This window comes from Homarus americanus, unplaced genomic scaffold (genome assembly GCF_018991925.1).
Source record: "Homarus americanus isolate GMGI-L3 unplaced genomic scaffold, GMGI_Hamer_2.0 scaffold53377, whole genome shotgun sequence".
Classification (NCBI taxonomy): Eukaryota; Metazoa; Arthropoda; class Malacostraca; order Decapoda; family Nephropidae; genus Homarus; species Homarus americanus.
Genome location: NW_024719124.1, coordinates 431,072 through 503,160, shown reverse-complemented (window position 1 = coordinate 503,160; position 72,089 = coordinate 431,072). Strand labels below are relative to the sequence as shown.

The following is a 72,089-nucleotide window of genomic DNA, read 5'->3' as shown; positions in this document are numbered from 1 at the left end:
GCCACCCAGTACTGTACTGTAGTGGTAGGCTCTTAAGAGGGGAAAAATAAAATGTGGGTGGAGTAGGGAAGATCAAGGTAGGGTTGAAGGATGGACTTACAGGAAGTAGTGGAGTACAGTATGTGAATAACTGGAGAACAAAGAACATTGCATCAAGAGTGAATGGACTAAGAGAGAGAGCATGTGGTACAGTAGTTCTGGTAAAAGGCCTGAAACACTGATTGAAAATATAGATATTTTTTTTTTAATGTGAAATGCGCATAAAAAATACAATTAGAATAAAAAACGTGATATTGATTTGAGGTTAGAGAATAAAAATTTGAGAGAGATTAAATGAGGGGAGAAATGAACACTCAAAACTTTTACTTCCTGTCAGGTTGAAATTGTTTAGAAGATATCACTGTTCAGAAGCTTATGTTAGTGCTTTTAATCTCTTCACTACAGGGACCTCCTTGTTTAATATTGTATTAGGTTAATGCCAGATGATTTTATTCAGCTCTGAGGGAACCCCATACACAAGGAGCTAGAATCATGACTAATACTCATGTTAGTATTAGAGGTGCATGACTAATTTATTCTGCTTTTAATTAATTAATAATCAGGAGCAGGGATTTACACTTTACTTATTTAATATACAATGGATATACAGTATAGACAAAAATGGGAAGTATATGATTCAGAGGGGGATGACAGAGGGAGAGGGGAAGAAAATTAAATTGGGTGAACTCTCTCACTTACTGATATCATGACCGGTATAAGATGATGTACGGCAGGAATATAGGTATCTCTCGCTAATATATGTTTGAGGTGCAAAAATTTGCTTATATAAATTTTCTAAATGAATGCCTCTTGTCTAACGAAAGCTTCCCCGCTTATATTAATTTGGGTTCCAAAAAAAACTCAAATCGCATGCCTCCACAAGTCTGCTGAGGCGCCTTCTATGAGAGATGGGCAGAGACGATTTTGCTCAGTGATCATAACAAACTCCCTCCCTTCCCTCCCACATATCTCCCCTAGCACTAGTCTTTCATTCCACCATTCTCCAACCCTGTGGTGAGCCCTGTCATTTGGTTTGTTTATTTGAATTCACAGCTGAGGATGGTGGTGTGCTTATCTAAGTGTTGCACTTAACATCACTAGAGACTTTTGCCAAGTTAGAATTGTCACTGTAGTCACAACCCACCCCCAACCCTCTTGCTACTAGGCCGAGCTGTAATCTGTGTTATGGTTATTATTCAACTTATAATTTAGGTAGAAAATCTTAACTTTCTTCATACTGTATTTCTTTTGTTATTCATTTATATTGCACACAATCCTTCATACAGAATATGTCTCCCCCCTAACAAAAAAAAACATAAAGGAATAAAATTTTCTTCATGTGGCAGTGAGAGTTAGCAGGTTTTGTAGGAAAGCTATGTTATGGTTATTTTTCATCTCTTATTTTGGGTAGATAAAGTTAACTTTTCCTCACTTTTTTATTTTTTTATTTATTTATTTTCATGCACAGCTGCACACACTCAGCTGGGTTGAGATGCTATGACGAGCTTTTGAGACCATGCGCAACGCTTTATGCAAATGGTGATTGTGTTAAACTTTCATTTAGCTTTTCCTTAATGTATTTAGCTGCATATTTTAATCTAGACATTATTTTATTAATTTTTTAATGTGTTGGGTAGTAAATTACAGTAGACAGGTACTATTTATCATTAGTTAGGTAGTTTTTTAATGTACATGAATCGATTTGATATTTTTGGTACAATATTGGGGTTTTGTCGCTGGGAAGTGAACCCTATTTTTCCATTTGTTCTGTTGTTTAGGGATACCTGTACTGTATAGGTATAAAACAAAATTTAATACAACAGAAAATGAAGGAAGGAAGGAAGGAGAAAGGAGGTATTGTATATTTCATGACTCATCTTTTCAAAACACACACACACACACACCTTTCTTCATGGTTTTGGTGGATGCATCATATAAATTTGAAAAGTTTCATGGACTAACCAGGAAATATTCATCCTGAGATTATATCATTAGGTTATGGAAGCATGTTTGAAGGACTGAAGCTCGTGACTGTACACAGGCTGGCTTCCTAAACAGTTAAGGGAGACTGTAGTGTAAAGAGGAGAAGTGTGTGGAGTACTGTAAGCTATGTGGATGATGACTGAAGTACTGGAAGCTATGTGGATGATGTCTGAAGTACTGGAAGCTATGGGATGATGACTGAAGTACTGGAAGCTATGTGGATGATGTCAGAGTACTGTAAGCTTGTGGATGATGTCTAGAGTACTGAAGCTATGTGGATGATAATTAACTAATGAAAGCCATATGAACTTGCAATTAACTTAAAGAAAAGAAGCAAAATTTTATGCAAATACTGGTATATCTCTTCCTTCTGCCTTAATGCTTTAATTGTTGACATTTAGAATTAATTGTCATGGATCACTTCTGTAGTCAGCATTTAAGGACAGTTAGCTCCCCAAATGTTTTTCTAGTTGGCATTTTATGATCGTATTCTCCAAATGCTTCTGTAGTTGGCATTTATTAGCTCCAACCAAATGCTTCAGTTGTTGGCATTTAAGGACACCTGGTCTAATACCTTTTAATGTATAGGGCTAAGAATTTTAATGACAACTTCCAAACATAATTTAACAGAAGGACTTGATCTGAAATATTTAGAACCTGAGAGTTTGGCAAAGTAAAGTTAGTTAGGGTTTGAGGAGAAAAAATGCAGTGAAGATGTTATTAATTTCATTGTAGGAAGAATTAGGTTTGGTTTATTGGTTTAGGGTTCTGGTTAGGGCAGCTTGACATCAGTATACAGCAATGGGTGAGATGGGGAGGAAAGGATAATTTAGCATCAACAAATTTTTTCTTCCTTTTTTATGATTTGAGATAAATTATAGAAGGGAAAAGTTATTACTATTATTCATTTTATTCCTTCGATCACGAATTTTACAGTTATTTGAAATGTAATTTATTCTGTGTCATTGTTCATTTAGAAGTAAACAGGTTGGGCGGCCAGTACTGTATGTTGAAGTACTGTGCTGTACCCCCATGTTGTTGTGGAGGTGAGTGTTCCCTATTTGCTTCAGATGTGCCATATTGTCTCTTCTTATTGTGTGCCTTACTAACACACCCTCTTGTGCAACCCTTCACTTGTACAGAGGCCGGAGGCGGAGCAGTGTGTATGCGTTGGTCAGGCACCTACTACCATGGGTCTAACCAGGCTCATGGCAGCTCCAGCCAGTACCAGGCCTCCTCCCAGGCTGTGGCCTACCTCCCGCCTGCAGCACCAACCCACACAAACCCTCCCGCCCCTCCCAACCCCCACAACCCCTCCCCGAGATGATAAACACCTACAGCCTGTTTATATGCAGAGCAGTCGAGGTGAGTGTCAGGGTCGAGGTAAGTGTAAATATGAAAGTGGATCTTGTCTATTTATGTTACTCTTGTGTATTACTAGACACAGGCATACTGCAAGTCTGTCTGTCCTCATCTTCATCCAGTCGTGGAACATAATTGGTACAGGAAACCTCTATTAAACGGACTATATGGAGAGGAAAGTCCATTATATCGAGGTTCCAGATATGTGGGAACCCCAGCCAACAGATTACTATATAGAAAGAGAAGTCTGTTATATGGAGGTTTCACTGTACTTTTCTCTCATTATTTTTGCATTCTAAATTTGCTTCTTGTGTTAGTTTTATAATTGTTAGTTTGATGTCACAGTTTAGTGTCAGGATATGTTTTCTTGTACAGGTAACTCCCGAGATGTGATACTTCACATTAATGATGGTTATAAATTAACACCATCTCTATACTGTCTACTTATCAAACAACTCACTTTAATGATATCCATCAAATAACCATTAATATCCATTGGTTGGAAAGTTTTTCTGCAGTGCAAATTATAGGTTATTTATACTCAAATTAATCGCTTTGTAAGGATTCCAGTTATGCAAATTATATTTTTCTGTCATGTCAGTGGCATTTTATAAGGAAACTATTTAACCCAATGCACCACATCACCCTCACCCTTCTCATGTCAGCCCACCTGTGTCAGCCACATCGTCAACCCACCCACTACAGCCCTCGGGTTCATTGTCAAGTAAACCGCCCTCAATGGCTCCACCACTATCATCGACCAGCATCGGACATTGTACTTATCATCAGTGGGTTGTTCTATATATAGACTGAACTGTGTTATGGTGACTGAGGTGATATTTTCTGTATATTTTAGTAATTGTGGAGTACGCCAACTCTGTTTTGACAGTGTGAGCAGTGTCGACCGCTATCATTGTTTTTGTTATTATTGTCTGCTCTGTTTAGACAAGTGCTTTTGCACTGTTTTTGTGACTATGAAGCGAGCAGTGTTACTTTGAAATGTTCGGGAAGGCAAGCATCCAAGACAACCATGTCTGAGGTGAAGCTTGACATTGTTAAGCAGCATTAGGCTGTGTGTGGGAGTCAGAGTGACGCTTCACTCCACCTACAAGAGTCCCTTTTAGACTCAGAGGGAATGCGATGATGAACAGAGTTGTTCAATATGGTGTGGTGAGTGTTATTTATTGTTTTCTACTGGCAGTAGTATTGTAGGAATTTTTGTCAGTGATACAGGTGTGTTTGGGGACTGGCTGGGAAAGTATTCCATTGAACCCCAAGTTATAATGCTCCATATTTATGATATTTCACCTAGGATGGTTTTCCAGGAATTTAACCCCATTGTATCTCGGGGTTACCTGTGAGTTAGTGGCTGTAAGACTTAGTTATTGTTTAGACTAAATGAAGCGCCACACTTGCACTTTTTCTGTCATTCTATTACATTAATTTTCTAAAAAAAAAAAAATCTGAGCGCGCCCTGTCACACGCTTAGAGAACTAGCGCACCAGTCTTTCCGCGTTCGTCAATTGTAAACAAAGAAGATGGCTTTGTGTGTCTTCCTCTTCATTTTTACTGTATCTATCATCCCTTGGGTCTCACAGGCAACGATACGATCTAATATTGTCTATCATGTGTTCTTTGGACAGGCGTCTCCACACAGGCCGAAGTTGAACATACGGCTCAATGTAAACGAATGTATCAAATGTATTTACGAATATCAACATCATTGAAAAAATGCACTTAAGCAGTTTGTTAAAAATGCGACATAATGCGAATAATTTTAAAACTAAGTATAGTTATTTTGTTATTTGATATTTATTTTATATAAATATCCTCATTGTCAAGTATAAATCTTGACTTGACCACAAAATTGGCACAAGCCAGTCAGGCGGAAATGATACGTTTTGTCTGGAGTGACACAGGCTATAAAAATTGACAATTCGTGGAAAACCGAGAAAACCGGAAAGTTGACAGAAAATTGGCATTTATTACAGTATTTAACTACTCACCCGTTGGCAGATTCTTTAGCTGATACTGTCTGGACATCCAACACCCACTCAACTCCTAATCCTAGCAGTTGCTAGGAAACCAAAAGTCGTCAGACCTTAGTTGATGTTATCCAAAGCATGAATACAATACAGACATTTACAGTGCTGGTTACCTGTCATCTGCCCTGTGTGGTGTGCTTCTGTAAACCTCTTCATGTATCTCACGGAGACTCTGTTATAGACTACAGTATTGTGGATTGAAATGCACTTCATATTCATTTAATTCCTTCTCCAGTACTTGTGTTTTGTGTAGTGAAAGGACCCGGTCACGCGGTAGGTGAGTTCCAGGCTAACCTCCTAGGGTGTACAAATTAACTGATTAAGCCACATCCCATTCCTCTGAACTGCACAAACGGCCATAACATCTTCTTATCCCATGTTTATTTTCGACAGATTAAAATTAGTGAAAGTGTGCAGTTGATTTTAGTGTTTGTACTTTCATTCACAATTAGTGGTTCAAAAGTAACTCAAAGTACAGTGGATGTGGTTGTCTTTGAGGTGGGTTTTACACATGAACCATCAGTATCTATTTTTGACGAACGACATTTTTGCTGAAGGATAAATTTGATAACGTATTTTATGATTTAAATTATTATCCTATACTGTTCACCCTGTCCATTTTTTCTAACTCAGGTGACAGTCAAATGTTTCAGAGGTTGTTGATACAGAGTTTCTAGTGCACGAGTGTTAAGTTTTGTCAGTGGCTGTAATGTATTGTGAGAATGCTGTGTATGGCCTGATAAGAGTACTCAGAGGTAGTGAGATACAGTATAAAATGATGTTCCTGTACCTGTAGTAGTTTTCCTGGTCAAGAATCGGAGTTTGTCGTCCACGGAACTTCTTATTTCTGTTTATTGTATTTTGGGAGAAAGAGAAAAAAATATATATTGTGTTCTATTATGTTTCTATTGCAAATGAGCTGTTATGGAGATATAACCTTCCAGTTACCAACAATATTAAATGTTCGATGTGGGCAGGGCATTGAAATAGAGGAAATGGGGGTAAAACAATAATATAAAAAAACACCAAACAAACCTTTGAAAAACTTACCTAACTTTTCCTAACCTATAAAAATCTCAAAACTGAAAAAAAAATTACCTTATTTCTGTTTTTGGTGTTTAGTATGTGATGGTGTTGTGTTCAAATGAGGAGTGGCCCATTATCTTGAAAGCTATTGTTAACCTTTTATAGGTTATATAAGGTTTCAAAGGGTTGTTTGGTGTTCTCAGTATTTTACCCCACATTTTCTACTTCAAAGCCCTGTCCACTTTGAGCAACCAATATTGTTGGTAATTGGGGAGGGGGGGTCATATTCCATAATGGCTAATTTTTTTCTCCCTATATAAACAGAAGTATGAAGTTTGTGGTCAACAAACCCTGAATCTTGACGCTTTTGAACCACGGTATGGAATGCTTTAATAAGTCAAGATATGAATAGTTAATTTCCAGAACACTTGTTGTACCCTAAGCAACTCGTAAACTTTTGTCTGAGGTTTGCAATAAAGTGAAGATGGTAAAAGTATATCCTGCCTGTAGTTTACCATAAAGGTAAACCAGATTATATTGTCAGGTGGCATGTAGTTGATATTCACTTTATATTTGTCATTACATAGGTGACTTTTACCACAAGACAATATACTCTATGTGGGAAATGTTCCTACCTGTAGGATAAGATGAACTCTTCATATCACTACATTTTCTAACGGGCAATATTGTAATTATTTCGAAGAAAGATGAGAAATACTCTTGTGTATAATCAGTTCATAATAATAATGCAGTAAATTGAAAGCATTCAGAATTGTGGTCAGGTGTTAAAACTGTTTTGAGTTCTCTACTTAGATCTGCTCTCAACAACTGTAGTAGTAAACCCTTAGATTATATACTGTACATGTATTAAAATCATACTTTGTGTCACTGTATCCCTCATTAATACATTGGTTCTGACAGCATATATGTTTGTGTTCTGAGAAAATTTAGTCTTAGGGCCTTTGTTGAGTGTTCGTTTATATGTCCTTAATACCTTAATGCTCTCATCGCAGCGACTTCGCGGCTACTCTTCACCAATCAATTGACCATAAAGGCAAGCCTGAGGAGTAGTTTCCTGCCACCTGGGAGGGGGGACAGGAGAAATACTTCCAGCCCACCAGAAGGTCACACTTGACTCTCCACTGGAGTGTTGCCGGTACAACAGCCACATCCGGGGTGGGTATCAAGAGGCACACAGTCTTTGAGTGTATGTTGAGTATAGTTATAGGAGGTTACTGAGTTGTGGTTAGTTCTTGTATGTCTTCCTCTTGTAGTCGCTCATTACACACCATTGATATCACTCATTCTTTTAATTTCCTGTATATTTTCTTCTTGATATTAGTATGTTTTTTATTTTTTTTTTTCTTTTTTTTTTTTCAATTCAGTAAGGTATCCACTACAGTATGGCATTTCAAATCTGATTAGGTGTTCTTGGCTGTACATGATGATATAAAGTTCTTTTATTTACCATTAAGTCAAAATATTATGTCCAAAGGGCATATTCAGGAAAACAGGTATTAGAGCATCCTCGCTAACGCCAGGGTTATGTTCCTGAAAATGCGACGTTAAGCGGATCAATAGATAAAATACGGGTTATGTTCCTGAGCCTCCTTGCCCCATGAAAAAGTTTCATATACAGTACAGTAAATCATTGCACTTTCTATAGAGAATAGTATATATAACTACAGTACTAAGTTTGTATTGGTACTACTAATGGGCGGAGGTGGTAGAGCGAGTGTGTGGTGGGTAGTGGAGCAAGGAGGAGGATGGCGGAGCGGAGGAGGAGGGTGGGAGCGGAGGAGGAGGGTGGGGAGCGGAGGAGGAGAGGGTAGCGGAGAGGAGAGGTGGTAGCGGAGGAGGAGAGGGTAGCGGCGAGGGTGGGGAGCGGAGGAGGAGAGTGGGAAGGAGGAGGGTGGGAGCGGAGGAGGAGTGGTAGCGAGGAGGGAAAGCACTTCAGCATGCAATAATGATGCGACAGAGACTGGCTTCGCCGCTTGACGCCAGATGTTCGAGGAGGGCAGCCCGAGAAGCGCCAGACAAGAGAGGGTGCTGCGCCAGAGAAAGTAATCCGTGACAACGTAAAGCGTCAGTACCGAAACAACGTTAAGCAAGGACTTACTGTACAAGTACACTTTTAAAGTACAGTACATACAGGTTACACCTCCTCCCGGTGTTGCCTTCATGTAGCCTTCTTTCATAGATTCATATTTTCAATTTGTTAGTTTTTTCCTGATTTGTTACCCTTTACCAAATATAATACATACTGTATTATGCACTCCAGACAATGTAGCAATACCGGTGTATTTCATTCACTCGGCAGTTTTACCATACCAGTAAATACTCTTATCATTTGTGTTTCTCCCAAAATACCCGTTGACTCATTCCTCTTACCTGTCATTCTGTGTTACTGTATATAGTTTAGTGCAAGAAACTACTGATTGTACAACTGTATGTGATGTCTTAGTGTAAATGGCGACTGCTCGCTCTCTTCCTCCTATTTTATAATCAAACCAGTATGTAAACTTCTTCAGCAAATTGTTTTGGTATCGATACCTAAGTCTGGACACTAATTAAGATGGTAACTGGGAGAAATGTTTGAGGGTAGACGTTCATGTACTATTCTGATTTGAAAGACAAGGTACAGGTATTGTAGTTAAGACACTGACAGTAGGTTGAAGATACCCCTGTACTTTGATAGTACTGTACAGATGTCCTCCACTTAACAAATGGGTTAGGTTCCTGGAAAACCATCCGTGAGGTGAATTTTCGTATATTGAATAACAGAGCAATGAGGAAAATGGGATTTGTTCCCACAACAAGAAAACCCCAATATTATACCTCAAAACATGACATTGCTTCACAAACAACAACAACAACAACAAAACCCTACCTAACTTATGATAAATGGTACCCAAGTACCCTGTACTGTAATTTACTACTAACACATTAAAAACATTAATAAAATAATGTCTAGATGAAAATATGTAATTAACAAAATTAAAGAAAAGTTAAATGAAATTTTAACACAAACACTATTTGCATAAGATGCTGCCTGCATGGCTTCAATGCTTGCCATAGCAATGCATCCCAGTTGGGACGCTGCCTCTGCCAACCCACGCCTGTTCCCCACTCAGTGTGCTAACTCTGCACACAAAGAAATGTTCAGTCCCTTATGCTCTTGACCTTATGATAGTTATACTTTTTTGCACATTTATGAAGGATTGTGTGTCACATAACTAAGTAAAATAAAGCGTAAGAAAATTAAGTTTATCTACCCAAAATTATGAGCTGAATATTAAACATAACATAGCTTACAGCTCGCCTGCTAGCAAGAGGGTTAGATACAATAACAGTGACAAGTCTAACTTGGCAACAATGTCATTAGTAATATTATGTAACTTTTAGATAAGTGCACCACCATCCTCAGCTGTGAATTCAAACAAACTGACTGACTGACAGGAATGATTACCTTAGGGAGGGCAGTCAGGGCTCACCACAAGGGTTGGAGAATGGTGGAACAAAAGACTCGGCTGGGGGAGTGAGTTTGTTTTGATGACTGGGCCAAATATATTTCTGTCTCTCTCCAAGATGGCCGCCTCCGCTGACTCCCGGGACGGCAATTTGAGTTTTTAAATTGGGAACTCAAATAAGCGAATTAGATCTCGAACTCTCAAAGTGAGGGACACCCGTAGTTTGACATTAATGGTAGGGTGAAGATACTATGATAATTTTATTCCAATATTAAATCACAGGTACGTTGTATCTTAACAGGGTGTTACTGTCACCTCAATTCAAGAGACTTACAGGATAGGTTCACCAGGTAGAGTTGTAGTGTTGATCACTTATCATGGTTAGTGCAGAGGCCAGTGAAGTGTCAAAGGTCAAGGAAGGTATAAGGGAGACATGTATTATGACTGAATTATTATACGGTGTCCATGAATTTGTCAAGTACAGTAAAGCCGCTATGTTCTTTCTGTAATACTTTTGTGATTATTCAGCTTTAAAATGAGTTGGATAATTTATGGACGCTACTGTATACATGGCTTATCTTCATCCCCCTCCCTAGTGTAGGATGGACAAAGAGGAACAGAAATCTCAAAGGAGTCAGTGGTAGGTGAGGGTGATGCAAGACGAGTATAGTTGGTGACAGGAAAGGGGTGAAACGAGCCGTAACAATCCAACTGCATTCCTTATAATCTTCAATTATTTTGCAAACAAGGAATTTTTGCTCACAGTGATCACAACACCTTATTAATTCCTTATACATATTAAGTTGAATTGTCAGAGCATATAGTTCTATTTTAGTTAATATTTCTGTGGTCAGTTATATTATTGGTCACATACACAAAGTTTTATCTTGCTGGTCAGCCTAATGTCCACACTCCTCTCATTTACCTACAATTTTTAATTTATTTAACTCATTATGTCACCATTTATCACAACTATTTGGGCAGTTTGTTTATTCTTTTTTGTGTGACCTTCATTGCCTAGTGTCAGTGCAGGAGAAATTGAGTACAGTGGCCGGAGAAAACCTACCACGCCTGGTAGCCTAACAACCGCTAAACACCCTTCTCTCATCCGACCCAGGCCAGGATTGAGCCCAAGACAGGTAGTGAGAACGTATCGCCAACACCCTCCAATTTGATATATTTACTTAGGCAGCTAAATTACTGTATGTATTGTAAGTTACCATTGTTGTTGGCTGAAGGCTGTAAGTGTTGGTGTAGGTAATATCAAGTGTTTCAGTAAGACTGTTGGTTCTGTCTGTCTGCTCTGCTTAGAAGAAAAGAAACTTTAAATACTGATGGATAGACATTGTTGATAAATGCAGAAAGATAGATATTGTTGATAGATAGACAGATTTTGATGATAGATAAATAGATACAGTATTGGTGATAGATGGATTGATAAATACACTATAGATAGATAGATAGATATTGGTGATGAACAGACAAATAAGTAGACATATTGGTGAAATCCAACTGCTTTTGTGTATATCAAATATTATTGGTGTTTCACATTCACTCTGAAGCTTTTAATATATATTTATACTAAACAATGTGAAAACCTGTGTGTTTAAGAATAAAATTTTGAGTTTCATGCACGTTAATGTAAATATGAACCGCTTTGTCTAGGGTGGTAAGAGTGGAAGCATCACCTCTGGGTTTCTCCCTCCCAGCAGCCGCCTGTTGTGAGCCCGGAGCCCACGTGAGTAAGCCTGAAGCTCAGCGGTTAGTGTCTCTTCTTTCTGTTGTGTTGTTCAACTGATACTAATGCACGAGACTGATATTCTTTTTCAGTACAGAATTTCTCCCTGGTACTGTACGCAGATATTCATGAGGATGTTACAGAACTTGTACAGGTATTTAGTGTTAACCCAGATCCAGTATTCAACTTGCTTGCCATTATTAGCTGCATGTACTTAAAAATTTATGAAAAGGCTGTGTTACTGTATGTTCACTGATGATTCTGGTGATATAGGAATTATATATGTTGTTTCTTCATGGAGTCAGTCCTTCAACAGCCCTACTCTAGTATATTATTTATGTAGAGTCCCTGTACTGTATATTTTACTTACAGTTCTTCAAATTTTATATAGAGTATTTGATGTTCTTTTGGATGATCTTTGTTTTCTTCTCGAGTATATTTATGTTGTGTTCTCATTGTGAGGGAAGTGAGGCAGGACAGAGAAGCCTCCACTTGGGCCTTGTCTAAACCTGCCTCCCAAACCTGTACTGCTGTTGTTGTCCTATAGTGCCACAACTCATACTGTTCTCTTCCATATTTCTGAATTTGTCTTCTTGTCTTCATTCTCAAGCCCAGTTACCATACCTCTGTAGGACAGCAGCCCTCATCAGTGGAAGTTACTGGGAGCTGTATGGACAGTGGCCATAAACAGTGGAAGTTAGCTGTAGATATGGCAGCCATCATCAGTGGAAGTTAGCTGTAGGATGGTGGCCATCATTAGTGGAAGTTAGCTGTAGGAGCTGCAGCCATCATCAGTAAAGTTAGCTGTAGGATGGCAGCCATCATCAGTGTAATTTTCTGGTAACTATGGGGACAATGGCTATCATCAGTGAAAGTTTCTGTATCTGTGGATGGTGGCCATCATCAGTGGAACATATTTCATTTGAATGGGATTCTTCTATACCTTACTCATATTAAACACACTTACCTTATTGTGTTTTAAGGCAATACTGCTCCCTCTTGTCTGTTTCATTAGTTATCTGTCAGTAATTATCTCTAGGTTATAGAGTACAGGGTGTCCTCAAATTATCTGACTTATTAACTTTAGAAATACAGTATTACACGTGATCATTTATGGACACCTTTTAGTGCTTCAGTAAAGAACCTAATCTATTTCTCTCAGTTTGTTCATGTGTTGTTTTTGTGTACAGTACTGTGTGGTGCTATAATGTTGATGATGGTATCTCTTGCCTGGTGACAGCATTGTGCTCATCAGTAATTGTAATTATTGCGAATTGATGTCATTACTACTGGCTTCTGATATCAGTCCTGTTTGTAGGAGTTGTCCTGTGAGTTGGCTTTATTTTGAGAGGATCTTAACCATAAAGTAGGTGACTTCCCCTTGTGTCACCTCCCAATGCCAAGTCTGTGTGACTGTTCACTTTTTTAAACCAATTCACGGCCATTTCTCCAGATATAGAACATAGTTACTGTACTGTATATACCTATTGCTCTTATGTGCTGTACCTTCACTATGATGTTATGGCTTGTGTTTTGTTCCTATTCATATAAACTTCACAGTGAACCCTCTGTCAAACCAAGACATTATTTGTAGAGGGAAACCCATTTTTCGGGATCATCATTGCTGTGTGGCATTTTCACATTATAGTATAGGTTAGGTTAGTTAAGGTACATGGTTGGCAGTGATGTAGTGAAAACAAGACCATTTGTTGCAATTTTCACCTTTTTGCATCAACCGAACCTTAGTGAATCCCTTCCCTCCCTCCTCCCCCTAGTTAGATTTTTTTTTAAGGTGGTAGAGGGTACCATTCTTCAGGTGATCCATAAAGTTTAAAGTTGCAAATGATCCTGTTCTCGGTCACAACTCCAACATCACTGATAGTCGAGATCAGAAGTGTAAAGTATAGTACTACTGTATTGTCTTAGGGTGATGTACTGGATAGCCATTTTGTTTATCGCTTTTCAAGCTTCTGATATTTAAAAATTTTCATTCAGTTTGTCATACTTTTATTTTGTTTTCACATATACCAGCCTTTCCTCTACTATGGTGCTGAGTGGTTGGTCAGGTGCTGGATGTCTTTTAGCATACATTGGCTAGTGGGTCAACTAACTCACATGATAGGATGCCATTCCACCCAGGGTTCGTTTCAATATCAGCAATTAAACTTCATAGTGCACTCATTAACTGCCGAAAGTATAAAGAATAGCTAAAGGTCATGTATAGGTCATGCATTGTGGAAAATTAATATTTTTCTTTCTTAAATGAGGAAGTCATAACAAATCAGGCAAGCATGCGCGGATTGACCTGACAAGGAGAGTAACTGCATTAATCCCTTAATTTATGGTCCTGACTGAACAAGACAGCACCTGTCAGCCACATACTTCAGTCCTTGATACCTGGATTAAATAAAATTCAAATAATTATATAAATACCATGTAACCATTGCAAGACCAAGTGACTCCAGCAACCCTATGAGCTCTATGCAACCCCATTTGGGGTCACTGGGCCCTGTGTTTGGGAACCACCAATGTAGGCCATAGATGAGTGTTTCTGAATACATACTTGTACTGTACTGTTTATGCTCCATAAGCCAAATATGTACTCATAAACAAATTCAAACTAATGTATATTGTTTGCATGCACACAATGCAGTCAAACAGTTGAGAAAAGTATGCTCAAGGATATTAATACAATTCATTTAGAAATGAGAAACTTTTCTAGTACATAATAGAGTAGAACTGGTTTCCCTTCTGCTACATTAACCTTACACACACACACACACACACACACACACTGTAGTACAGTGAGACCATAACTGAATGCACTTGCCTGTGATGGAACAAGCAGTAGTTAGAAAAGCATCCTGGCAAGAGGTGGGATAACAAACCAGATGCCGACTGCTAGAATCGTAACTGCACCTGTCTGGCTATCCTGCATCATAGCAGTAAAGGCTTGTAGTAATGTTGAAAACAGCATACTAAGCAAGTATTATATACCCACTCATATCTTATATTCTTTCTTTTCAGTCTTACAATAACCAGCCAACAAGTTACTCTCGTTACAGCTACTGAACGTCCTCGTGCGGCCTAAGTTGAACATTTCTTTTGAGGCGGCATGAGTTGTAAGTCGTGAGAATATTGAACCATTCTAATTCAGATAATTTTGGTGGTTATGAAAAGAGTTAACAACTGTTATTCATGTAAAACTTTCTTTGAGTAAAGTATAAGAGATGCTGAAAGTCAGGAGCATCATGAGAACAGTTTGTAACATAGATCCCAATTTCTATGATGTCTCATTATTATTCTGTGGTGCTCACACAGATGAAGATGCTGAACGATGTGTGTGCACACAGCATACGTCTTTGTGATCACCATAAATGACTTTTAACCAAACTTAGGTATGTACAGTCTAAAACAACTATCTGGGCATACTTTGTGAAACAATATGAGACCATGGACGATAAATTTTGGTATATGAGGGCTGTCACTAGTCAAGTTTGGAGCATGTCGACCCCACCTGCCCAGATAGTTGTTTTTAGCTACTGTACATATTATGTATATATAGTAACAAGATCTCAGATGAGTTCCATCATCAGTATTTGTGTCATTAGTGTTTAGTTACTCTAGAGTTATGGCCACTAGGACTTTGCTGCAGTGTGTTGAGGGATTTGATAATTTTCACTGATGAACATGTAAGTACCTGGATATTATATCAGTAGTTTTGTATTTGTGGGAATTTATTTGCCATTAATAGTTTTAACATGTAGTAGTGGGTGGAGAGGTAAGGTGAGATGGTAGGGAAAGCTTGTCATAATTGTACAGATTGTGCATGAGGTGGTTATTTGCATCAGAATAAAATTGTTTTTGCAGATTTAAATATCTATAAACCTTTTATTTACTCAAGAGAACTAGAATTTGTCAGAAAAAAACAGGAAATTATTGTCGAAGAAAACATTTTTCATAGAAAATGGGACAGTGGGTCACTGCTGACTCCTGTCTCTCCCTGTGGATTATCATCATCTTTGACTGCTGGCTGTGGTTTTGGGTAAAGAACTTGTCCAATGTGGTTTGTCATTGACAGGGCACTTTCAGCGTACAGCTCTTATATCCCCTCATGGTATTCTCCAATTCTCTTGTAAACTTGAGGCTGCATTCACATCTGGTTCATGGGTCTCAAAGGTTGCATCACGTGTTGCAGTTGACCAATACCTTTGGGCAAAACCTTTGTGTCATTTCACGGGATGTAGATACAACTTCTGTACAGGTGTCCTGTTCTTCAGCAGCAGCTTGCTCCTCTTCCATTAATATTAGATCCTCATTGGACAGATCCTCTGTGTGACTAACAGCTCATCTAAACAAATCTGATCTACTCTTGAACCCTGCACCATTTGCCAGAGTCACAATTTCCTGCTGCACCTGATCCACGGTCTGTCCCAGAAAACCTTGGAAACATTCTGGCAGATGTTCTTCCACACCATTCATAGTTCTACATTTGACCTTATCAAATGACTCCTCAATGTTATTTACAACATTCATATGTTAAACTTCTATAAAAATCTTGGACTGATTGCTGATCCTCACCATCAATTGCAGCTATAAGTTGTCTTAAGTCAAGATAAATAGTATGCCTTATATTTGGCAATCACACCTTGATCCATAGGCTGTAGTAAGAAAGTCGTGTTCTTGGGCAGGTATTCAACCCTGGTATTAGGTCAAAAGTCATTAAAGGTGGCTGGGAGCATTATCAATTAGTAACAAGACTTCGTTGGTTGCTGTACCTTTCTACTACAGGAGAGAAATAGGTTGTAAACCAGTCTTGGAAGAGGCTGCCAGTCATCCATTCTTTTCTATTGGAGTGCCATATTATAGAACATAGATTTGCCATATTCTTTGAAAGCCCTGGGATAATCTGAGTGGTACACAATCATGGGCATTAGTTTGAAATCTCGTGCTGCATTACCCATGACAGGAGCACACGATCTTTGGAAGCCTGAAACCAAGGAGCTGTTTTCTCCTCTGTTGAAATAAATGTTCCTGCAGGTATACACTTCCAAAAGATGCCCGTTTTATCAACATTGTACACTTGCTGTGGTGTGCATCCATCAGCCTTAATTATAGCTTTTAGTTCAGGAGGATAATTTTTAGCAGCCTCAGTATCAGCACTGTTTGCTTCACCTACCATTTTAATATTGTGTAGGCCTGAACATTTTTGTTTTTAAACACCCAAACTACCATTTGCTGGCATTAAGAGTTTTTCATCAGAACTAGCATTGTTCCTGGTTTAAATTTGCAAACAGACTCTTAGCCTTCTCTTGGTCCTCAATCCATGCACCAAGTAAGCATTCCACATTTATTAAAAATACCACCAATGAAAATATGCTTATCTCCGTATTCAGTGGGTTTTAGTTCTTTGAAACTGCACGAACCGTGAAATTGCAAATATTGAATTTAATACCTTATGGAAAAATTTGGGTATACCCCGATTATCATTTTGTCACGATACAATAATCTCTCCCTTAGCGGAACTCTCCGATAGCGGAATTGATTTTTCTCAGAAAATTGTTCCAAACCGAATTTTCTGTAAAATCCGGTTTTGGGAAAAATTTTTGAGGCACCTTTTCCTAATCCGATTTTAATTTTTTTCCAATACCCGTTAAATTCCGGGATGGGGAGTTTCGGTTGAGATGAAAATCTGGCACATTTTCTGTTACTTAGAACATTTTTCCTTTACCGGAAAGTTCCGGAAGAAACATATTTTCTGGCCAGTCTTCTGTTTCCCAGAAATATCTCATTCCCAGAAAAGTTCTGCATCTATTGTTCTGGCTAACGGAATATCACTATTTTAGTTTAGAAGTGATAAATGTTTGGAGATGGTGTTGATATTTTAACAAATAAGTGTTCTCTTCAAATAATTCAAGTTTGATTATGTAAATACGTAAATCAATGGATATTACTCTAGTCTCCAAGTAAAACGGTTTTATATAATACAGAGCAAAAATTACAACTGTACAATACTCTAAACTGGCTTAGAAATAAAATTACATATATAAAACTATAAAATAAGAAAAACTGGAGTGCATGGGTGTGAATATAATAATAATAATAATAATAATAATAATAATTGGTTTATTGAAAAAGTTCTGCAGCCGAAGGCTGAAAATATACATTGGACATAAATGACTTATTACATACATTGGTGGTTTAACAAAAATAGCCCGTTGAGAAAGGTAAAGAACATACAGTGAACATACAGATTAATGTAGGTGTTGAACAGCAATAGTGTAGAAACTCCTCCCAGATGGTGTTAGGAGGACCTCCCGTGGTGTAGTAGTTCCCTCACATATGGTGTTATGAGGCCTCACATGGTGTACTAATTCCCTCACAGATGGTGTTATGAGGGGCCTCACGTGGTGTAGTATTCCCTCACAGATGGTGTTATGAGGGGCCTCACGTGGTGTAATTCCCTCACAGATGGTGTTATGAGGGCCTCACGTGGTGTAGTAATTCCCCACAGATGGTGTTATGAGGGCCTCACGTGGCATAGTAATTCCCTCACAGATGGAGTTATGAGGGCCTCCATTGGCATAGTAATTCCCTCACAGATGGTGTTATGAGGGCCTCCGTGGCTGAAAGTTCCCTCACATGGTGTTATGAGGGCCTCACGTGGTGTAGTAATTCCCTCACAGATGGTGCTATATGAGTGGTGTGGTTCCAGGCCTTCCTATCCTGACGGATTAACACATCACTGGTAGTTGGGTCTCACTGGCGTTATCACTGGGTACCTGGGACCTCACTGTGAAAGGTCAACTTGGGTACCACTGTTACTGTTGAGTTGTTCTCACTGACTTAAGCACTGTTCACCTCTGTTTAACACTGGTTCCATTTCTTTCCTAAATGAAATAGTAACTTCTGGCGAGAACTTGTTGATATTCCGTGGGGAGGAGGGTTCAGGGGAGGGAGTTAGTATGGGCCAACATAACAGTTGACCTGACTGCTCCGAGGAAAGCGCCAGATACGTCTTGACCGGTGGTCAAAGATGTGAAAATACGATGGAGGCAGTAACTTTGCATACTCCCCGTCACCCCATCTGGTCCTAGTAACGCAACAGTGCGTAACAGATCGCCCTATCGCTAACGAGCAGAACAGTGGACATTACATGGTTGATGTGCGAGGTTGTAATAAATGCATTTTATGAACCTATGTTCTCGTTTATTCTCTCAAGTCCTGTCAGTGGTAGCAGAGATGGGTGCTAAAAATAAATGAAAAGCATACCAACCTTGCGTATTCCACGATGAAAATAGACATAAGGAAAGTTAACCTTTACTAAGTACTTAATTGGGAAAGAGACATGGGATTTAGATGCCCCTGTCTATTTTGGGTGAGAAACTACTCTTTAAAAAGGTGGGAAATTCGATAAACAATAGATTTAGTTAAACAATTATAACTGTTGAAAGAAGTTGGATCACGACCAGTGCTTTACGATCTACCTTATAAACTTTCCAATTCGGTTGCTTAAGCTTCAGGTTTTGAATGCAGCTACTGAACCAGACGTGTGCTGGTTTAAAAAGTGTCAAGGATGCCTAGTGGAATAAGGATACCTGATATCCTCCCTGCACGTTAGGATGGCACGAGCTAGAGCTCTTAAACCAAAACTGACCTACGCGATGGGTCAGACACATTCGGACCAGGGCATGCCCAGTACTTAACTAGTTTAACATCGTGACCGACTGAGTTGCTGACTTTTATCACGCGTAGGGTTTTATCAACAATAATGGCAATGCATTTAATTACTGCCAAGGCTGAGGACCACTTAAAGATTAGTACCAGTTAAAAAATAAAAAAATTACACCAATAACAATGTATCGTGGATAAGGGTGGTGGAAAGTTACTGGAGAATTAATGTTGGTTATAGTTTACAAATCTCTTAGCTACAGAGTAGGTATATTGAGCTGGAGGTTAGGATTATTTAACCTTACCTGGTTTATTTTGGATGGCTAGTATTAGATATCAACACATTCCTTAAATAAAGTAACTAGTTGTTTAGGGGGCGCGAAGTGTTCCAAGAAATTATTGAAATTTTCATTAAAGCGGCCTTTTCCTTACCTCGGCGACTGCACCACTTACCTCAACAGACTTTTTCCCCTCCCTCTCAGCAAGCAGCCTTTTTTCACCACCAGGCGGCCTTTTCCTTACCTCACGGCGGCCTTTTTCCATCACCTCTGAAAGCCCTCACCTCTGAGCAGCCTTTCCCTCACGAACGGCTTTATATAAGGAAATTCACATCCAATCATAGATTAATGGGTGGTTTAAACCAAGCGTTTACTCTAATAGACAGGAGGCAGAAACAAAACTTACAATTTCAATTAAAATTTTATTTTATAAACAAACATATAAAAGTATTCATTAACGTAAATAAGAGCACTCAAAAAACCTTCCCAACCACCAGGTTTGTCATCAGTCGACCACATTGCAAAACAGGTCTATCTTGTTCTGGCTGAAGCTGAATTAGACTTAGAGTTCACCACAGGCAGACTATATCAAACTCAACCAAAACAAAATCGCAACCACACGAAGTTGGATCCTGAAATAAAAGAAAAAAAATTAATACAGTAAATAAGATCAATAACCACATCAATCATACCGTAATAAAAACCCAAACAATTACTAAAATAGCCAAATAAACTAAATCAATATACATAAATAACAACAAAAATTTCACAAAAGAACTGAAGGTTATATATCCTTAAAATCACGTTGTACGGACTCAGCTGGAGTAGTGATCCAAGACTGTCATCTTGCTTCGGCCCCAAATATTTGGGACCGTGGCTGGGTAGGGGTTGGGAGGAGGCTGGATTTTGGCGAGAACATCTAACTAGGTTAATGACTGAATCACCGTGCAATTCTTTGCCCTTCATTTGTATTTAATTTTTCTAAAAACAAAACAAAACAAAAACAACACTTGATTATCTCCTTCCTATTGCTAATTTTTATAATTATTCTATTTATCGTTTTTTAACTTTTCACTATAAAGATTAATGAATGGTTTTGAGTCAAACAAGTGTACCAACCATTAGCTGCTTTACAAAGAGTCAGGAGGTAGTTTAATGATTTTAAAAACTTCAAAAGTCAGATAACCTTGATTTTCCTTTGAAAGATTATGAAAATTTGATTTCTCTATACTTGTCATTTCTTTCACACCAATACCCATCTGAATCTGTGGGTAATGTTCCTCATTAAACCATGTAAATCATTCAAAAGTGTTTAAGGTTCGTAATAAAATAAACGTATTCAACAAGTGTCCGCCTGGATTTTTTTGCATTCTAAATATAACAATTAGGTATTGGCTCTTAGCAATGGGGCGATTTTATCCTTTGAAGCAAACGCTACAGATTATGGACCTTTTATCTAAAGATCTTGACAGTATCTACTCCAGAAAAGGAACAAAAATACTTCAATTTCACACAGAAGATCTAATAAGTTTCACACTCTTTAAATGCAACCAGGCAGTATTTAGTCACCCAGGTCGTATATAAATACCACCAACATATAAACTGCTAACGTAACAGTATTGTTAGTGAATATAGTTAAAATACTTCATAGTTTGTAGTTCTGTATAGATCCGCAATTCCTAATTATCCCAATACTATGGAATTTTCTTTGGTTCCCCCAAGAACGAAGTAACATTTCCTTCTTGTTGAAATCGTGAATTCTTTACGTTTTCAGTTATTTCACACCAAAACTCCTTTTATGTTGACAGATTATCTTGTCTAATATAGTTTTATTTAAATGGTAATAAATGATTATTCAAATAGCGATTTTACATTTCAACATAAAAAAGTAATAAGGAATGTTGTGGAGGTAAGCGCCATCTATGAGTTAACAGCGCAACTAAACCTTCATCACGGGATTTACAGGAGAGTTTCTCATCTGGTGGTTCAGGATCCATCACCAGAAGAGCCACTAGACCAGAGAACCAAGATAGAGGACGATCAAGTATACAACAACCCGAGAGTCCCAGAAATATCCTCTTGAAGCATCGGTAAGATATATAACAATAATTCAGAGTAGTTGTTGGTGTGTTATTGCAGTAGGACAAAGTTTATTTAATGGTTAATTTAGTCCATTGTGTAGGGTTGTCCAGTGGTGGTGGTGACAAAAATTATCAGTAAATTTTAACTTGTTTACACTATGTGACATCAAAGTTGAAAGTATGTTTACTGATGGTTTCTGATGTTATGAACGAATTTGACCTTCATTTCTGGTGCAAACCAATAATTTTGGTGGAAGCAGGAAAATGTTTTGTTGAAGAAATGTGTATTGTTCGATGATTTAGATAATGTTACAAACTTGAAAGTAAATATTTGTCCATTGGCTCTCCTCAGCTTTTGTACGAGAATAGGTTTTTCCGACCTTTCAGTGTATTACCCAAATATGATAAACTCTTGCAAAGTAGCGGTTTTGCAAAAAAAAAACATTTTAATACACCAACAAACTGCGATAAAATTTTTACTAAGACAGAGTCCGTTGAGGGTTGACCAATATGTTTTCTATTGTATTTCTGGTGTGTTTTAAAATTATAGATTTTGCCCCCAAAAAATATTAATGGGAGAGTCTGGAATTCAAAGGTTTTTGGGTGGGAGCACAGAGTCATCTGACCCTATAAACCCAACCCCTGCGCCTACCAGAGACTCTGCCCTGGACCCGGGAGACCTAACCTGACCCTGGCTGGGGCAGACCACCAAATAAGCCTAGCTTAAACTAACCTAAATGTTTTAGATAGTTTAAAATTTTGGGGCGTGCGAAGTGGGATGATTTCAGTCAGCATTGTGCATGCGATATGCAGAATAACATCTCAAAGACTAAAAACACAAAATCAATTATCATTCACCCAGATTAGCAATCAGAAGTCGTTCAATTGGTTACAACTTTGAGGCGCTATGTCCGAAAGTAAAATAATACCAAACACGTGCAAAAAAAAAAAAAAAAAAAATGGGGTAAAAATTGAAAAAATGCCAATAAAAACTTTTCTCTCATTCTAAAAGGAAGCAATCAGCCTACTAACTAAGAGGAGGTAAGGAGGGAGACAACTAGCGAGATATAACCTCGGGTAAACATAGAAGGAACCTGCAGGCAACCAATGGTGAATATTAACCCAATTTTCATCTATGATGTTTCCTCATAAATGACTTAAATAAACCAGGAGGTTAGGTAATTTTAAGCACCGGAAAACACATTACTCAAAAAAAATTCATTGTTGTTCACTTGTAAAAATCCCCTCACCCCCTCATCTCAGGAACTAGGCTATAAGAATTAGGTAAAAGTGTTCAAAACACAAAACCCATAGAAAAATAGTTTGGTTCACTACGCCAACCTAACTAACCTAACCTAACCTAACCTAACCTAACTAACCTAACTGACCTGGTGTGTACCCGGCATATGAACATCGTATACAATTAAAATGTTAAATATCTCATATATAGTTTGCACCATAATGCCATTGAAGATTGTACTATAAAATTCCTGAGATTAAGTTTGAAGTGGCAACAAGTGAAATAACAAATATTAGTTTTCCTATTGTATACTGTATTGTGTTTGAATCAGATCTTTCATTTATAATTGAGCCGTTATGGATATACAGCCTCAGTTAGGACGAGTTTGATTTTTCTTTGTTATTTCCACAGGTGTTCATATTATAAGGTATTTAAAGAGGCAACATTTAGTGAAATAACCACAGTACAGTACTGTATAACAACCTATTATAATCAAGCAAAGACCTACCTAACCTTACACAACTTCCTAGCCAGGGGTTGGACCTGCTATATTAAACAGAAAATACTTATTTTGATATGTGGTTCCAATGAAATAATTTTGTCATGGTATAATTTATGTATTTGTGAATTGTGAATGCGCTCCGACTCACGGCTCGGTTATAAACAAACGGCGAATAGGCAGATTTTTCGGAGAGTATTACGGCAAAAAAGTAATTATTGCATACAACCACGGCGATACGTCATTTTAGTGTCGTGTGATAATTTTTCCCGTACTCCCCAATTTCCTCATTCTTCATGCACCTACCCACTACAAGTGATTTATGATCATAGCTAGAAAAAAAGTAATAAATGAAGTACATTCATTACATAACGCTACGCTGGGTTATGTAACAGAGATACCTGTGAATGTTAAAATAAAACTCATAATATTATTGAGAAGCTTTGACCTGTGTTGGTCCCATCCACGAAATGCAAACTTACTTATTGGATCTTGCGTATGAAACCGGGTTTAACCAGATCAGTTTTTTGTCGTCACCACAAAGGTTAGGTTAGGTTTTCAATTTTATTTATTTTTTTTTCTTATATGTTCCGTGCAACACTTTGGAATATTCATAGCTGTTGGTAGTATAAATGGAAATGAAAGGTCATATCTATTTATTAGAAAAAATACAAAGGCAAAATATAAAATTAAAATTATCGTTTGATGAAGCACTTATTTTCCGAAGGTCGAATAATGTCAACTTCTTAACCCTAACCTAAATTCGCTGTATTAATAAAATGATAATAATACCGAAAACCTATTCGTTAATTAATTTCTCCGCATATCTGATAATTTGAAAGCTTGATTCCAGGCCAAATAACCATAAGCTATTTGGCCCGAGGACCTCTTGAGGTAATATCTGGAATTTTAATGGGGGATTGTGAGTCAGGATGGTTGTGGACCTCGCTTAGTCATTACCTACAGTATTAATTAATTGAAATTTTCTGTGGCCAAAAGTATTTACTGCTGGTTTGATTTTAGATCCGGTCAATATCAGTGGTTATTCTGTGAATACTGATGTAATAACTTCTATAATATAATACAATGGTTTACTGTGTGTTTCCAAGTGTAAGAGACCAGCCAACACATATCTGTGTAACTAGTTTAGACTTAACTTTGCCTGGGCAAGTCTAATTTCGTATATGACGTTAGCGATCCTTGGCCGAAACACACTGATGTGTGAGGAGGTAAAGACTCACTTTCTGCTGCATGACATCATGTTGTTGTCATTAGGTGTACAAGCTGAGTGTAGTACATAAATGTGTGTCCACATTTATGTAAATGTTTGTGTGTCCTAAGTCATGTCCCATTGTGTCGGTGAGTGCGTGACATCTCAAACTCTTAGCCCCAGATTCCGTTTTTCCATCCCTGCAAAAATTTTGAATGTGACTTTTATTTTTGTGTTTTTCTAAAATGCAATGCCTGATATATTAATAATATTTAGCTTCGTTTTCCAAGCATTTCATTGTTTATCAATTACTGTGCTACTTTTCTCTTTTATCTACTTGTATGTTATGTTTCACTTCCAGTTAATTGACTTTTATTTGCATAGTTGTGAAGAAGACTGCATAGTACCAAGTTTGAATTTTACACAGTAACAATTGGTACAGTACTTTATCGTCAAATAATATTTTCAATTACTTTCTCGTCACCCGCAAAAATGGACCTGAACCTTTGGACCCTGATGTGAACTTCGATAGAAGTTGGCTGGACACCAAAGTTAACTTTGTACCTGAAGTTAAGTGGACAACCAAAGTGAACTGGACCTGAAGTTAGAATTGGACCTAAAAAGTACTGTATGGTATTTTATTTAACTTGTTCTGGTACTTTGTGAAGATATTAGGAAGGTTCTACAGACATTCCCAGTTTTAGAGGTATTAGCAAAAATTTATTGTAAGAAATCAGACAGAATTTTTCCTATAGACTCACATTATAAAGCAAAAATACTTTTCTACAATAAAAAACCTTCCCAAATTATGTTCAGTCCCCAAAAGCATTGATAGATTTTCTATTAGTAAAATTTGAAATAGTAGATGAAATACTTTTTTATAGACTTCAGTGCATCAGCATAAGGATTGTTTTACTGCTCACCATATCAGCAACAACTAGAGATTGGGGAAGGTCGTCCTTGTATGTACTAGATACTTCATTATAACAAAGAAATCCATTAAGCTATACTAATACTGTACAGTATATTTATCGTGCTGAAAGTTAGAAACCCAAGGCATATGTAAACAGGCTACACTGACTGTCGATTACAATAACACCGAAATATACATAGATGGAAGAGTTTCGAATATCATAACTGAGACAAGACCTCAAAGTGGACATTTCACCACTATGTGGGAGTAACAGGTTTCAGTCATACCGGTTAACAATATACTTACTAGGTATTTGTTGACGTCGTCTGATTTATGAAGAGTGACTAAACAAATAATTACTCAATATTAAATTGAACAGTTGCAGCAATAGACAATTTTCGCCGCCATATATTGGTCTAAATGGGATCTACCAAATATTACTAACTAATAACCAAATGGTATTGGTTTTTAACACCAAAAATAAGATTTGAAAGGAGTTAATAATACAGTTGTTTCCTGGAGCCTAACCCGTGATACTGTGGTAAGATTTAAACAAGCTCGAATCGGCGAGCTATCTCACGTTACTTATACCCTCGTCGTGAGGCCATAGCACCTCTCATCTTATAACCTTCCTGATAATTCCTCGCTCCATTGATATAGATCACAACCGATACGACTGGCACGGCGCGTCGGTGTCCATTTAACCACGTACTCTTAATTCGTAATACTCGATCGAGAGCATGTCCCGGAGATTCACGTCATGGAAAAACATCTATCTCATTCGTGTTCAAGGTCCGTAGATGTGCTTCACCAACATTTCAAAAACAGTTTGTGTAGCATTGCTCAGAAGCGAATCACATCGACCCTTTGGCTACTGATATTTTTGGGGGAGCGACATTTTACTTGATTATAAAGCTTAATATAGGAGCTCCTCTACCCGACAACGAGTCCACGTTCTAGGGTTGATGGCGGTCAAAGTTTAATCCTGGTAAGGATGTACCAGCCCACAGTAGAGGCTATATATACCCAACTGTCCCGGCTCACACCCTTTATGGTCGTCATTTTAGTGTCACGGGTTTATTAAGTATCTGGGAAGTCGAGGAGGCGTCTGGCCACTTACACCCGGACATCACTGATCTCGGGTTGGCATGCGTCGTCAGTAGTACATAGTTTAATGTAGCTTTTATGTTTACAGTAATTAATTTGCTACAATTAATTGAAGAAATAAAAAAAAATCTTGTGAGCAGTAACGTATTATTAATTCTGAAGTTGGCCCAGGTAGAATTTTGCCTACTGGAGACTGCAACTTCACATATAGGTTGTAGGATGAATATCTAACTATTTTTCAGAAAAAAAGGTGCCTCTTATATGCCATAAAATAGGGTAATTGTGTGTTTTATACTAGTTGAGGATAATTGCTGATTAAGCTTTAAAAGGCAAAAACCAATTTTGTTAGGAATAACTTTTCAATTTTGGTGCCCTAACTAGATGGGAACTACTTCTTGTATGACAGAATTTGCTCTGGTTCATTTAAAAAGGCAAAAACCAATTTTGTTAGGAATAACTTTTCAATTTTGGTGCCCTAACTAGATGGGAACTACTTCTTGTATGACAGAATTTGCTCTGGTTCATTTAAGAGTTTGTTCATCTTCTTAAAGGGAAATTGTACCTAAAGTAGGTCAGGTTAGGTTAGGTTTTGAATTATGTTATTGATTAAATGTATTTTTATGATCTGTTTATAGCCAGTCAAAAGTTAGCAAAAGAGTCACAGTACATGGAAGTTATTGCTGAATGGCAGTTATCTCTATACAAGGAATTATTTCAGAAAATTTATCTCGATTCCGGGCTTGTGAACGATTTTCCGAGTTTGAAATTCGGGTGCATTTTCTGGAAAATATAGAGAAAAATTGCGGAAACTCCTCAAATCACTCCGTCCCGGTCCCGGGAATAAATTATCGGGGCATTCCGAGAAATTGCATCTCGTTCCGAGCCATCCCCACGTGCCAGGAGTGTGGTTGGCCCAGCTACTTGGATCCCTTGGTTCACATTCTGCTGCCATTCTAGAAGGTTGTTCCCTCACTAGCTGGTGTTTTTACATACAATTTGTGTTATGCAGTGCTGTATCAGAACAAAATCAGCAAAGAATACTGTGTTCAAGCGGTGTAAAAAATGTAAAAAGTTATTACAGTTACGTATACACACTGTACTGCACATTCAGTAAGAAGGAAACACTGGAGCACCTTAGCTTTTGCCTTTATTCAAGACATCTTCAGGTCATGAGACCTACTAATCCCCCACCCCAACAATGGGTGACCTGATATTGCATGAGCTCAGGTCAGTAACATGACCCACTAATCACCCACCCAACCTCCATCTAAAGTGTAAGATGTCATTACAGTTATGTATTACATTGAGTTGAGTGAACAGTGTCTGCCTATTTAGGTTCAAGACAACAGTATCTGCTGGTGAGTACAGTATATACAGTTTAGTAATAGTATACTGTACATTATTTGGTTTACAGCATTAACAATATTGTAGGTGTACAGTGGTGTTTGTGTAAATAGATACAGCTCGTGTGAGATGCTCTGTTTAAACTCTGAGAAATTTTCCTCTGAAGGGTAACACACAACTCCATTCATATAGAGTTTTTGTTTTTTTTAATATATTTATTTAACCAAACTTTTTGAGAAACTATTCTGGATTATTTGGGTAAAAAAAGTGTAACTTAATTAGAACTGATTTTATTGACTCTGGTGTCAACATTTCTCAAGTTTTTTATATAAATGCTCATGTAGAAATATTTTGTTGAAGGATATCTTATTGGAAATGTTTGAAAGAGAATTTATTCGGAATAATTTTGTTATGAAATTCAACTGTAACCTAATTAAAAGTTTAGAACATGCTGTGAGGTGAGGAGGAAGGGAAAGGGGGAAACGACCATTGGAGGTAAAAGTGACCGCACAGACACCATCCCCCCTGCAAAGTGTTGCTCTCACCCAGTGCTTGTCACAGACGCCTGCCTCACTCATTTTGTCATTCATGTTACAGTATGTTTATTTGTTATACATTAATTAATAAAGATACGGCAGTAGCGGTAATGCGCGTAACGCTCACCGACACGTCAAAGGCTCGAGCTTTGGGCCGGACCCACGAGAAGGGTGTTATCCAGTGTGACCCTCACTACCAAACATCACGGCTTTCCCGGTCCTCGGTTTCCTCCCGTACTAACACCGGATAGAGCGCCCAAACGGCTAGTAAGCCGATAAGTGGTGAAAATGATGTATAAAAAGAAAAATTATGTGCTTCTTAATACCTTTATCTTTCATATAAAATAGTATACCTGTACTCAGTATATTTTTAAGGTAAAAAACAGTCATCAGGAATGCATCTCCATAATGCAATGATACAAAATTAATTTCTCTAACACAATCAGAGCAGATGTTCTGAATAAATGTTTATGCACTTTCTTGCTAGAAGTGTCATTCATCAAAATTACCTTAGCTTTCGTCTTTATTGAAGACATATTCAGGTCGAGACCCAGTTATCCTCTACCCAACAATGGGTAACCTGACATTGTATCAGAAAGTCAGTAATATGAGACCACTAATCCCCCACCCAGAAATATCTCGTCCCCAGAAGTGCTCTGCACCAATTATTCTGGCTAATACAGTACACACATGGGTACATACAATAGGACCGATTTTCTGTGTTTTGTGTAAAGTATAGGTAATAATTACTGTGATCGAGAAGAAAAAATAAGTTTACATTTTCCATTCCCCTCCATGGCACTGTTGCTGACCTTGTTGCTCTCCTCTAACAGGCCTTTGAAATGCAAATTCAAAACTTCGGGCAGACTCGGTCTCAGTTACTGGTGGAGTCTCGCCCACCTTGCTCTTCGGCTATACATTAGGCGAGTATTTTCTGCACAGTACCTCTCCAACTTGGTATTGTACAAAACATTTTTATATAAAGAATTGTTTTTTCTGTATCAGTAAACCGAGTCAGTTTGGTGTGTTTCTCCTTTATGTTACTGATATGCTTGGCTTCAGATGTTATTCAGTACAGTAATGTGTATGAAAAGATGGTGTTATTTATTGTTATTCTATGCAATTCTTTGTCACATCCCATGCGATATATTTTGCTTCTCGTTTTATCCGAATCCGTTTTTGCAGTCACCGTCGATATTCTCTGGCGAGGACGAGTGTATGGCGATGAAGTTCGCGAACAACTTCCCCCAGCTGCCTCACCCTTCTGTCATTAGACTCATTACCATCACAAATAATCAACCCCTGGAACACCAATCACTCAGGTACGCATCACTTGTTTTATAATTTTCAGAATGTAATGTGTTTGTATTTACACTTTCTTGATGGTATTTACACTTATAAAAGCTGGAAAAGAATGTAGGTATATGCAGTAGCAACTGTTACCTACATTGGACTGATAACAATTTTATGTTAATACACTGTTGACAATGAAGAAAGGTGAATTATAATATCCAATAATGCTGTTAGGTTGTTAATGTTGGTTTACTCTTTCTACATTTAATAAATAGTCGTGCTGATTTTTATCATATTTGTTTGTCAACGTAGAGTCTCGCAGGTATGCCGAAGGTGGCCCGTCACCGACCACACTCTCGTCTCCATCCGTGGATCTCGTACCACGTAAGATTCGGCCATTATTCCGTATTTGTACAGTTCATCGTTGTGTATAGATACATAAGAAGTACTTGTTTACTTAAAGTCTCATGTGCAGTATATTCCATTTTGTTTCAATAGACTATTAATGATTGTACAGTAGTTCCACCATGTGTGGTATCCTCTCACTACTGGCCCAGGACACACGTGCATCTAGACACACCTTTGGCTACTCAACACTCTGCTTACCAGTACACCATACAAATAAAATTTGATCAACATGATATTGCATAAGGGCATATGATTGATTGTTAATACCCTATACAATGGTTGTAAAGATGCAGTGCAGTATAATTATTAGATGAAGGCAGCATTCACATTACAAACTGAACCCACAGAACAAGCTGCCTCGGACAACGGCAGCAGGAGCGCGACCCGGGAGATGACTAAAGTCGGAAGGTCGACACGAGGAGCAACTGCCGTGGAACAACCGTAGACTCTATCACCGCCCGCGGTGGCTTCCGGCACGACACGTTCCGTGCGTTCTCTACAGAGACGGGTCGGTACTCACTAAATACTGCTTTCTGATTAAGATAATTGTTGAGAGTAACCTACACCTAGATACTTTTTTTTTATGGATGCTATTTTATGGATCATTAAAGCTCAGTCAATATTTAATTTAACTGGAGGTCACATTATACGTGTATTTGTACCGTACAGTACTTCATTAAGTAAGAATCATAAAACTTGCCTGATGGTTGACTCACAAAACAATGGTGGTGATGATTATGTTCTCGAGCACTTGAGAAGATGGAAGGTCTCAGTACACTATCATAAAGATTAACAGATACTTTGATGACTATACTCTGCTGTATTTATAAGTATTATTTTTGTCTTGTATTGCTTTGTAAAGGACATGGTAGTTGTGGTGGTTCATATGAAAAGTAATCCAGACCTTGTACAGTATCTTTGTATTACTCTAGTGGATATTTCTTAAGTATTTTAAGTACAGTACGGTAACGGACGATTGCGTTTACAGACGATCGCGGGCGAGGGAGACTCCCCAACACCCCGGACGACACTCGCTAGTCACGAAACCGAGGCCTAGGCAGTTGTCACTTCAGCAGAGTTGGGCCTCCTTGTCTGTTTCTAAGGGTAGGTAACACTCGACACATATCAAGTACTGTACTTGAAATAATTTTACTATTAGTAATGTTCACCTACTGCCTCTCCAGGGTGTCGACCGGTCCGGAAAAGCCGGGGAAATTGACAAATAAACGTATAATTTTATACGAATCGAGTTCAACTTCAAAAAAATATTTTGACAGCAATCTTTCTATAAATTAATGATGTATATAATAGGTAAATAATTCAAGTTTTAAGGCCAAATTCCAGTAAATAGTCGACTCCAATGACTGAATTGTTTGTGTACCAACAGTATCATATTTCATGTTAGTGATCAAATAACCAGATATTACAGGATATATCTACTAATTCTGCAATTATTGTTCTTATAAATAATGTATTTTATTTAATTGGATTATTCCACATATTTATCACGAGTGTGATTTTGTCGGATTTCCGGCTTTTTTTGGAACGTACGGGTCGACCCGCATGAATTGCGTAAGTCTGAGGAGAAAAATTTTGAGGGACGGGTCAAGGTCTTTGTCGACGTTCATCACTAGGCCTAATAATCATCCTGATACTAGCTGGTTAAATAAGAAATGTCCCAATAGTATATACATATTAGTGAAAAGTTATAATTTTGTTGTTATACATACATAATTAATGTACCTGGAAAAATCAGGGAATTTTGTGGCTAGTAGACACCTTGCTCTCCCTCCTACCCCCAATTACCTCTCCATCACTCCACCTAACTAGCACCTACTACCTCTTCCTCCCTCCGTCCACCTACCACCTCCCCCTCTCTCCACATACCACTTCTCCCTCCCTCCCACCACCTACTACCTCTCCCTCCCTCCCACCACCTACCACCTCTCCCTCCCTCCCACCACCTACCACCTCTTGTTCCTTCCACTTGTGTTTTATTAGTTTATTTACGAGCTTTTATAGTATATGATGGTCACCTTACTAATATTGTAACATTTTCTGTGATTACAATTACACTACACACACTTAGTTAAAGTGACCAGTTATTAGTGTTGATGTTAATGGTATAAATATTAGATAAGTTTATTGGAGTTTCCTATAAAAATATCTGACTATAATTATAAAGTATGACTGTCAAGGCTGTTATAAGGGTTTATAAGTTTCATATATCTCAAGTACACGAACAAATAATTTGCTAATTACACCATAGTCGCTCAATGCAAAGCTTATTGAAATGCGCACGGCGAATGTATTTGGCACGAGAATAAATGTGCTGACATACAGAATATACTACTCTTGGGCATATACCTTTCCAATTACTAAAGTTAGGTCCTTTTTTGGATGGTTTGGGACCAAGTGGGCATCGGTAGGAAGTATTGGGGAAGGTGACATCGATTAATGGGTAGACCGTCACAAAGCCGCCCGAGAGGCTCCCGGCTACGAGTCGATTTCCCTGAGGTTTTCCGGACCGACGCGCGACGGGGTTTACGTTGCAGAGATTAAGAAATGGCATATCCCGGTTCAACTACAGACCACGATTAAAGGGACACTTAGGCCGAGAGCTAAGATTCCGTGCCCACTGACTTAGTATGTGGTTCCTCTGCTGTACATTTTGGAGTAACAAAACTACTTAGTTCCAGTCACGTCTTTGGCGTGGGTGGATGTGTTCCTGCTAACTGTTTTAGGCAACTGAATGCTTGGTACAGCAGATTTGGGGACTCATTGTAGGGTAGACTTGTCATACAGTCCACAGTGTTTGCATTAGTATTATATAGTGGTCAGTAGTTAGCACGTAGATTCGGATGTGGGATTTGGTTTAAGGCTACTTGCAGTTGTCTTTGAGGGTATAGTCTGAAAGACCATTTGAGGAAATCTCTTGTTGGAATTGATCACTAGTTGTCCTGTTTTAGGGTGTGTTGGAGCTTGACATAATGATGTTCCTCAATAGATTATTATTAGGTATTTGACGTCTGTTCATAAGGGCCACTCGACCCCTCTCCCACGTCGAGGGCATGCTTCGTATCGGTAACCCGTTAAAAATACACAGGAAATACTATTATATAGATAACGGTAGAGTAATTTCAAATATTCTGCTCAGATGTGGGAGGGAGCTTGAACCTGTATGTAGTTTTTGTTAATTTTGTTTTACACTTGTACATATAGAAAGTGCCAAATAAATCAAAATAAATAATTATTGTTATATATATTGTTTTAAGTATTAATGATTTTCCAATGGAAAGTGTGTGTGTGGCAAATGTATACTGTACATAGAAAGTACACAGATATTTTAGTTAGTTCCCAAGGGATCATCTACATGCCTAACTGACTTTGTATAATTTTTAACAACAATTTGTTCCTTCCAGTTATGGGTCAGAGTCACCATATACAAGTTAGAAACATCATTTTTGTGTGGACCAGTGACACGATAGACCCCGGTTAAGGACATCACTTGAACTATGGGAGGTATGTTTAAGAATCTTTGATAACTCTGTATTGTAATATGTTTGTGAGTTTTTGTCGGTGTACGGTATATACGTAATGGTTCTTTGAAGATTAGGAATGTCTATGGGGTGTGCCTTAGTGTCTTTGTATGAAGTTTGTAGAGGAAGTTGAAAGTTTTAAAGGGAGATTGGAGATTATTAAGCTGTAAATCGTTTCCGAGCGGGTGGCGGACTCGTGTCGTTTACCGTAGCCATTAATGTCGATATTGATGAAATATTAAAGGAAGTGTCGATTGGTTACAAAGAGGGAATAAGACAGGAATTGACGAGTAAATGCGTAGAACGTAAAGATAACGAGGGAGAAATTAAAAGGCTACTCATAATAAGATTTTGGTGGTGTTGCTCGTTGAAATGGAGGTGAAAATGTGGAGACTGAAGAGGGATTGATATTACAAGTGTTATATTGAGAGTACTTGACTTAACATGGAGATATAAAAGTGAAAGTGTGATATATCTGGTATACTGTACAAGGGTTGGATACAATATGAAAAGTAGTATTAAAAATGGGAGTTAAAGAATGTAGTAGTTTGTAATGGAGGATAAAGTCTATATATTTATCTCATATTTTTTCTACTGCATTGCAAGTAGGTGTTAGAGTATCTTGACTATAGGTCAATTTTGTGTTATAAAGGAGTGAAGATTCTCCCTGTTGTGGGGCTGTTTATGATCATATTGTGTTGCGTGGGTCATTGGTGTAAACTAGCTACTGCCCTACAGACTCCGGATGCAACGGTCGGCGTTGCACGGCCATTCCCGCCAGTTTGTCGTCGACGAGGTCTTTCGGACATAACACATCTCTGCGAGCGAGAACCGAGCTCCGGGGCATCTTGCAGTCGTTTGCCATAATTGTACATATTTGTCGGCGGTCATTGTGGAAATGTAGGCGAGCTGTTTTGGGGATAAGAAAGGGCAGTTGTCAGTGATGTTTGCTCTCTGCACATTGTAACGTGCGGTTCTTTGATTTGGACCATTAGGAATCTCCACGGTCAGAACGGCCGTCGACTGCATCGCACGCTACGCCGTGCCGTCGTCCCCGTCTGTCGATTCGGGCACGACGGAATGAGACGAGTCGACGGTATTTAGTTACGGCAGAGGGGCTTTTGTTGCGGGTAGCACCGACGTGGAACGGGGGCATAGGTGTACGGTGCCAGCAGCTGTCCCATTGATTACTGTATTGTAGTTACAAATGGCACTTTACACATAGCGCAGTCACGAAATAATACACTCTCGTTTTATGACGCAGCAAAAAATGAGTTCGGTAACCCCGTAACGGGTAGTCGACGGCGGCCGGGAGGCGCACATTGGCAGCGCATCTTAATTTGTTGCAAAGCTATTGGGAGATTGGTGTGTTAGGTGGGTTTTTTATAGGATCTTGTGAATATCATTAAACATGGTAAGTGATATTTATTTGGCTTCAGTTGCTATAAGATGAACAACAACTGCCAAATGAACTCCAATTTAGTTATCATTGTTTATAATTTTAATAATTTGGCTAGTTATTTTCAAAGTTATCACCGAGGCGAGTATTTGGCGGCGACAATTATCCGGGGAGAACAAACGGCTTCATTTGACTCGAAGAAACACTAAAGCTCATCTTTGATATGATGTATGAGATTTATGTGTAGAGTGGTTATTTTGAGAGGCCTGCAGTCTCTTTTCAGTATTTTACCTGTTGTCAGTAAAGTGGCAATAATAGTTGCAGTTTGATACAGTTAATCCAGCATATTTAGTGTTTATTATATTTCCCAAAGGTTTATCAGTTTCCCGTTGTTCACACGAAGCAGCTCTGTTGTCACACTCGGCGCATTCTCGACATAATGCCCCTCGGTCTCCCGGCTCTTGCACGTCATCGGTACGCTTATTGTTTTTATGTCAGAAAATACAGAGCTTGCTTTAAACTAATCACTGGGTTCATGTTTTATATTAGTTTGGAAATAAGACGAAAAATGTTGGTAAATGAAATATTTAGTATGTGTGCCGAGGTTATTGGCAGCGAATAATAAATGAATCATTTATCCTTATGTACAGTACTGATATTTTAAGACTAATTGTAAGCCTGTACATACATTCTGCATACAAATAATCAGTTAAAAGTGAGGCTAAAATGGGGTTTTGGCTGGTATTTGTTTTTAATTTGTTTATTCTATAGTTAAATGTTATATATACACCTTGGTAACAGTCATATTCAGTTTAAATATGATCAATTTGTATAAAAAATGGTTGTGGAAAGGTGACCAGTCTATAATGGGGATGGAAAATTTAATTAGGATTTTATACATGGAGCTATTTAGTGGTTGTTGTAGCATCCCATAGGACCCAGGTTTACATTTTTATTGGGAGGAGGGTTTGTTTTCCTTGATGTCATTGGCGATAATAGCCAAGGCCCGTCTCGAGTAGCTGTACCCTTCGTGAAGCTGTTTTGTAATGTATGACATAATGTTTAGTGTGTAGGTCGTATTTTTTGCATTTATCGGCCCGAACGTCCGGAATATCTTGCCGAGCACTTGGTTGAATATTTTGGTTTTGATGCAGTTGTTTGGTAAGTGAAGTGGAGTGTACCTATCAAGTTTTTATATTGTTGGTAAATGCAGGCGTGTTTTATCTGGCACATTGGACACAGTGGCTCGTTCAGGTTATTGGTTGTCTGGAGTTAAAAGTAGCGTGATGAAGTTGTCGTGCGTTCGTTCTGCTATTTCGGCATCACGAAGTGTAGTGACCCTCCTGTCAAATCATCTTTTCCTCGTCCTCCAATCTGAAGGCATCTTCCATTCTTTTTGTTTAGTTGCTTCTTTGTCTTCATCATTGTAGAGTTTAATGTCATTGTGGGTTTTGTTTACATTATTTTGGTGTGGTTTATTATTAATAAAAGTCTGTAAGTGTTTGCAGAATTGTTTAGTATTTTTTTAGGTGGCAAGGAAGTTCTGCATCGGTTAGCCACATCATACACACAGGTGGAGGATCATTTTTTCTTCTAGTTTAGTTTGATTTGCTATAAGGTCATTTTATAGGCGATACAGTCGATTGGGTATTCGCCAGATACTGTATGCTGTCACATCGGTACCTGTGTGCAGCAGAAGTAATTTGTGTGACATTTTATTGTGTGATAGTTTGTTGATTGTAGTGGTTATGCTTGTGTGTTTTTGGATGGCAAGGTTTATGGATGTGTTCCTGTGTGGTGAAAGGTGTGTGTGCAGGTATAGAAAGGAATGAAGATAGATAGCTGAGTTGGTTTCCAAGGATTTTCTATAATTTGTATATATTTTTACAGTAATTTGTTTGTTGTTTCAGTTATGGGTCCAGAGACATCAATGGAGACATTCTACAGCTGGTGTTTATGGCCTTTGACTTCCTTTGGACGAAGATACTCGTCAACACGGGGCGAATGCTCCTCATGGCGGGATGAATATACTTCTCAACACTGGGCGAAGATACTTTTTAGGCAGGGCGAAGATACTACTCAACACTGGGCGAAGATACTTCTCCAAAGGCGGAGACGAAAGATACTACTCAAGGCGGAGACGAATACTACTCAAGGCAGAGGCGAAGAATGCGACTCAACACTGGAGCGAAGATACTCCTCCACTTGCTTGGGCGAAGATACTCCTCCACGGGACAGAGGCCTCCTCCACACAGGACGAAGATAGATAGTTGTTAACATATGTTGGAGAGGTTGTAGAAGATCTCTATCATTATTGTATTGTGACTGGTTTGTGATGCACATGTCATCTGTCTAGAGTTAGAATGTTGTAATGATGATGTTAATTTGTTTAGGTCTAAAATTTATCCATGTTTTGTTTGTGTTAGTTTTAGTGTAGAGTAATTGTAAATATAATTTTAGCACTATTGTTTTTCCATACTGACGAAGTGAAGATGGAGGATGATTTGGAAGTTGATACATATTGACAGTGAATTTATCCAAGACGATGTCTGCGATCACTAGGCGTTTGCAACATTTTGCTGGCAAGATTAGAATTGTAGACATGTTGGAAATAGATTGTAGCATTTTCAATTATATTCGATTGGGAACTTTGGCATTCACGTCATTTGTGCGGGTTAAAATGTTTTGCAAAAGTGGAAATATCGATCGGAGCGGCGATAAACCGTAAAGTACTATAGGCGGCAAATTGTTCATACGGCTTTCGATATCCCGTTTCATAGTTTTGTAGTGTGTGCCAAACTCAAAAGCACCGCGGGAGTCGCTCCTACCGTAATTGTCGGACGAAAAGGTCACGCGAAGCGGGGGTTAAGGGGACGGCCGTTTACGGGGCGTGCGGATATCCGGGCAAGTCGGTCGCGTTTGATAATTTGACGTGTTATTTAGAAAGTGTCGGAGTTTAAGAATAAGTATCATTGTTTACTTTATCAATTGTACAAAATATTTGGTAAATGATCAGCTATACTGCAGAGTGAAGTTTATTGTATACTTTGGTGTTTATGCGAGTATAGTGCACGAATTGAAACAGTTTATTTAGTCAGAAAAACACAGATACCGAGTGAATAATAATAACAATATTAACATGGCTGAGCCAGTTGAGAACCTGAGCTCTCTTTTAGGCACCTGATATATACTATACATTTATCTCGAGGAAGTATTATGTAACATTTAGTATCATCTGGAATAGTACAATAGCTTGGTGGCAATAAGAACATCTCATAATGTTACCACGGTTATCACTTCAATATTTATTAATTTTATTTATTTATTTATTTATTTATTTGGTTTTTAGTTTATTTATGTAATTTTTTTTTTATATTTACATATATTACAGTGGAATTGAAAAACATCAGTCTAATGGGGGAGCAGTACAACATGGGTTGTACAGTAATAAGGTTGAACAAGAGGACAGAGCTGTCAGGTTTATGTTAAGTTGGCAATTATGTTTATTGCAATGGTAATTACTTATCCATTTACATGATAATTTCTGACAAAATTGTTTTGACGGTACAGTAAAAGCAGGTACTGTAAATATAGTAGGTGTTACAAGAAATATTAATACATAGACTTTATATATTTTTTAAGAGACGATTTAAAGGAAGGGAGCGTAGTCTGTACTCGGATGGGTGGGGTTAAGTTTTTCCACATTTTCACACTGTGATATTTTATGGAGGTCTGGGACTGAGAGGAGTGCATGGGGGTGGTCTTAGTAGCTGTGGGTGCCTTAAGTCGTATCTCCGATTATTCCGGAACCGGAAATAATTATTGTCAAGCGAGTGATTGATAGATTCGTAAACAAAGAAGGCACAGCAGTAGGTGTTAATATCTTTGAATTTTAAAATTTTCAATATAGCAAATTTCTCGTTTGTGTGATCCTGTTTTTTTCAAGTAGGTCATTGTCCGTACAAGTCTCTTTTGTGCAGTAACTGGAGATTGTGTTTTTGAAGAGTCAGAGGCTGGCCCCCCCATATTGTGTGAAAGTGTAGTATCAGGTGTTGGTAAACAAGATCATGGATTTCTTTCATTGCCGTGAGAGCGAGCGACTGTCGAGTGTGATACACGATACCGCACCGTTTATTGACTACTGTGAATGGCTCGTATGCGGTCTGTCCGGTTAAGTTTCTCGTCGACAATAACTCCGAGGAATTTAGTATTTCCTTCTCATTTGAGGATTGTATTATCAAGGTACAGGGGGTCCAAGTCTTGGGGGGTAAGTTTTTCCTTCTGCGAAAGATCGTGTAGTGGGTTTTCTCAAGATTTAAGGTCAGTTTATTACGTATTATTCGGGTCCCGACTTTAGTTAATTCAGGGTTCGTAGTTGTCGTCGAGGAATGGAGGTCCGAGTTGCTGGCATTGAGATTACTATCATCTGCAAATAAGTTGTATTTTAGGAGTGAGCTGGCGTGGACTATATCGTTTATGTACAACAAAAAATAGTACCGGACTGAGAATGGAACCTTGGGGGACTCCATACAAGATTGGCGATGAGTCAGATTGGTGGTTATTATAGCAGATATACTGTATCGTGTTGAACAGATATGAGGTAAACCAATTGTGGGACAGGCCCCTAATGGCATAATGTTCAAGCTTTGAAAGGAGGATGGTTTGGTCGACAGTGTCTAAGGCTTTAGAGAGGTCCAAGAATATTCTGACTGTCATCAAAGGAATTTAAGATGTCATCAGTATAGGATAGCAGAGCACTCTCAGTCGACTGTCTAGCTCTAAATCCAAACTGTAAAGATGTTATTGGCATTGCAGAAGGAATTTAGTGTATTACATGCTAGCTTTTCCAGTATCTCACTCAAGGCTGGGAGGACTGATATGGGGCTGTAATTCTTGAAGAGACCCTTGTTCCCAGTTGTTTTTGATATGCTGGGTGAACTTTAGCAATTTTCAGTTTATCAGGAAAGACACCACTAGTGAAGGAGGAGTTACAAATGTGTAGGAGAACAGGTAGTAATAAGTGGGCTACTTTCTTAATGATGCTCATTGGTATATTGTCTTCGCCTGCTGCTGCATCTTTGGACATTTTTATGATGGCCAGTAATTCATCTGCTGTGACAGGGGATAAGAACAGCTCATTTTGCTGTCTGTTTTGCAGGTCGGCTCTAAATTCCTCGTGGTGATCGGGGATGCTCTCTGTAAGATTTTTGCCAACATTAATAAAATATTCATGGAAGCAGTTGGCAATGGGGGGAGGGTTCCGTTACAACCGAAACATCCATCACAAAAGCCGAGTGGGGGGCCGAAGGCCGAGCTTTCCCGTTCCGAATACAATTTATGACATTCCAGGTCGTCTTACCGTCGCCTTATGCCGACTGGAGCTCATTTGTATAATAGTTACGTCTGGCATTTCTAACCGCTCGAGTTACTCTATTTCTGATACTTCGGGAAGCATCGCGGAAAGTTATGGGTCTTTTTGCAAATTTCCTTTGGAGTTTGTGTTTTTCTTTTATCATTATCTTAATTTTGCTTGTGATATAGGGTTTGGAAATGTATATAGTTTTCACCGACTTAGTTTTGAGTGGGAAGCATTTATCAAAGCAAGCACCGAAGATGCAAGAGAAGTTACGGCCGTTCACGTCAGGGTCGTCGAAGGCAGAGACGAGATCCCGGTTAGCATTCATTAGGTCGTTTTCAAAAAGGAGCACGTTGTCGGTGCGGTAGTCTCTGTATTGGATTGAGACTCCACTAGACGTTTCAGGTCTTGTGGCTGTTTTATACATGGCAAAAACTGGGAAGTGATCTGAGATATTGTTATAAATAATTCCACTATAAATGTTTGAATGAGGTTTGAAAATGTTTGGCGTGAAATAGTTTATAAGTGGATATCGTCATTGGCAATGCGTGATATAATCTTAAGTTAATGTCGAGTTGTAGGTAATGTTTACGAGTTTTATAAAGGGACTAAGTTGTGTGGATTTTTCTTTTGTAAATGTATTCCAAGTTAATTTTGAATTATTTGTGGAGTTGCAATTTTGTTGTTGTAGGTATTGAATAAGTTGTGTTGATATGTGTTTGTGAGATATATTGTAAGTTCAATTTGAGTTAATTGTGGACCTATACAGTAATTGTTTTGTCGGGGTCGAATAATGTGTGCGGATATTTCGTGGGTAAATATATCGCACGGGAGCGAACGCGGAGTTAATTGCGGACTCGTAATTGTCGAGGCGGAATAAGTCGCGTGGGGATTTTTGTGTGAGATATATTGTTAATGTCGATTCATTTGTGGAGTTAGATTGTTTTGGTGTTTGTTTGTTGTAATGTTGATGTTGAATAAGTTGTGAGATATATTGTAAGTTAATGTTGAGTCATGTGTGGAGTTTGAATGTATTTATTGTAGGTAATGTTGTGTGTATAATTCTCTGTTAAATATATTGCAAGTTGATGAGGTCGATGAGCAAATAAGTTGTGCATAGTTTTCTTTGGTAAATTTTTCATAAGAAAGTTTCAATGTGTAAAAAAAGAGAGTTTTAAGGTAATGTAGTTAGTTGTTGATTGTTTGAGAAATATATTGTAAGTTAATGTTGAGTCATTTGAATTTATTTGTTGTTGACTTTGGTAAAGTGAATAAGTTGTGTTGATATGTCTGTGTTAAATATATTGGAAGGTAATCTTGAATGACTTGTAACATTTTAGTTGTATAGGTTGATAAAGGAAATAAGTTGTGTAGATTGTGTGTTTAAATATAATATTATATAATTGAAATGTGAATAATTTATGGACTTGAAATAATTGATAAACTTTGTGGACTTTGAATATTTGTTATGTTTTGTTGAGTTGTAAAATGTTGTGGATTTGGAACAAATAGAATAGTTGTCATCCTTTGTGGACTTGGAAATTGTTTTAATGTATGTGGTTTTTGAATAGTTGTTGCCTTAAATTGACTTACTTATAATTTGTATAACTTGTGTGGACTTAGAATATGTGTATCCTATGTTGAGTGTGAATATTATTTATCCTTTGTGGACTTGGAATTATTTCTATCTTGTTGACTTAGAATATTGTTCAATGTATGTGAATATAGGAAAATGTTCTTCTTTTTTGAATGTAGAAATGTTTTTTTATCCTGTGTGGAATTTTAATATTTCTTCATGTGTGTGGATGTAGAAAATTTGTTGTGGTTTGTGGACTTTGAATAATTTCATCTATGTGGACTTGTAATATTTATATTTTGTGTTGACTTTGAAAGTTTTTCATCAAATGTGGACGTAGAATAATTTGTAATCTTGTTTACTTTGTATGTGTTATCCTGTGTGGATTTGGAATATGTATATGTTGTTGACTTAGTACATGTGTTATCCTGTGGACTTTGAATATTTTCAATGTATGTGGACTTGTAATAATTCGTATATTGTGAACTACGTATATTTCTTATATCCTGTGTGGACTTTGAATATTTTCCTCCTATGTGAACTGAGACTCTTTATTGCTGTATGTGGATGTCGACTATTTCTTATGTTTTGTGGACAGAATATTTTCTATGTTGTGTGGAGTTTGAATATTTGTTCGTGTGTGTGGACGTAGAATATTTCTTGGCCCTTTGTGGACTTGTAATAAGTTGTATCTTGTTGACTTGGTATGTGTTATCCTGTGTGGACTTAGAAAATTTTGTGGATTTAAAATATTTGTCAATGAATGTGGACTTTGAATAATGTGTATATTGTGAAGTTAGTATATTTGTTATATCTTGTGTGGACTTTGAATATTGTTTGATCCTTTGAATATTTGTTGCTCTTTGTGGACTTTGAATAGTTTCTATGTTGTTGAACTAGTATAGTACGTCTTATCCTGTGTGGACATAGAATATTTTTATCCTTTGTTGACTTCGTACATGTCTTATCATGTGGACCTAGAATATTTTGTATATTGTGAACTTAGTATATATTCTGTGTGGACTTTGAGTATTTTCATCCTATGTGAACTTAGAATATTTCTTGTCTTATGTGGACTTGGAATATTTATCATCATTTGTGGACTTGGAATAATTTCTATATTATTGACTTGGTATGTCTTATCCTGTGTGGTGTTTGGAAATTTTGTGGACATAAAATATTTGTCAATGAATGTGGACTTAGAATATTTTCCGATGCTTTGTTTACTTCGAATAATGTCTCTTATTATGTGAACTTAGTATAAGTTCTATCTTGTTGACTTGGTATATTTCTTATCGTGTGGACTTGGAATAATTTTATCCTATGTAGACTTAATGTTTTATCCTGTGTGGACTTGAATTGGAATATTTATATCTTGTTGGCTTGGTATTTTGTTGTCATGCTTGTGGACTTACAATATTTTTTCCATGCGTGTGGACTTATAATATTTCTTCCATGCTTGTGGTGTTAGAATATTTCTTTCATGCTTGTGGTTAGAATATTTCTGCCATGCTTGTGGACTTTGATTTTTTTTTTCTTTTGTGAACATAGAATGTTTTCATCATGTGTATGGATATAGAATAAAAGGAAGCATAATATCAACATCTTTATTTTTCACAAGTTATCCCATTTTGGACATAGAATATTTTTGTAATGTGTATGGACATAGAATAGAAGTAAACATAATGCCAAGTTCTTTATTTTTCCTAAGTTACAAATTAGCCCATTTTGGACTTAGAAAAAATCCGAGGGGTGTTTGTCAAAACCGGTTATCTTAATAAGATAGGCCCCGGCCCACATACCATACCTTTCCTTTTATAAGTGTTTGTGAACCAAAAAAACCAAATTTTCGAATTGAAAAGGGGGACTTGTTCTAAATGGTTTTTATGCTATGTTGTAATATAATTTACTCGCAAGGCTCCGCAACAATAACGTAAGTGTTTACATTATGTCGTGGATTGCCAAGACACAGATATCGTGTCACAGAGCAGTGCTCTGCCTTGCAAGCAAGCATATTACAACAACAAAGAACAAGTCCCCCAATTCAATTCGAAAACTCAGTTTTCTCGGTTCACATACCAACACCACATGTGTTCCCGTGTACCTACAACACCACGTGTGTTCCCGTGTGCCTGCAAGTAAAAGGAAAAAAACACCACATGTGTTCCCGTGTACCTGCAAGTAAAGAGAAAAAGAGCATTACATTTCGGTAAAATAATTACATTTCACACAAAACACCAATATATTTCAATCCAATATAATACTTCCCACAAAATACCATTACATGTCAATCAAATACATTACTTCACACAAAACAACACTTTACATTACCCGCTATGTTCACGGCGATCCTGGAATCCTTCCTTCTTCTACTGCACCCACTCTATTTCACATCTCACTCGATAAAGGACAAGCAAAACTCTATCTTCTCAAATACACCTATATTTCATATACTCTACAATGCTCTGCTGAGCACAAACAATACTATAAGACGCAATCCAGGGTAACAGAGGCGCTCGTCAACAACAGCTGGCCATCACACCCACTTGGCCATTACAAACCTCTTGCACGATCCAACCGCATTCACCTGAAAAAAAATAGGAATTTTCTTTTACATTACTTTTTCAACATAACATTTTCTCTTCTCGCCAAAAACTCAATTTAACGCACATAACTTCACCTTTACTCCATTTAACGCAGAAAAATTCACCTTTACTTCACGTAATGCAAAGAACTTCGCCTTTACTACATTCAACAAACACTTCACCTTTACTCTATTTAATACAGAACTTCGGCTTTACTGTTTTACCTCGGATAACTTCTTTAATGCAGACAAATTCGCCTTTGCTTCTTAACGCAGAGAACTTCACCTTTACTACATTCAACTCTTAAAAACTTCACCTTTACTCCATTTAACGCAGAAAAATTCACCTTTACTTCACGTAATGCAAAGAACTTCGCCTTTACTACATTCAACTCCGAAAACTTCTCCTTTACTCTAATGCAAACAACTTCTTTAATCCTCACAACAGAAAACTTCGACTTTACTACATTTAACTCAAAAGAAGTTCTGCTTTACTCCATTTCACGCACACAACTTGGCCTTTACTCCATTTAACTCGGAAAACTTCCCCTTTAATGCAGACAAATTCGCCATTACTGCATTTACCTGGAAACACTTCTTTACTCTATTTAAAGCAGACAACTTCGCCTTTACGACATTTAACTCGGAAAACTTCGCCACCTTTAATGCAGAAAAATTCGCCTTTACTTCATTTAATGCAAACGACGACTCCTTTACTCCGTTTAACGCAGAGAACTTAGTCATTAATACATGTAACTCACAACACTTCTCCTTTACTCCATTTAATGCACAGAACTTCGCCTTTACTACATTTAACTCATAATCAATTATCCTTTGCTCCATTTAACCAGGAAAAATTCTCCTTTACTCCATTTAAGACATTGAACTTCACCTATACATTTACCTCGGAATAAATTATCCTTTACTCCATTTTTACTCCATTTAACGCACACAACTTCTCCTGTACTCCATTTAATGTACAGAATTTGGCCTTTACTTCATTAAATCTAGAGAACTTCACCTATACATTTACCTCGGAATAAATTATCCTTTACTCCATTTAACGCACACAACTTCTCCTATACTCCATTTAATGCACAAAACTCCTCCTTTACTCCATTTAACACATTCAACTTCGCCTTTACTACATTTAACTCGGAATAAATTATCCTTTACTCCATTTAATGCAGAAAGCTTCGCCTTTACTACATTAAAATCTAAAAACTTCTTGACTCCAAAAAATGCACAGAACTTAGCCGGCACTACATTTAACTCAAAAAAACTTCTTTACTCAATTTAACGCACACAACTTCTCCTCTACTCCATTTAATGCACAAAAATTCGCCTTTACTCCATTTCATGTACAAAAATTCGCCTTTACTCCATTCAACAAACCACTTCGCCTTTATTATATTTAACTCTGAAAACTTCTCCTTTACTTCATTTAACGCACACAACTTCACCTTTACTACGTTTAACACACAAAACGACTCCATTTACCACAAACAACTTCACCTTTGCTCAATTTAAACATCATCAATTCGCCTTTACTCATTTTAAAGCACAAAACATCGCTTTTAATGCGCATAACTTCGCCTTTCCTTACTCACCACATCTTGCCCATTCCAATCAACTACACCACTGCTTTATTACCAACCTAAAACACATGCTTTCACTCCCAAATTCCCACTCCCACGTCATCGCTCCTACTTATAGCCAAATCTACCCACTCAAATTACACAAAACTACTTCACCCCGAGCCCACCACACTTTCTTCAACTTCTCTTGTCTCTGCTCCACGCCTACGTCTGGTTCAGATCACACGTCTCTAATCCCTGCTCACTCCACCAGTCACTGACCACGCTTCTCCCACATTTTCTCCTAACAACTCCGCCACAATCTCCATTCTCCGTGCCGTGCCGTGCCACACTACTCTACCCATGCCAACTATCCAAGGCCAACTATCCCAGGCTTCCCCTCCAGTCCTAATAATTACTCCTCCGCCAATGCCCACCTCCACTCTTCCCACTCAAACTACAATTTACTAAACTTTCTTTCCCAATTCTATTCAAATACTCAAATTCGAAAAACACTACTGTGCAATTCTACTAAATACTGTGCAATTACAATACATATACCCATCTTCAAAATACACAAACTTTCTCTCTACACTTACCTTTTTAATATACACACTTCCTCCATTTCCTATCCACTTTTTCACCCACGCCCTAACACTACCGGCTTCACATTCCATTCAAAATTCGCTTCACGAATTCCCAAATACACTCAATTACTATTTCATTCTGCTAAACCACTCCTGCCTAAAACGACAAATATACACTTGCAACGTATACCCCACACAATCTTCCCATTTCACTTTCCTATAGCCTAAACAAACCTACCAAAAATCTACACAAAACTACCCTAACACCTACCCCATCCAAACTAACGTCCATCAACGATATACATACATCGCTTCCCCCCCCACCAATATTTAGTCCATCTACAACAATCACCTTACTTCTCGGCACTCGACAATTATTTATTTAAACTTACTAACCAACATACAATTCTCTTTATTTACACTAATTACCCATACTTAACAACCCTCCAATTATTCATTTTAAAACTCAATTACACTCTGCCTCTACCCGAACTTGCCTCAATCAAACTTCTTATTAACATACACTATCAATACCATTTCAATCGCACAAAAACACACTTACATACAAACAAACCGGCAGTCCATTACCTTCACTTTCCTCCAAATACATTTTCATTACATTTCACACAAACCGATTACTTTACACATGGATTCACAATATAAACATTCCACCAGAACACTTCTCCGACACCCACCGATAAAACGGGCTTCAACTGTACAACATTTTATTTACCTTCTTCATAAAACTTACATTCAATTTCACCAATCCATTTCCCTCTTTAATTAACACATTTCATATATATAAATAACTAACTAGGTTATCATATCGTACTGCCACTTCATATATCTCTAATTACGTTATGCGTCTTCTCGCCTACCAACAAACAGCCTCGGGAACACAACCAATACAAACACGGAGACCCCATCATTATTCAACTTTTACATAATTAAACTCCATTATGCAAACGCCACTTATTTAACTTTACTCCTAAATTTACTCTTCTTTAATAGATACAGTCAACCATTTACTCCCCACACATTATCCATTCAAGTCACAAATACGCCTCTCCGGAACACTTCCTTCCTTCCTTCGTCGTCTTCCTCCAAACCTCTGAAATAACAAACATAATTTATTTACAATTCAACACAATTATTATTACTAGACACTAAAAATTTTTACACACTTCAGACAATAACTTACGCAATTGCTCTTAAAACTCACTACAAACATCAGCCACCTTCCTCCCCCGTAAACTATTCAATATCCCACTTCCAGTCTCTCCTACACAACTTTTCATAACTCATTTTCTTTACATAATACCACCATTTACAACTACAGGAATACCCACCGAAATTAATACACATTATCAACGTCCTTATGAAACACGCCCAACGCTCCACACTTAACTATTTTTACTCACATACTATCTCTTAACACGACTAACAAAACAAATTACACTTTTGCCCTATTGCTAACTTTAACGTAACACTACAACCAACAAACATCTTTACGTCCTTCATCCAAACTTCACCATTTACAATACACAACTTTCTTTTACATTATACCTTGTATTTAACTACTTATCACACATTACCCACCATTTTTTTCTACCTTACACAAGTCTAACTCCTCCGCGTCTATACAATACACAACCTACACAATGCCCCTTAACTCAACTATGGACACACTTCTTCATTTTCACTCAATCACAACTAACCAACCTTTACCTTCAAACTAAACTATATTATAGACACGCGATCAACGGAACATTTTCCCTCCAATTTCAAATTCTATTTTTACATGTCCCATTCATTATTAAGCTAACCAATTAAACATGCAACACTTGCATAACAAACCGGCCTACATGGACTTCAACAAATAAACTCCTTTTATACATTTCACATACTTTCCACTATTTCTTTCACTTACATTACACAATCACAGCTAAACCTATCGATTTACTGCCAATTCAAGTCTTCACAATATCTTTCACTAAACAAACCGTTTATTTACTCCAAATTACACCACCTTACCATAACTCGTCACCTCTACGCACCCTGCCACAAACTCCTATCGCTCGCCATCACTCCCTCCATTCTTCACAACCCACAACCTTTAACACACCTAACATTCGCCTACACTAACTATTTCATGCTAAATCATCTTCCCAATTTTATATCTTAAAAACTCTGGGTTCATCAATGGTACACAACAGTCTCCTAACCCCTTCCCTTCCCCCCCCCCACATACTTATTCAACTTTTGTCAACATATTTACACCAATGCCACCAGCAACTTTACACATTTTTAAGTTACTCAAGTAAGCCCGTTAACTTCACTATGATACAACAAAATGTATAAGCAATTCCCATTTCTACCCAACCAAGTCTTATTTCTACACTTAATAGTTTTTACACTTTCCTTAAGGTGAAAAACAGGCTCAACCATAACTCATTTACGTACACCCACAAATTAATTCTTTTTCAATCTCACACCTACAAAGTACACTAATACAAACTTTAGTACTCTACCTAAGTACCTTTGTGGGGACACTTCGTTTTTTACCATTCGAAAATTGGGAACATCATTCATAATCGCCCTATGTAGATTCTCCATAAATATATACTCGGATTTTAATTACACTAACAAATATAAAACCAATGCTGCCACACTGCAATTCCGCCACACAAGTAATCGTCCGTCCCTTCCTTCAAACCGTTACAACACTTGCCAAACCACAGTCGCCATTCACCATACGAGGTCAACCACCTCTCTTCCCATTTTACCTACAAAATCAAAATTACATTACACAACTTTAGGGCTATACATTATTAAGAACAAAATACCACTTTTGCTCCAGTCTTTCACCATTTTACACACACACAGACACATTGCATACTAATCAAATAATTCAATCTATTCTATCTAAAACTACCATGACATTCATAGTAAACTTATTATTTTTATATTACTATACAAGTCTTCCTACAAATGCATTCCACTGTAATAACTTAAATTCTTACCACACACTAAACTTATGACAGGATGCTTCAAAATAACAACTACTGTACTCTCATATATCATTGGGAACATCCACTGTAGTGTTACAATTACTAGAACATCTTCCTGGAACCTACAATTAATCACTCTTCCTCAATACCATACATTAAACAATACTTACAGCTGCACTGGCTCTTAGTACATACATCTTCAGTCAATGGCTCATGAAGATTACCCAACAACAATCACAACAGCGCCTCTAAAATATATACAACAAAATTAGTACCAACACAACTACTAATAAAGTTACACCACAAACACTTCCTGCTTCTTAATTTATAATGCATTAACAAAACTCACATTTAATGCACTTTCAAGTTAGTCATCAAAACACATTTCCATTGGTCCATAAATCACAAACACACATGAAACCCAACCTAAAATACTACATCACACTGCAAGGGCACGGGTTCCCTCTTTATGCATCTACACCACCCTCATCTTACTTACTTCTCTTAGTCTTACTCAGTTCCATCACCTATTATTTTGGTAACATGGACATTCTTTTGGTAGCATGGTCCTTCTTTCGGTAGCATGGTCAAGGGTCTAGGCACATGTGTATGGTAATTCTGGTATCAAGTCACTTGGATAGAAATAAACCTAAAATACTGTGGGACAAACGAATACACCTAAAGTACTCCAACAACAAATTTATTATTATGCAATCAATGGGGAAACATATTGTATTAATCATATAACTACCAGGCTCACCTCCTGGGCTTAATGCAAACTCGGTACTTACTCAACATACTCGTTAATAATTAAACTACCATATACAGGGGTCCACTACACAACATGAGATAATTATTTCCATCTAATTATCCCTAACATACATCTTACAACCCTTTCTGTCGACATACACTTCCAACGAGTAACCCAGGGTAGAGCACTGGGGCTCACAACTGTTGTTATTGTGGGGTAGCCAGACACATGGCGAGTCAGGGTCTGGCCCAACAAAGCGGTGGGGCACATTAATCGGGCAGCATCCGTGCCATCGTTTCGTTTGTGATCTCTGTTGGTCATCTACTACATCCGACGCCGTTGTTGAATGATTGCAAGAATCACAATGGGATCTGGAGAAACATTGAAGCAGCGTCAGGGAGCTGAGAAACATGACAACACAAACAACTCTCTTGTCTACACGACACACGTATTTACGTTATATTACTTCTACACTGGGTGAATGACAATTCAACTGTTAAATCATGAACACTGGTGAACACTGATATTCACTATAATTGACTGAATGGCTACACAAAACATACCTGGAGAAACATTGAAGCAGCATCAGGGAGCACTCTCCCTGGCTCATCTTGGGGTATATATACCCCTCAGTTGCCAGTGATCGCTACTCACGCAATGACAATAATTACAAACAAACTAACTGTTACTCATTCAAAGAAGACCCTCAGTTGACAAAGGTCTGGCGAATTACTCTAGTTGATTTACACAGACAAATTCAAGATTGAGCTTCCCAGGAGAAAGTGAAATAAACCACACATTGATAACGGTCTTCACAAAGGCGGGACTCTGGGAAAGAACACAAGTGTAGCGTGTATGGGGGGAAAAACACGTCTTCTCAGGGGTCACTAACTCACTCATGTTTTGCACATGTGGAGTTTAATAAGAATCATTAGTTAAATAGATCAGCAGTCAACGTGACCATGACACCATTTTCTAAATATATTAAGCAACAGTAGAGGTTGCGCATCTCTTATCACAAATTCATACATTACAACTGCCCACAAATCAAATTTTCCCACTTTTTAAGCATTTACAACAATTTGATCATTCATAACATTTTACAAATACATTCAGCCAAGTATATGTGTATAATAATTAAGGCAACACACAGGCAGCTTAACACCGCCACAAGCAGTACAGATAGCAGCCTATATACTCCGGCAATATCCCCACCCAGTTACCCCCTACCGCATTATACATACACACACAGACACACACGTGGTGCATAGGCATTCAAAATTTATCCACAATACAACACCCATGACCCAAACCATTTCACATAACCGACCTGTACTCTATGCCTCTAGTTACTATGCCCCTAAACAAATATTCAAATGAATAACCAACAACCCTCCCAACGCTATGGGAGTCGAGTGTGCATTTTAACAACCACCAGATCCCACCTTCCACATACTCTCAGTACGGAGTGTACATTACCATTAAAAAGGTGGTGCAGCAGGCGATTGGTTACAGCACTTTTAAGCGTCTGCTTCTCCCCCACCAGTGGATAGCTACCATACTTGGTTAGTGAAGACCGTCAGGTGCACCGCCCAATACAGGTAGCAGTCGAGCCTTTCACCAAGCGGGTTACACCACAGGCCTGAAAAATGCCATATGTTTCACACAATATATAATACACCATGCGATAAACATTACAACTTTGTATTAAGCTGCGTCCACACCAGTGTACATTTTGTCGCCAAGAGTAAACGAGTCAGAGTTCGGGCAGGGTCCGGCTGCGTCAACTGGACCGGGTTTCCTCTCCTTATATTGCCAACTAAGTGTACACACCACAACTGTACGGCAGTGTACTGCGCACATCATTCCCAATCCTAAAAATCCCATTTAATTCATAATCCGCTACATAACATTCAATTCCACCGCACTTGTACAATCTCAGAAAACGAGAAACATTGATAAAGAATAACTCACCAACTCAATGTTACCGAATCAAGTGTTGTATTGTACCCAGGTACAGTTATATTACAGTATGTTAATTGTATGTATTCATAGCATTAAGGAGAGCTCAGGGTATCTATAAGATCATTGGGAAGTCTACTTGAGCCGGACAAGTGTGGAATCATAGTTTCAAGGTCATACTATTTACGTCTGTCAACGTGTGGCAAACAACTTCCACAGATATCATAGGAAAATACACGAGAACAGTCATTTGGAAAAGGGATAAACATGTCACAACTATGTCAAGTGTTGGAAGTGACCCACAAATTATACTTGAAATGAAATATCTTGTATGTATCAGTGTAACTTAATACACCTCGTATCCTCACGTGACGTATACCCACAACATGTACAGTGATCACAGAATCTTAGGTCTGTCTTCAAATAGTGCAATGTGTGAGATGACGATCCCCAAATACACTATTAAGTGAAGTGGATATACCCACGCCATGAACATTCGGCTTTTGTTTTAAGGGCAGCGTCCTGGGTACTAGCCTCCAGTTTGCTGCGTTGGTATCATAACCCAATGAATTTACCCACGAACTAGCAAATCACAACATTACCTTAGTGCAGGGGTGGGCAATTATTTTTCATGGAGGGCCACTTCATGAATGGTGGCACACTTCGCGGGCCACAGGTTAACAGCCACGAGCCAGTATTGCTGCTATGTGCACCCAACTTCCAAAATTGTCCTTTCTGTAATTAAAAAAAAAATTCTGATTGCCAAATGCAGTGGCGAGCCACAGCAATAATTTGGCGGCCCAAATGTGGCCCGCAGGCCGCACTTTGCCCACCCCTGCCTTAGCGTCTAATTTACGATTAAAATAACTCTTTATAAGGCACGAATTACAATATACCGTAAAGAGTTCAGGTTAGAACCTTAACAAATACAACTAAACATTACACATTGCAAACTGTAGGCCTACACGGTGACAAGTGTCGGGGCACTGCCCTCGGTATCCCCTCCTCTACCGTCACCTCAGGTCAGTGTCCTATCGGGCTACATCCCACCCTGTAAAAAAAGAGGCTTATACAGCAGTTATTACATTTTAATGCTTTGCCTGATGTATAAGTGAAATAGTAAGGTGTTACGATGTGTGATAACCACCCATCAGGCAATATTTCCGAGTATCCCCCGTCACCTCAGGTCACACGCGGTCGGAGCACCTTGCTGGGCGTCGGCCAATCTCCCTGTCAGCGTCCCACCATGTGAGGTGACTACCAGCTACACTATTCCACTGTGGATCCCCAACAGACCACCCCAAATGAGTAGAAATAAATAAGGAAATGCTCGAAAAACTCAGCGGTCGTCACTTGGAGCGACCTATAATGCCAGGCGCAGAAACGGCACTGGTATGTCTCTGGGTATTAGCCCTCGTCTCTACCCACCGAGGACGGTGTGCGAACAAGGTGCCTGATGTGTGCACCTACAAATCACAACGAATCCCATACTTGCAGGTGTAGAGTATAACAGGTGTGGGGAGCTGGTGTTACTATGCATGATGACCCAAGGTGCTATATTCTATACAGGTAGAGCAGCCCGACGTGTCGAGTGTTATTGTAAGAAGGGTATCCAAAATCATCGTTGACCTGAGGAAGGCCAACTCAATTGTAATTTTTTTTTGGACGGTATGTTTTATAAGGAATGAATTAGTTAAGACATGTTATGGTTTCACCCTTCTTTCCCCTTACCGATCTCATCAACGAAAACCCTAACCCAATGCCTAGTCCACTCTGACCGCTACCCAACGAGCTACATACTGTCTAGAGTGGGTCTGGTGGCAGCGACCCTTAGAACTTAACATTATAGTTAAGTACTTCCCAAAAGAATTACTGAACCCATTCTGCCAGTATAAGACGGGCAAAACTTAATTGTTTAATAGTAATTCCAAACCATTTCATATACAAACTCAACACTTACCCATCAGTAGTCCTCTAGCTGAAAAAACGCATGCTCTTTTTCACCTCCACAACAACCTAGAAACAAAGGAATTTATTACCAAACATTTACAACTATCAGTAGTTAAACAAGCGAGTCTTCTATTGAACCAATTATATAATTTTGTATTACAGATACAGTTGCGGTAATGTTCTACACCCCGTGACTCAAAATAGCAACGTCACAGTAGTGCTTTTAGACTTTTCCCACCTTCAGCTGCGACACCCTTGCATCTGCCAGCTTCAGGTATGGACACTAGTAGTGCCCATTCACATGTTATACACCTCCATTAAGTCTCCCCTTTGCCCACTTGTAATATAAACTACACACTTTGCGCCGCTCAAATTATGGGTAACCAAAGAGAAGGTAGCCCTCAATGGACTGTATCACGGACTAAATGGGTACTGGTAGAAAAATGACCACTGGGATTAGAGGAAAGGTCTGCTAGAGGTCATATAGTATGGCCATTTCCAGACTAGTTACCACGGGATGGCGAGGAACATTTCATCAACTGTAAAAACTTCCCTACAACTCTCAAATTGACAAAAAACTAACTATTTGTAACGCCTTACACTTTCAATAAAGTAGTGCAAATTTCAACATCACCATATACAGTGTCGTCAGTAGGGTCAACACCAACCTCAACAAAATAAATTCAATATTACCAATTACTTTACTGTTAAAATTACTAGAAAGTATTCGTGGAAGCTACCAAAGTAATCCGTCTTCCTCAATACTATACAATAAACAATACTCACAGCTCTACTGGCTCTTATTACCAACACCTTCACTCAATGACCCTGTGGATTATCCAACAACACTCACGTGTTCTAGACTGCAACACCTACTGTACAATATATACAACACAATTACTAACAAAACCACAAACAATTCCTTCTTAATTTATAATGCATTAACAAAACTACAGTATCACATTTCATCAACTTATTTCAAACTATACAAAACACATTTGTGACATAAGTAACACATGAAACCCAAACAAATATTACATCACGCCCTTTTCAATACATTCTAACTATACTAAACACCAGTACAGACTGGGCATCTCTTACCCAAAATTAACACATCACAAATACATTTCCAGTGATGTCCCATTTTACAGTAATCCGGACATTTACATTTAAAAATAATAATGTAACCTAGCATGTATTCCCCTATTTTACAGTAATTACTTTGTATTACCAATTAATTCAAATTTAGACCGAGTGACAGTTTTAATTGCTTTCAACAATTCGGCTTCTATACAACTTCTGCAAGTCCCCAATTACTATATAAAAACCACTTTTTTTTTACTTTGCAGTACTCATTTTTACACATTACCAACTGGTGTTTATGATATGTATTATTTAATATCCATTCTTAACACGGATATTCCATTATATCTTCACCGCAATATTTATTTGGCCAATTTCTATTGTTAGCATATGGAAAAAATGCTATCATAAGACCATGGCTCTACCGCTCGCAAAAATAATGTAACAAAAATGTACATTTTTATTACGTTTACTATATTTATTATAAACGGAACAATAAAAGTAACCACTTGTTGTAATAGAAAATTACAACACTCACAGCAGAACACCAACATATGCAAACCGTCATTTCTCTACGCGATTAAAGTAACCGCCAAATTTTACATGCTACAAAAACAAACAAAAAATTAACAAAATTCCTCCCTAGACTAACGTACTGTATTAAAAACCAACAACCCTCCCAAGACAACGGAATTCATGGTTCATTTTAACATCCATCAGACCCCCAACTTCCACGTACATTACCATTCAAGAGGTGGTGCAACAAGCGAGTAGTTACAGCACTTTTAAACGTCTGCTTCTCCCCCACCAATGGATGGCTACCATACTCCCAGTTGGTTAGTGAAGACCGTCAAGTACACGGCCTCATACAGGTAGTAGTCGAACCTTTCACCAAGCGGGTTACAGCACTTGCCAACACGACCACATCTCCACCCCCATCCTCAAGCCTGAAAAATATTAAACGTTTCACAATATATAATACACCAGGCTTTTTGGCAGTAAAGATTTAAGCTGCGTCTACACGTGTACATTTCGTCACCACTAAGTGAGCGACAAGACTAAACGAGGCACAGTTCGGGCTCTGGTATGGTCCGGCAGCGTCTACTGGACCGGGTTTCCTCGCCTTCATATATTGGCAACCAAGTGTACACACCAAAACTGTACAAGAGGGCCAAAACTTAACTATTTAATATTAATTCTATACCATTTCACAAACTTTCAAATAGCAAATCAACACTTACCCTTCAGTAGTCCTCTAGCTCCAAAAATACATGCTCTTTCGCCTCCACAACAACCTAGAAAGAAACGAATTTATTACCAAACATTTACAACTAACAGTAATTAAACACAAGCGAATCTTCTATTGAACCAATTATCTAATTTGGTATTACAGGTACAGTAGCGGAAATGTCTTACACCCCGTGGCGACTCAAAATGGCAACGACACAGTAGTGCTTTTAGACTTTTCCCTTTTTCAACCTTCAGCTGCAACCCCTTGCATCTGCCAGCTTCAGGTATGGACACTAGTAGTGCCCTTTCACATGTTATACACCTCCATTAAGTGTCCGCTTTGCCCATCTGTAGTATAAACTAGGTGCAGGCACCAGTCAGGTAGCCCTCAAGAAACCGTATCACTGACTAAATGGCTACTGGTAGTGTAATGACCAATGGGATTAGTGGCAAGGTTGCCCATTAAGAGACTAGTTACCACGGGTTGATCAGGAACATTTCATCAACTGCAAAAACTTAACCTAAAATTATCAAATTCACTAAAAACAAACTATTGGTAACGCCTTCCACTTTAAACACATTATTGCAAATTTTAACATCACCATATGAAGTGTCGTCACTAAGGTCACCAATTCTGCCATAGCCCAACACCAACCTGAACAAATATTTTAGTGTTAAAATTACTACAAAGTAATCCGTCTTCCTCAATACTGTACAATAAACAATACTCACAGCTCTACTGGCTCTTATTACCAACATGTTCACTCAATGGCCCTGTGGATTATCCAACAACAATCACGTGTTCTGGACTGCAGCAGATCCTCTACAATATAGACAACACAATTAGTACTAACAAAACTAGTAAGAAACATTAACAACACTACAGTAACATTACATCGACTTGTTTCAAACTATACAAAAAACCATTTCATTTGTGCCAGACATAACACATGAAACCATAACAAATATTACATCACACCATTTTCACCAATTGCCAACTATAATAAACACCAGTACAGGTTGGCCGTCTCTTATCAGAAATTAACACGTCACAAATCCATTTTTCCCATAGTGATATGCCATTTTAGCATAATTAGGACATTCAGGCTTCAATTCAAGGTACTGGAAAATTGGAAAAATTCTACCGTTATCTACAATTTCTTGCCCTATTTTACACTTTTTACGGTAGCACTTTGTAGTACAAAATTAAATAAATGTTACAGATTACATGCTGGACTAAATCCCCGTTTTCATTTTTCAACAATTCTGCTTCTATACAACTTCTGCAAGTTCCCAATTCAACATTAAGTCTACGGACGGAGCGCACCCTAATTCAACTACTAAAAATCAACTAGGAAAACCTTCATTATATTACTTTACAGTAATCGTTTTTAAAGAGATAACCAAATGGTATTTTGGATATTATAGTACAATATTATATCCATATTATATATAAGTGTTTAAACACAATTTTCCTTCATCATCCATTTTTAACAGCAATATATCTTCAACGCCATATTTATGTCCTGTACTTAAACAATTTCTATTTTGTGGCATATGAAAACTGCGATTACAAGACCCTGGCTGTACCGCTCGCAAAACTATCGTAACAAAAAAACTACATTTTTATTACGTTTACTGTATTTAATATAAACGGAACAATAGGAGTAAACAGTTTGTGCTAATGAAATAGTACAACACTCATAGCAGAAGGCCAAAATATGCACGTATCTACATGTGCAAACCATCATTTCTCTACTCAAGTGAAATCACCGCAAACTTTATTTCACACGCTACATAAAACTTCCACATTCTTCCCTAGACCGACTTACCGTAATATAAACCAACAACCCTTCCAAGACAATGGGAGTCACGGTTCATTTTAACATCCATCAGACCCCCACCTTGCACATACTCTCAGTATAGTGTGGACATTACCTTTAAAGAAGTGGTGCAGCAGGCCAATGGTTACAGCACTTGGCCCATTTTAAACGTCCGCTGCTCCCCCACCAGTGGATGGATACCATACTTGGTTAGTGAAGACCCTCAAGTGCACTGCCCCATACAGGTAGTAGTCGAACCTTTCACCAAACGGGATACAGCACTTGCCAACACGACCACATCTCCACCCCATCCTCAAGCCTGAAAAATAACATGTTTCACACATTATATAATCCACCAGGCTTTTTCTCGGTAAATATTTAAGCTTTGTATTAAGCTGCGTCCACACGTGTGCACATTTTGTCGCCACCGTGTGACCAACAAGACTAAACGAGGCACATAGTTCGGGCTCTGGTAGGGTGTGCCAGCCTGAAGTGGACCGGGTTTCCTCTCCATCATATATTGGCAACCAAGTGTACACCAAAACTGTACAGCAGAAGGCCAAAAGTTAACTATTTAATATCACTTATAAACCATTTCATAAACTTTCAAATAGGAACTCAACACTTTCCCATTAACAAACATTTACAACTTCAGTAATTAAACAAAAGCAAGTCTTCTATTGAACCAAATATTTAATTTGTATTACATGTACAGTAGCGGAAATGTTCTAAACCCCGTAGTAACCCGCGACTCAAAATGGCAACGTCACAGTAGTACTTTTACACCTTGGCCTTTTCCCACCTTCAGCTGCGACCCCTTGCATCTGCCAGCTTCATGTATGGACACTAGTAGTGCCCTTTGAGAGGATATACACCGGGATTAAATCTCCGCTTTGCCTATCTGTAGTATAAACTAGAGTTTGGGGAGGTCTACATCAGGGTAACCAAGGTGCAGGCACCAGTCAAGTAGCCCTCAATGAACAGTATCACTGACTAAATGGCTACTGGTAGTGTAATTACCAATGGGATTAGTGGAAAGGTCTGCTAGAGGTCTTATAGTTTGGCCATTACGAGACTAGTTACAACGGGGTGGTTAGGAACATTTCATCAACTGTAAAAAATTCCCCACAACTATCAAATTGAGTAAAAACAAACTATTGACAACACCTTCCACTTTAAATACAGTATTACAAAATTTAACATCATCATATGAAGTGTCGACATGCAGATCTCTAGGGTCAACAATTCTGCCATAGCCCAACACCAACCTGAAAAAATAAGTTCAAACATCAATATTAAACATTAGTTGGTGTTAAAATTACTAGACGGTATTGGTGGAAGCTAACAAAGTAATCCGTCTTCCTCAATACTGTACAATAAACAATACTCAAAGCTCTACTGGCTCTTATTACCAACATGTTCACTCAATGGCCCTGTGGATTATCCAACAACAATCACGTGTTCTGGACTGCAACACCTCCTGTACAATATATACAACACAATTAGTACTAAAAAAAATAGCAAGAAACTTTATTAACAACACTACAGTAACACATTACATCGACTTGTTTCAAACTATACAAAAAACCACTTCATTTGTGCCAGACATAAGACATGAAACCGTAACAAATATTACATCACGCCATTTTCACCAATTGCCAACTATAATAAACACCAGTACAGGTTGGCCGTCTTTTATCAGAAATTAACACGTCACAAATCCATTTTTCCCATAGTGATATGCCATTTTAGGATAATTGGGACATTCATGCTTCAATTTAAGGTACTGGAAAATTCTACCGTTATCTAGAATTTCTTGCCGTATTTTACACATCTTACGATATTACTTTGTAATACAAAAGTAAATATATGTAACATTACATACTGGACTGAATCCCCGTTTTCATTTCTCAACAATTCTGCTTCTATAAAACTTCTGCAAGTTCCCAATTCAACAGTAAGTCTACGGACGGGATGCACCCTAATTCAACTACTGAAAATCAACTAGGAAAAGTTCATTATTTTACTTTACAGCAATCATTTTTAGAGAGATAACCAAATAGTATTTTGAATACTTGGTACAATATTATATACAAGTGTTTAAACACAATTTTTCTTCATCATCCATTTTTAACAGCAATATTGCATTATATCTTCAACGCCATATTTATGTCCTGTATTTAGCCAATTTCTATTTTGTGGCATATGAAAACTGCGATTACAAGACCCTGGCTGTACCGCTCGCAAAGCTATCGTAACAAAACTCCATTTTTATTACGTTTACTGCATTTAATATAAACGGAACAATAAGATTAACAACTTAGTGGTAATGAAAAATACAACACTCACAGCAGAAGGCCAAAATATACACGTATCTACATGTGCAAACCGTCATCTCTCTCTACTCAAGAGAAATAACCGCCAACTTTTATATTTTACACGCTACAAAAAAATAGAAAAATTCTTTCCTAGACCGACATACTGTAATAAAACCCAACAACCCTCACAAGACAATGGGAGTCATGGGTCATGTTGACATCCATCAGACCCCCACCTTCCACATACTTTCGGTAGGGAGTGTACATTACCTTTCAAGAGGTGGTGCAGCAAGCCAATGGTTACAGCACTTGGCCCATTTTAAACATCCGCTTCTCCCCCACCAGTGGATGGCTAACATACTTGGTTAGTGAAGACCGTCGAGTACACTACCCCATACAGGTAGTAGTCGAACCTTTCACCAAGCGGGTTACAGCACTTGCCAAGTCGACCACATCTCCACCCCATCGCCAATCCTGAAAAATAACAAATGTGTCACAATATATAATACACCAGGCTTTCTTGGGGTAAAGGTTTAAGCTATGTATTAAGGCGTGTCCACACTTTATAACCACCGTCTGAACGACAAGACTAAACGAGGCACAGACTTCGAGCTCTGGTAGGAGGCGGCACCGTGAGCTGGACAGAGTTTCCTCTCCTTCATATATTGGCACCAAAACTTTACAGCCGAGGGCCAAAACTTAACTATTTAATATCAGTTCTAAACCATTTCATAAACTAACAAATAGGAACTCAACACTTCCCATCAGCAGTCCCCTAGTCTCTAGCTCAAAAAATACCTGCCGTTTTTTACCTCCACAACATACAAAAAAAATTTTCATTAACAAACATTTACAACTTTCAGTAATTAAACGCAAGCAAGTCTTCTATTGACCCGATTATTTAATTTTGTATTACAGGTACAGTAGCGGAAATGTTTTACACCCCGTAGTGACCCGCGACTCAAAATGGCAGCGTCACAAGTACTTTTACACTTTAGCCTTTTTCAACCTTCAGCTGCGACCACTTGCATCTGCCAGCTTCAGGTATGGACACTAGTAGTGCCCTTTCAGATGTTATACACCTCGATTAAGTCTCCCCTTTGCCCATATGTAACATAAACTAGACACTTCGGGGAGCTCTAAATCAGGGTAACCAAGGTGCAGTCATCAGTCAGGTAGCCCTCAATGAACAGTATCACTGACTAAATGGCTACTGGTAGTGTAATTACCAATGGGATTCGTGGAAAGGTCTGCTAGAGGTCTTACAGTTTGGCCATTACGAGACTAGTTACAACGGGGTGGTTAGGAACATTTCATCAACTAACAAATTCCACACAACTATCAAATTGAGTAAAATCAAACTATTGGCAACACCTTCCACTTTAAATTCAGTATTACAAAATTTAACATATGAAGTGTCGACATGCTGGTCTCTAGGGTCAACAATTCTGCCATAGCCCAACACCAACCTGAAAAAAGGAGTTCAAACATCAATATTAAACATTAGTTTGGTGTTAAAATTACTAGACGGTATTGGTGGAAGCTAACAAAGTAATCCGTCTTCCTCAATACTGTACAATAAACAATACTCACAGCTCCACTGCCTCTTATTACCAAAACGTTCACTCAATGGCCCTGTGGATTATCCAACAACAATCACGTGTTCTGGACTGCAGCAGATCCTGTACAATATATACAACACAATTAGTACAAACAAAACAAGTAAGAAACTTTATCAACAACACTACAGTAACACATTACATCGACTTGTTTCAAACTATACAAAAAACCATTTCATTTGTGCCAGACACGAGACATGAAACCAAAACAAACATTACATCACGCCATTTTCACCAATTGCCATTTATAATAAACACCAGTACAGGTTAGCTGTCTCTTATAAAAAATTAACACGTCACAAATCCATTTTTCCCATAGTGATACGCCATTTTAGGATAATTGGGACATTCAGGCTTCAATTTAAGGTACTGGAAAATTGGGAAAATTCTACCGATATACAATTTCTTGCCGTATTTTACAGTTTTACTTTGTAGTACAAAAGTAAATAAATGTAACAGATTACATGCTGGACTGAAACCGTTTTCATTTCTCAACAATTCTGCTTCTATACAACTACAGCAAGTTCTCAATTCAACAGTAAGTCTACGGACGGGACGCACCCTAATTCAACTACTAAAAATCGACTAGGAAAAATTCATTATATTACTTTACAGTAATCAGTTTTAAAGAGACAACCAAATAGCATTTTGGATACTTAGTACAATATTATATTTAAATGTTTAAACAATTTTCCTTCATCATCCATTTTCAACAGCAATATTGCATTATATCTTCAACGCCATATTTATGCCCTGTATTTAGCCAATTTCAATTTTGTGGTATATGAAAAAAGCGATTACAACACCCTGGCTGTACCGCTCGCAAAGATATCGTAACAAGAAACTACATTTTTATAACGTTTACTGTATTTAATATAAACGGAACAATAAGAGTAACAACTTCGTGGGAATGAAAAATACAACACTCACATCTAAAGGCCAAAATATACACGTATCTACATGTGCAAACCGTCATCTCTCTACTCAAGAGAAATGACCGCCAACTTTTATATTTTACACACTACAAAAAAATAATAGAAAAATTCTTTCCTAGACCGACATACTGTAATAAAATCCAACAACCCTCACAAGACAATGGGAGTCATGGGTCATGTTGACATCCATCAGACCCCCACCTTGCACATACTCTCGGTATAGGGTGTACATTACCTTTCAAGAGGTGGTGCAGCAGGCCAATGGTTACAGCACTTGGCCCATTTTAAACATCCGCTTCTCCCCCACCAGTGGATGGATACCATACTTGGTTAGTGAAGACCGTCGAGTACACTGCCCCATACAGGTAGTAGTCGAACCTTTCACCAAGCGGGTTACAGCACTTGCCAAGTCGACCACATCTCCACCCCATCGCCAAGCCTGAAAAATAACAAATGTCACAATTTATAATACACCAGGCTTTCTTAGGGTAAAGATTTAAGCTTTGTATTAAGGCGTGTCCACACGTGTGCACATTTTGTCGCCACCGTGTGAGCAACAAGACTAAACGAGGCACACAGTTCGGGCTCTGGTAGGGTGCGGCAGCGTAAACAGGACCGGGTTTCCTTTCCATCATATATTGGCAACCAAGTGTACACCAAAACTGTACAGCCGAGGGCCAAAAGTTAATTATTTAATATCACTTCTAAACCATTTCATAAACTTTCAAATAGGAACTCGACACTTACCCATCGGTAGTGCCTAGTCTCAAAATACCTCCCGTTTTCCACCTCCACAACCTACAAAAAAACTATTTCATTAACAAACATTTACAACTTTCAGTAACTAAACACAAGCAAGTCTTCTATTGAACCAATTATGTAATTTTGTATTACAGGTAAAGTAGCGGAAATGTTCTACACCCCGTAGTAACCCGCGACTCAAAATGGCAACGTCACAGTAGTACGTTTACACTTTGGCCATTTTCTACCTTCAGCTGCGACCCCTTGCATCTTCCAGCTTCAGGTATGGACACTAGTAGTCCCCTTTGCCCATCTGTAACATAAACTAGACACTTTGGGGAGCCCTAAATCAGGGTAACCAAGGTGCAGGCATCAGTCAGGTAGCCCTCAATGAACAGTATCACTGACGAAATGGCTACTGGTTGTGTAATTACCAATGGTATTAGTGGAAAGGTCTGCTAGAGGTCTTATAGTTTGGCCATTACGAGACTAGTTACAACGGGGTGGTTAGGAACATTTCATCAACTGGAAAAAAATTCCCCACAACTATCAAATTGAGTAAAAACAAACTATTGGCAACACCTTCCACTTTAAATACAGTATTACAAAATTTAACATCACCATATGAAGTGTCGACATGCTGGTCTCTAGGGGTCAACAATTCTGCCGCAGCCCAACACCAACCTGAAAAAATAATTACAAACATCAATAATAAACATTAGTTTGGTGTTAAAATTACTAAACAGTATTGGTGGAAGCTAACAAAGTAATCCGTCTTCCTCAATACTGTACAATAAACAATACTCACAGCTCTACTGGCTCTTATTACCAACACGTTCACTCAATGGCCCTGTGGATTATCCAACAACAATCACGTGTTCTAGACTGCAGCAGATCCTGTACAATATATACAACACAATTAGTACTAACAAAACTACCAAGAAACTTTATTAACAACATTACAGTAACATATTACATCGACTTGTTTCAAATTATACAAAAAACCATTTTATTTGTGCCAGACATAAGAGACATGAAACCATAACAAATATTACATCAAACCATTTTCAACAATTGCCAACTATAATAAACACCAGTACAGGTTGGCCGTCTCTTATCAGAAATTAACACGTCACAAATCCATTTTTCCCATAGTGATATGCCATTTTAGCATAATTAGGACATTCAGGCTTCAATTTAAGGTACTGGAAAATTGGAAAAATTCTACCGTTATCTACAATTTCTTGCCCTATTTTACACTTTTTACGGTATTACTTTGCAGTACAAAAGTAAATAAATGTTACAGATTACATGCTGAACTGAATCCCCGTTTTCATTTCTCAACAATTCTGTTTCTATACAACTTCTGCAAGTTCCCAATTTAACAGCAAGTCTACGGACGGGGCGCACCCTAATTCAACTACTAAAAAGCAACTAGGAAAAAGTTCATTATATTACTATACAGTAATCATTTTTAAAGAGATAACCAATTGGTATTTTGGATACTTATATATAATATGGATATAATATTGTACTAAGTGTTTAAACACAATTTTCCTTCATCCATTTTTAACAGCAATATTGCATTATATCTTCAACGCCATATTTATGTCCAGTACTTCGCCAATTTCTATTTTGTGGCATATGAAAACTGCGATTACAAGACCCTGGCTGTACCGCTCGCAGATATCGTAACAAAAAACTACATTTTTATAACGTTTACTGTATTTAATATAAACGGAACAATAAGAGTAACAACTTCGTGGGAATGAAAAATACAACACCCACAGCAGAAGGCCAAAATATACACGTATCTACATGTGCAAACCGACATCTCTCTACTCAAGAGAAATGACCGCCAACTTTTATATTTTACACGCTACAAAAAATAATTCTTTCCTAAACCGACATGCTGTAATAAAATCCAACAACCCTCACAAGACAATGGGAGTCATGGGTCATGTTGACATCCATCAGACCCCCACCTTGCACATACTCTCAGTATAACTTGTACATTACCTTTCAAGAGGTGGTGCAGCAGGCCAATGGTTACAGCACTTGGCCCATTTTAAACATCCGCTTCTCCCCCACCAGTGGATGGAAACCATACTTGGTTAGTGAAGACCGTCGAGTACACTGCCCCATACAGGTAGTAGTCGAACCTTTCACCAAGCGGGTTACAGCACTTGCCAACACGACCACATCTCCACCCCATCCTCAATCCTGAAAACTAACACATGTTTCACACATTATATTATACACCAGGCTTTTTGGCAGTAAACATTTAAGCTTTATATTAAGCTGCATCCACACGTGTGCACATTTTATCGCCACCGTGTGAGCAACAAGACCAAGCGAGGCACATAGTTCGGGCTCTGGTAGGGTGCGGCAGCGTGAACTGGACCGGGTTTCCTCTCCATCATATATTGGCAACCAAGTGTACACCAAAACTGTACAGCAGAAGGCCAAAACTTAACTATTTAATATCACTTCTAAACCATTTCATAAACTTTCAAATAGGAACTCAACACTCATCAGCATAGTCTCTAGACCTGCCGTTTTTCACCTCCACAACATACTTTCCCATTAACAAACATTTACAACTTTCAGTAATTAAACACAAGCAAGTCTTCTATTGAACCAAATATTTAATTTGTATAACAGGTACAGTAGAAGAAATGTTCTACACCCCGTAGTAACCCGCGACTCAAAATGGCAACGTCACAGTAGTACTTTTACACCTTGGCCTTTTCCCACCTTCAGCTGCGACCCCTTGCATCTGCCAGCTACAGGTATGGACACTAATAGTGCCCTTTCAGATGATATACACCGGGATTAAGTCTCCGCTTTGCCTATCTGTAGTATAGGCTAGAGTTTGGGGAGGTCTACATCAGGGTAACCAAGGTGCAGGCACCAGTCAGTTAGCCCTCAATGAACAGTATCACTGACTAAATGGCTACTGGTAGTGTAATTACCAATGGGATTAGTGGAAAGGTCTGCTAGAGTTCTTATAGTTTGGCCATTACGAGACTAGTTACAACGGGGTGATTAGGAACATTTCATCAACTGTAAAAAATTCCCCACAACTATCAAATTGAGTAAAAACAAACTATTGGCAACACCTTCCACTTCAAATACAGTATTACAAAATTTAACATCACCATATAAAGTGTCGTCATGCTGGTCTCTAGGGTCAACAATTCTGCCGTAGCCCAACACCAACCTGAAAAAATAAGTTCAAACATCAATATTAAACATTAGTTTGGTGTTAAAATTACTAGACAGTATTGGTGGACGCTAACAAAGTAATCCGTCTTCCTCAATACTGTACAATAAACAATACTCACAGCTCTACTGGCTCTTATTACCAACAAGCTCACTCAATGGCCCTGTGGATTATCCAACAACAATCACGTGTTCTGGACTGCAACACCTCCTGTACAATATATACAACACAATTAGTACTAAAAAACTAGCAAGAATCTTTATTAACAACACTACAGTAACACATTACATCGACTGGTTTCAAACTATACAAAAAACCATTTCATTTGTGCCAGACACAAGAGACATGAAACCATAACAAATATTACATCACGCCATTTTCACCAATTGCCAACTATAATAAACACCAGTACAGGTTGGCCGTCTCTTATCAGAAATTAACACGTCACAAATCCATTTTTCCCATAGTGATATGCCATTTTAGGATAATTGGGACATTCAGGCTTCAATTTAAGGTACTGGAAAATTGGGAAAATTCTACCGTTATCTACAATTTCTAGCCCTATTTTACACTTTTTACGGTATTACTTTGAAGTACAAAAGTAAGTAAATGTTACAGATTACATGCTGGACTGAATCCCCGTTTACATTTCTCTACAATTCTGTTTCTATACAACTTCTCAATTTAACAGCAAGTCTACGGACGGGGCGCACCCTAATTCAACTAAAAATCAACTAGGAAAAAGTTCATTATATTACTATACAGTAATCATTTTTAAAGAGATAACCAATTGGAATTTTGGATACTTATATATAATATGGATATAATATTGTACCAAGTGTTTAAACACAATTTTCCTTCATCCATTTTTAACAGCAATATTGCATTATATCTTCAACGCCATATTTATGTCCTGTATTTAGCCAATTTCTATTTTGTGGCATATGAAAACTGCGATTACAAGACCCTGGCTGTACCGCTCGCAAATATATCGTAACAAAAAACTACATTTTTATTACGTTTACTGTATTTAATATAAACGGAACAATAAGAGTAACAACTTCGTGGGAATGAAAAATACAACACCCACAGCAGAAGGCCAAAATATACACGTATCTACATGTGCAAACCGTCATCTCCCTACTCAAGAGAAATGACCGCCAACTTTTATATTTTACATGCTACAAAAAAAAATAGAAAAATTCTTTCCTAGACTGACACTAATAAAATCCAACAACCCTCACAAGACAATGGGAGTCATGGGTCATGTTGACATCCATCAGACCCCCACCTTGCACATACTCTCAGTATAGGGTGTACATTACCTTTCAAGAGGTGGTGCAGCAGGCCAATGGTTACAGCACTTGGCCCATTTTAAACATCCGCTTCTCCCCCACCAGTGGATGGATACCATACTTGGTTAGTGAAGACCGTCGAGTACACTACCCCATACAGGTAGTAGTCGAACCTTTCACCAAGCGGGTTACAGCACTTGCCAACACGACCACATCTCCACCCCATCCTCAATCCTGAAAAATAACACGTTTCACACATTATATAATCCACCAGGCTTTTTGGCAGTAAACATTTAAGCTTTATATTAAGCTGCGTCCACACGTGTGCACATTTTGTCGCCACCGTGTGAGCAACAAGACTAAACGAGGCACATAGTTCGGCCTCTGGTAGGGTGCGCCAGCGTGAACTGGACCGGGTTTTCTCTCCATCATATATTGGCAACCAAGTGTACACCAAAACTGTACAGCAGAAGGCCAAAAGTTAACTATTTAATATCACTTCTAAACCATTTCATAAACTTTCAAATAGGAACTCGACACACCCATCGGTAGTGCCTAGTCTCTAGTCTCAAAAAATACCTCCCGTTTTCCACCTCCACAACCTACAAAAAAATTATTTCATTAACAAACATTTACAACTTTCAGTAATTAAACACAAGCAAGTCTTCTATTGAACCGATTATTTAATTTTGTAGTACACGTACAGTAGCGGAAATGTTTTACACCCTCTAGTGACCCGCGACTCAAAATGGCAACGTCACAGTAGTACTTTTACACCTTGGCCTTTTCCCACCTTCAGCTGCAACCCCTTGCATCTGCCAGCTTCAGGTATGGACACTAGTAGTGCCCTTTCAGATGTTATACACCGGGATTAAGTCTCCCCTTTGCCCATCTGCAGCATAAACTAGACACTTTGGGGAGCCCTAAATCAGGGTAACCAAGGTGCAGGAATCAGTCAGGTAGCCCTCAATGAATAGTATCACTGACTAAATGGCTACTGGTAGTGTAATTACCAATGGGATTAGTGGAAAGGTCTGCTAGAGGTCTTATAGTTTGGTCATTACGAGACTAGTTACAACGGGGTGGTTAGGAACATTTCATCAACTGTAAAAAATTCCCCACAACTATCAAATTGAGTAAAAACAAACTATTGGCAACACCTTCCACTTCAAATACAGTATTACAAAATTTAACATCACCATATAAAGTGTCGTCATGCTGGTCTCTAGGGTCAACAATTCTGCCGTAGCCCAACACCAACCTGAAAAAATAAGTTCAAACATCAATATTAAACATTAGTTTGTTGTTAAAATTACTAGACAGTATTGGTGGAAGCTAACAAAGTAATCCGTCTTCCTCAATACTGTACAATAAACAATACTCACAGCTCTACTGGCTCTTATTACCAACACGTTCACTCAATGGCCCTGTGGATTATCCAACAACAATCACGTGTTCTAGACTGCAGCAGATCCTGTACAATATATACAACACAATTAGTACTAACAAAACTAGCAAGAAACTTTATTAACAACACTACAGTAACATTACATCGACTTTTTTCAAACTATACAAAATACCATTTCATTTGTGCCAGACATAAGACATGAAACCATAACAAATATTACATCACGCCATTTTCACCAATTGCCAACTATAATAAACACCAGTACAGGTTGGCCGTCTAATCAAAAATTAACACGTCACAAATCCATTTTTCCCATAGTGATATGCCATTTTAGGATAATTGGGACATTCAGGCCTCAATTTAAGGTACTGGAAAATTCTACCGTTATCTAGAATTTCTTGCCGTATTTTACGGTATTACTTTGTAGTACAAAAGTAAATAAATGTAACATTACATGCTGGACTGAATCCGTTTTCATTTCTCAACAATTCTGCTTCTATACAACTTCTGCAAGTTCCCAATTCAACAGTAACTCTACGGGCGGGACGCACCCTAATTCAACTACTAAAAATCGACTAGGAAAAGTCCATTATTTTACTTTACAGTAATCATTTTTAAAGAGATAACCAAATAGTATTTTGGATACTTAGTACAATATTATATTTAAGTGTTTAAACACAATTTTCCTTCATCCATTTTTAACAGCAATATTGCATTATATCTTCAACGCCATATTTATGTCCTGTATTTAGCCAATTTCTATTTTGTGGCATATGAAAACTGCGATTATAACACCCTGGCTGTACCGCTCGCAAAGATATCGTAACAAAAAACTACATTTTTATAACGTTTACTGTATTTAATATAAACGGAACAATAAGAGTAACAACTTCGTGGGAATGAAAAATACAACACTCACAGCAGAAGGCCAAAATATACACGTATCTACATGTGCAAACCGTCATCTCTATTCAAGAGAAATGACCGCCAACTTTTATATTTTACACGCTACAAAAAAAACATAGAAAAATTCTTTCCTAGACCGACATACTGTAATAAAAACCAACAACCTTTCAAAGACAATGGGAGTCATGGTTCATTTTAACATCCATACGGCACGCGGGTGATGACGCTCACTAATGAGTAAATGTCCCGGTCTTCATGTAAACCAGGGGTCCGCAACCTTTTTATACCAGTCCGCCCCTTCAGCTGGTATGTAATCGGCGATCGGCTGCAGCTGTGCTCAAACTAAAGTCAACAACGCATTCCACAGGATTGAATGAGCAAGCAGAAGTGCAACACTATTTGACTTTAAAAGGAATTCTTACAAACACCGATATAAAGTCATTCGTATTTGAAATACCAAAAAAGTACTCTACATATTGTAGAGCAGAAACAATAAAAAAAACCTTGATATTTAGAAGAAAAATGTTTCGGCTGATAATTTATGGTAGCATAAAGCTGGCGTTTTGCAATGCAAAATAAGGGTTCACATCCCAAATACAGAACAATAATACGATTAACGAGGGTTGAGCCTGGATACGATATACAATTTTAAAAAAAATTCAATTTTGATGACCGCAGTCTTCTCAAGTTCTGTGGTGTGAATGTTGGCGAGCTTTCAACGGTACAGTACTTTTCACAAAAAGTATCAAATACAGCTCTTATTGTTTTGCAATAACAAAGAATTCCTCTTCCCAAACGGGTTAAATTTGCTATTTCTAATGCAATTTTTCGTTTCTTTATTGCTGGAAACGTCAGTTTCCTTTCAGGTCTGAAACATATAACCAACATTACAGACTTCCTGTGTCGCGAAGCGCTCCTTTCAAAAAGTATTAAGTGTAGCAATTATAGACGGTAATAGGCAAAATGCTAT

The 72,089-nt window shown here is 38.1% G+C and overlaps 2 long non-coding RNA genes and 1 pseudogene across 2 annotated transcripts; 2 read left to right on the top strand and 1 right to left on the bottom strand.

Annotated features, from left to right (window-relative positions):
- LOC121859943 overlaps nt 1-14,754 on the top strand; it is a 19,800-nt pseudogene extending 5,046 nt beyond the window's left edge.
- Nucleotides 14,755-29,109: 14,355 nt separating this feature from the next.
- LOC121859944 lies at nt 29,110-33,764 on the top strand. The gene is made up of 5 exons (XR_006087785.1): nt 29,110-29,864; nt 30,148-30,219; nt 30,591-30,751; nt 31,232-31,347; nt 33,666-33,764. It is a non-coding gene; the product is annotated as an uncharacterized LOC121859944 (long non-coding RNA).
- A 10,775-nt stretch (nt 33,765-44,539) lies between these two features.
- Nucleotides 44,540-45,624, bottom strand: LOC121859942. The gene is made up of 2 exons (XR_006087783.1): nt 45,015-45,624; nt 44,540-44,793 (listed from the first exon to the last, which is right to left on the bottom strand). It is a non-coding gene; the product is annotated as an uncharacterized LOC121859942 (long non-coding RNA).
- Between the last annotated feature and the right edge of the window lie 26,465 nt (nt 45,625-72,089).